Here is a 72089-nt window from a genome sequence, read left to right as displayed (position 1 = left end):
ATCTATTTTCTGCCTCACCACTCGCTCATTCACGTCGTCTGACTCGCTAAGCCCCCTCTTCATTTGAGGACGACATTCATCTTCGTCCATACTATCTTCACTCGCCATCAATGGTCTTCCAACCCTGCCACAGTGTGATCATACACAATTTTCTTAAAGCAAATTTGAATCCACTGAGCGTTTGAAAAAAGAATTTCTAGCCTCGAAACGTGCTCGAGTCGTTCCGTCCACCTACAACCAACTTGCGCCTACTGATGGAGCTTGTTGCTTGTCAACGTTTTGGATTTATAACATAGATGGATCCGACAGTCTGTCAACTATGGTCAAACGTGATAAGGTCAAACATCGACGACACATCCGGTAGGTGGTGCAAATGCAATGCCCACCTTGAACACTAGAGGGGAAGCAGGGGACTGTCTAAAATGCAACATAGCATTTAAGAGTATTTGTTATCTGAAGAGTGAATTTTGATGAGAAATGTTGGGTCAAATGTCATGTAATGTTTTCAAAACAACTTAAAGTGGCATCTCCTGCAATTTGTCTTTAACTCAAGGGTAAAACAACAACAACAACAACATTATTGTGGTTAATCTGACTTTGTCTTGCTGTATTTGGAGACATATCCCCTTTGGCAAGCCATATTTTGGGGCAGATGGATAATCTCTAATGCATACTAAAATGATCCCTGAAAACATCTCCAGTCTGCAGCAAAATCTCCACACATTATCCACACTTATACCCAAAGGGGTTTACTGTCTGTGTCTGGGCTCAGTGTTTGTCTGCTGGTAGTCCTGAAATAGGCTTACTCTCGATCATAATCTATATAAAGGATAATAGGCCAAGCCAAGAAATCAGTAATGTGGGTGTCAAGAACCAGCAAAACAAAACTAATACGTATTTTCTTTGCTGTAAAATGAATCACTCTGTGTATTCCACGTTTGTCTGGTTCATTTAATGCTTCATTGGATGTTAGTTGGACCCACTAGTTCTTTTTGTTTTTGTTCAAAATTAAGTGTAAATGTTTATGTGTAGGACTTCACCCTGAAATAAATGCTTTGCTTCTATTTTCCCTCTATGTACTGTATGCTGTTTTCCCATCTCTATATGGACTTTCCAGCTGTCAGGTTCAGATAATTAAAGTCTATTTATATTAAGTATGGAGGGTACATGCACTATGGACATGCACCAATGCACAGACTACTACCCACAAATGTTTTGAGTAATCTACGTATGGTGTCAGTGTTCAGTAGATTTAGTAATTTGCCACTATTTTCAGTTTTACTATGCACCCAGACAGGATCATTTACTTTACTACTTCCTTGAATCCAAGCCAAGGTCTCTTTATTTGACACTTAAAACGTATTCTGATAGTCAAATTCAACTCTGGGAGTTAGCCTATATGTGCAGTGGGGGCTCAAGTTGTGTGCACAGAGGCCGTATGGTTGATAATGTTCCTGTATTCATTTTTAAAAGACCACCAACAAATGACACTTTAGCAGCTGATTGTTAAATTTGCATGTTTTGTCCTTTTACATACCCTCAAAGCAGCTGCCAACATTATATGATGAAGAAATCAAGAACTCTCACTTTGATCCATTCCTTTTGACACAGATGTTCTGCTGGCCCATCTAATCGGGAACAGCTGGTTGCCAGGTGAACATAATTAAGTTTCTGGTTGGACAAAAATAGGCTCCTCTGGATTTGACGATTGGACGAGGATTGAATGTTACTCTGCAACAACATTGGAATTAATCCAAAATGCAGCATTTGGATTGATTAAATGAAGATCATCCAAATGTTTTGAACATTGTGAAAGTGTGAAAAATTCAACTTGTTTATACAGTCATAATAATTACCTTCTTCCTCTCAGTAAGTATGAATAAATCAATAGCCTGCAGGTGAAGTAATCAATGGAGTGCAAAATGAATTGAACTTTACTTACCAACAAGAGTTCTGCATTTACAGGAGACGCATTATACATTGTACCAAGTGATTAACAGCCTAGTTAACATCTTAAACACATATATGAATAGATTTAACAAATGTATTTTCACTAGTAGGCTACCATTCACCAAGGAAAGAAGAGCCTTACATAAAGCGATTTGCATGCAAAGCTTTGAGCCCTCTCTAGTTACATTGATACTCAACATTAGGCCATTTAAGTCAAAAGGCTACTTTTGAACGACAAACCAGAGGTGCGTTTAATGTGTTCAGTAACATCCTACAGGTTTTTTAAATTGTGTTAATCTCATACAGCAGTCGGAGGTTGTCCGCCATTACGACCGTTCAGAGTCAGCCTTCTTGAAGAGCGTGTCCTGAACGAGCCCTCGGGGTGGAAGGAATCTGGCCTGTCCTCACAACGGAATACCATGAGGAAGCCATTCCTGTAGTTTTTATTCATCCACCCATACAGGAGAGGGTTGGTAAAAGTCGAACACATAGCTATGATATGGAACACTGTGTATATTAGTTTGTACTCCTTAAACCTGAGCACCAGGTCCAGATCACTGGCCAGCTGAAACACATGGAACGGCAGCCAGCAGATAGCAAACACCACCACCACCAGCGCCAACATCTTGGTGGTCTTTTTGCGGCGGTTGATGCTGTCGAAACGGGTGGACGGGCTGATATGATTCTTCAGTTTGACCCAGATGCAGATGTAAGTGTAAATGATGATGGCTAAAGGAAGAATGTACTGTAGGAGCAACATTGAGAGGCTGTAGATGACTCCGTCCCTACTGGTCCCATGGGGCCACTTCTCAGAGCAGACAGCGATACGCAGGTTGATGGAAGGGATCTCTTCATGGCGGTACTCTCTGAAGATGGCCAAGGGTGCTGCCAGGACAGCAGACATAGTCCAGGTGAATGCCATGATGAGGAAGCTGGAGTGCCATGTGAGGCGCCGGCCGAGGTGAAAGATGATGCAGCGGTAACGCTCCAAAGCGATGACTGTCAGGGTCAAGATGGATACATGCACACTCAGGGCCTGGGCAAATGGCACCAAGTGGCACAACACAGACCCAAACTTCCACTCATCTAGCAGAGTGTAAACCAGAGTGAAGGGCAAGCAGAGAGTGTCCACCAGGAGGTCTGCCACAGCCAGGTTAGCTATGAAGAAGTTGGTCACTGTTCGCATGTTTCTGTACCGAATAATCATATAAATGACAAGAGCGTTCCCCACCAGCCCCAGCAGAATGATGAGGGAATAAGCTGTGATCAGGGTGATCTGGACTCCAAGGTGCTTGGTGACGTCAGTGTGGAAACCAGGTGGATATAAACCCATGCTGTTGTTGAATAGCAACCAGGGATTGGCTTCCCCAGCATCCCCTTCGCTTGTGGTGTTGGATGTGTCTGGTGGGCTCATTTTATCGATAGATGCCAGATTGAGGCAGTGCCGACACCTGAGGAGAGAAAGCACATCAAATGAAATGATTTTCTGACGCTGGACAGGCAGAACAGTGTTCCCAACAAGCTATGAAAAGAAAACGACAAAGGTAGTCATTGCGGAAAAAATACTTGAGCTTGAGGTGTTTATTTATTTCCCCACTTTTCTCTCCAATTAAGAATTCCCAACACGCCTGATCTGCATTGCTTGTCACTTGTCACTACCTACACCACTGTCGGATAGACATGGCGTCACCAGTCACTTGTCTTCACCAGGAGGGTGTGACACATGCACGCTTCCTTATGTATCCCCCTCTGTGCAGGTGTCCCAAACAACCAGTATGACTTTCTGAAGCAGTAACAGGATACCCCACCGACCTCTCATCGCCATAGACTTCTTTTGGATTGAATGCCTGAAAAAAACAGCGGTACCCCTGCTGGGAACCCCAGGTCTCTTTGATGCAATTATTCTGAACACCCGTATAGCTCCTGGTCCATTCTCTCACTCTCTTTATGCTATACAATACCTTTTCTCATTAATTTCATTCATGTCATTTATTCTCATGGTCTCCTTCTCAGCATAGAATGAACAGCAAGAGCCAACCTCTAATGAAATCTCACTAAACAGAACTGATACACAACTATTTAATAATTCTCTTCTTCTTAATTATTCTATCACCTGGAAAATGGTTTGCATTATAAATGTCACACTGTTATTAAGTCCATTTTGTATTTAACTTGAGAGTTATGAAAGCAATGCAATTGAAAAGATAAGTGAATTCTCTAATGGATGCCGCCTAAGTATCAGAACAAATGGATGTTCTGAAAAACAAAGAAAAACGAATGCGCGTCTCAGTAACAGAGGATGAGCAAGAGAAAATCATCTCTCTCACTTGAACCCTCCCCCCCAAAAACAGACCATATTGCTACCTAGAGCTATTTATATTGAAAATGTTTTTCTCCATTTCCTGGGTAAAGTATTTGTTTGATTACAGCAAGGGACACAAACACCTGTGCCATTAGGAAGACTAAAGGGAAATGATGAAGAAAGCAACGTGATCAGGAGGAGTGAGGCAGTTCAAAGCAACATCATTAGAGCCACTGACTGCTCTTATACACAGTCGGCATCTCATAAAGGGAATATTGTCTGGTATGCCTAATTTCCGCCAGAAAAATCAACGCTGGCCCATATTACACAACTGTATGTTAGTCAGAAAAATATTCTCTCTTTTCAGTACTTTCTATAGTTCATTATTTTGTCATCTCTTCCAATTTTCCTGCAAGAGGCTGAGAGCTTCTGCTGAATACAGACAGGACATTTTGTGACTGCATGTATAAAAACTACTCTCAATGTTTGACTCCTAAATGATGCTAATAATGCCACATCTACATCCTCATTAAGCAGATTATTTCTAATTACATTAGATCAGTGACATTAGACTCAGCCAGAGGCTTTCAACAAATCCACAATACTCATTTTTGGATGTTAAAAACTAGACACTTTTGTTTGTTTGTTTTTAAAGTTTTCTTTATGGAATTAATGAGAAAAACAGGACTCCATTTAGTGAGAGGTCATCTTTTTGGTGATAGACACTCTTTGGTTGTTCTAGGGATCCTGTAGCCGATTTGTGTCACAGACTATAAGACACACAATAATTTAGTGAAATCTTTGCTTTTTAAATTATTTCCATTTTGGAAAATATAAAATAAATGTTATTTTGCTGCATTGTTGTGTTGCTTTATTGTCATATCTATCTACACATTAATCACATTGTCCTCTCTGCAATTAACTCCAAGCAGCAAAAGGTCTATAAGTGCATATATATATATATATATATATATATATATATGTGTGTGTGTGTGTGTGTGTGTGTGTGTGTGTGTCTGTGTTTGTGTTTGAGCTGTGTCTCTAAGCTAGTGTGCATGTCTTCAATAATAATAATAATAATAATAATAATAATAATAATAATAATAATAATAATAATAATAATAATTGCACTGGGCTCCGCAAGATTTAAGTACACATTAAATGTCAGGTGTTAGGCCTAAAGGAGAGGAAAGTATCATTGATATAGAATCTACAGACACATTGTGTGTCATGAAATGACTCGCAGGATATCTCTGAAACTATAGGGACCAAATTGTGGCAAAGACAACTGTCAGTGTTGCAGTGCCAATAAAGCAAAACGCACGCACGCACAGCCTGCCTGTACCCTCTGTCACCAGAGCAGACAGCCATGCAGGAGCACGCAGGGATTTATCAGGCACACTGCATGCGACATGTGCGCTTTACAAAGCATCAGTAATTTGCCAAAGCACCCTTTCTGATCAGTGATGGTAATTCTTGACTTTAGGCAAGCTCGTGCCACTGAGGAATCTGTTACCATACACCTGCTGGAGCAAAAAAAAAAAAAAAGTGAAGTGAAGAGTGAACTCTACGCACTGCCATCAAATTATGATGAGATACCCAATCTATTAGGCATTGATTGTGCACGGTTGTGCGTAATTTTGTCGCCATTTGTTTAACTTACTGAATAGTGCGCATTCAAATATCTTCAAATGAGCTCTCAACGCTTATTCAGCCGGCTAGTGCAACGCGTTTGCCTCCAACACAAATAGTCACATGTGGTACGCAATTTGGACTTGCTTTTTAAATGCCTCTCTCATATCCAAATTACGCACATATAACAATTTCAGCAACTACAGGTTACGTTGCACAAAATAACTGAGAATTTAAGATTTTTCTCCACAGGGATATATTTTTGCCACTAAAGTAGCCTCGCAATATTCATTTACAGTCTAAAAGAACGATATCCACATATTAATGGACTCACCTTTCCCCCTATATCTCCTTTTGCAAACGAGTCTTCACTGGAGAGTGGCGTAAAATAAGGGGGGGAAATCCCGAAGCTCCTCCCAAGCAGTAGCGCCCAGTGCGCATCTTGTGGCTCGACTGTGCGTTCCTGAGGCAGGTCTACAGGATTCAGTGTGAGCGTCCACATCAGTGCCAGGGACTGTCACTGGAGATCTGCGCTTTGCAGATCATATTTTTCAAGTGAGGAGTCTATGTAATTCCATTTCCACTGCATAACACAGTAAAGACAATGTAATGAATAGCACAGAATGTCCTTTAAATTGCCAACGCAGAGTTACGTCACTGAGTTTATTGCATTTTGCAGTTTTATCTCCATTTGTTATTCATTTTATTTCCAGGCAGGCTTTCCACTTCCTATCTGATATTGTATACATGTGTACAACTTTGAATGGACTTTGGAACAATTCAGGATTGTAAAGCAAATCCTCATATATTGCTTTATTTGACGCTTCACTGTCACAGCTGATCTAATTACAGCAATCACATGAGCAGCATTAAAACCAAACTGTTGTGCTGTTGTGCAACAAGCCAGTTAATTGCATGATACCACACATCTCTTCTGTGAGTTCCCATTACAATGGAAATAGATGATTGAATTGTAGTACATTTGAAAAGGGTTTGGTTGTGAATTCCAATCAAAGTCTTAATATTTTGGGTGTCATTCATCACCCGAATGACTTAAAATCCTATGGGGTTTGAATGAATGAGGTTATTGTGTGCCCTGGAGCCGTTTTCCCTCATATACTGTAGCAAAGCTTGGAGAGGTTTGTGAAAAGATAGGACATTTCTCAAGGCTGATTTTGATAGTGTGTGCAGTATAGGAAGTTTCCAAGGTAAGAACAATAAAACTCTAAACTTACCACAAAGCAGTTACCTTGAAATAAACGGGTTGAAGAGTTTCCAAAAATATCGAAACAAGAAAACATAAACAAATTGGAGAAAAAAAATGTACATGTATTTGCAGACTCTATTTGAATTGAGTTTTTTTTTTTTTAAATCCTTATCAGACCTGTACATTGTTAACTATAGCACAGAGATGTAGTGGACCTGAAACATGCTGTCACTTTGAATTAGACATAACCAAAGGAGTTTTAGCAGCATCGAAATTTGAACATCATGTCTCCCTTATGCCTTGTCTCTGCATAATGGAGCAACATTATATGTAATCCTTGGATTCTCTTGGTGGGATTTTATTTGATGATGCAATAATTGGTGCACTGATTGACTCAGCAACACATATTACCCCTGTTGATTGGGGCAGGCTGTCGCTCCACCTCAATTTATTCTTTCAATTATGAGAGCCGTCTCCCAGCCTCCATGTGCACTGGGTCACTCTGCAGTCAAGGTTGACTTTCCTTAGCCTGACTTGAATGTGTTACTGACAGGCTAAAGGATTTCAGTCCTTGTCACAAACCTGCTGATCTCCAACAGGTTGTGGAAGTGGCGAGGAGGTTTCACAGTGTGACTCTGTAGAAAATGATTGTCAGTTTAAGTTAAAGCCAGGGGCGGGGCTGAAAGGGGGGCACCCCCCCACCCCTGAAATATGATTGTGACTGTCTGTAAAAAAGTGCTATATCAAATACATTATTATTATTATTATTATTATATTATTATTATCCTATCCAGTGGCGACTGGTCATTAGGGACAGGTGGGGCACCACCTCTTGTCAACAAAAAGAAATGCAAACAAATGTTATGTTATTTTTTACTAATTCAAGATTATTATCATCTATAATATATTATCTTCTATGAATATAACATCTTCCTAAATTGCATATAATTTGTGGTAGGATTTTTATTTCACATTCTGGCAGCCCCACGACAGCGTCATTTCATATCTCAGATATGATTGGCTGTCTGGCGCTGCAAGAAGAGCGAAGAGGGGAGATTGTGTTATTGTCGCTAGCTAAATTGAAAAAAAATTTTTTTATACTCAAGCACAGGTTTGAACCCTTTGGAGGAGAAACTGGAATTAAAATTCCTTGGTGCCCACCAGCCTCGGGATATTGTCATCAACTGCTGGTAAAAGTAACCGCGGTAAAACGTGGAGTTGTTAGCTTACAAAAGAAGTCGAGTTTGCCCAGAGGAAGAACCGCCGCGTCGCCTTTCTCTTTAGTGAGTCCTCAGCCTTGGGTGAATGGTGAAAACACATTTTATCATCCTGCCTTTGTGGTGTAGCCTGGCTCCGCCCTCCTACGTACTTCCGCTCAATTTTCATTTTCCTTCAGTACTACGTTTGATTTTCCAACTCGCTCCTTTAGTGGTGAATGAGTTGGCTAAGGCGAACACTAGCGATGCTAAGCCGACGTCACGACCAAACGTTAGCGATTGGTTATGGCAGGTTTTAAACTTCAACAGAGTACCCGCCTTCAAGGAAGTTAACACTTGTCAATGGAGAGTGGCCAGACTTTCTGGACAAATGAAATGTACGAGAGTCTGGTAGGACCAGGCTATTTGTGGTGCTGGTCCGTATATTAATCATGTTGTGTTGGATCGATTGATATTAGCTACGTTAGATGGTTATGAGCGTGTACATGCTAGGTTGTTGTCATAGAATGGATCTGTATGCATTGCCACATTACGTTAACTTTTTCTGGCTAAACTCTAACGTTACTACCATGGCCCCTAAAAGCACCATCATCTGGCGGTGCCTGTAGCCGTGCTTGCAGTCACCTATTGACGGCTAAACAACTGGCACTGGTAGTCGCATCGCACTATGAGTTCACGTTACAACACTGTCTGTTTGGTGGAGCCATGCGGTTTGTTGACATGTTAACAGAGTGAGATGCAGAGTATTCTGGTTTTACTGGTACTGTATGTAGCCCATCTTTTGAAATTGTGCCCTACTAATTTTTTTGATTGGTTTAGAATTTTTTAGAACGCCACTGATCCTATCCAATATTTCCTATATTTCTAAGCAGATTTTCTATGCTGTATTCTGATAAAAATGCCCCCCGCGACTGATTTTTGACCACACCACTTAAAAAATCCTGGAATCGCTCCTGGTTAAAGCAATAGTTCTACTGTAGGTCTTTGCAGCTTCATTCATTTACCTGTGCTCGTATAAATCTACATGTACCTAATTAGTTTGTAAAGGACTCCCCTCCATATGGCCTGAGATTCTGTATTTATAGTCCACTGCTCTCCATCGCTGTTTCTGATCAGGTTCTCTGAGTGCTGATCTGATGACGTGATCAGAGAGCATGGCGTCCTCATGTTGCACATCCACAAAACTCAGAGTGCACACACTGCTGTTGTCCTTTTTTCAGTCTGTAGGCTGTGGGAAATAATGAATGTGGGTGTGGAGGACAAACTGAGAAATTCCATTTGAGCCTCTTTCTTTTTCCTTTTTCTCTTGCTGTGTCTCACACATGTAAAAACTTGACAGGTGGAGACTGTAGCCTAATGCAGATAACAGCCTTTAGTTATTTTGTGAATCAAAATATTGATTTAAAAGTATAGACTGTCTGTGAAGTCTGCAAATTGGATTCCTGGGTTAAATGTCTGTATGGGTTGCTCACGTTATACCTCCTGGTGTAGGCCTAGTATTATTCTAAGACAATGCCTATGTGGCTTGGAAAGCAAAACTGATCTGGGCCTGATCCTGGATCTCTGATACAGGTAGTATAGATGTTCTGCAAAAGTTATTGAATCATAGGTGGACTTTACTAATTTTATACATGGGGAATTATTCAGCCTGTGAAAACAGATGTATGATGTCTACTGTATGTTCTAAAGTCTGAAAAAACTACCCTGATAAAGTCAGACACTCTTGAGTTGCATTATGGGAAATATTGGACACTGTTATTGAGACTAAAAGTCAGGATATCTCAGCCGGTGATGCTTTGATTTTGTCCACTCCTTAAAAAATCTGTCTCTTGTAAGTCAGCCAACTTCATTAAAGTGCAATACAGTAAATTGCTGCAGTGGTCACATTATAATGAAAGGATTTAGCATTTCTCAACCAGAATTATAGCCTTAAAACACATCACTGTGGAGATGCCGGCTTTGAATTAGTAGCATAACGTAGAGGGCTACAACTCACAAAATAGAATTTATCTGTTCAATTAGTTGGCAAAATTAGAAAATGATCTGAAAATATCATGGAAATTGTGTGGTGGCTTGTCCGAAATTTCATTGTGGGGTTGTTTTTGGAATTTGTAAAATCCTGGCTAGAGCTCGCGAGCTGAGTGCTTCTGCAAATTTGCAGTAGTGCAGAAATGTAGTATTTGTTCACAGGAGTGTTCAGTGCAAAGCGAAACAGAAAATGACTTAGGCGGAGAAGAGAAAAAATACCTGACTGACTGCAAAAAACAAACCTGACAGACAGTTGACTGACTGACTCTGCAATCGTTCACATCCTGCCGTGCCGTTTGCTGTGAAACAAATGAACCAATCAAAGGTGCGCTTGCAGCTGACACATGCGCAGTACGCGTGTACGTCGTGTTCCCAAAACAGCAGCCTAGGGAGGGGATCCGAGAGCAGAAGGGGCTTTGAAGTATTTGGCCGCACATTTCTCCGAACAACGTACAACGTAAGTTCATGAAAGTGTTAACTACGAGCTTATTACAGTCACAATGGCAACGTTGCACATTATTTTTGTTTGGTGTCGCTTAAACAGGCTGTTTACTCGCTGCTTCACCTAGCTAAACGCTAGCAGGCTTTCAGGCAGTGTAAAACCAAACGTTGCTCTAATAATACAAATCACAAGCTAGCTTATGTAGTCCCGTGATATATCACACGATATCTGCACCTGGTCACTCTGATCGATATTAACACTGGAACTGTCTGTCTTTTACGCTTTTTTTTTTTTAAAGTTATTTGCACCGATTTGTTATAAATGTTTGACTTCAGAGGGGAGGTGCACAGCCCACTCTGCTGGATCCAGATTTAGACAATGATTACCTTAATCTCATGTGAGGAAAAACAGGAAGTTGTTGCTGTAGAATGTGAAATTTCAAATGTATATGTTTTTTCTTTTGTTTCAGCTGAATGAAAATTCAAACTTGTCTCCCTGTAAACCCTCCACAGAAGGGGAGTATTTGTTTATCACATGCGGTCTCTCTCTACATTTGCTTTTGCTTTTACTTCTTCAGTGTGGACAGACTTTGGTGAGCAAACCAACCATTCACCATGGCTGCTGCTGCTGCTGTTGTTGCTACATCCCCCAAAGGCAGCCTGAGAGAGGACCTGACATGTGCCATATGTTGTGACCTGTTCCGGGAGCCTGTCATGTTGGCCTGCATGCACCACTTCTGCAAACCCTGCATCTCCAGGTACTGGAGAGGGACACAGGGGCCTGTGACCTGCCCGCAATGTCGCAAGGAGTTCAGCTCCAAGCAGTTCCAAACTAACTACCTTGTGACAGCCATGGTGGAGAAGGTCCGGGCCACCACCTCGGACACGTATATGAAAAACCTAGAGGTGAGTACACACCTACCGTGATCCTGTTGGCTGCCCTCCACTCCTTTACTCTTGGTCATCTGGAAAGTGTTATTGTGTTTGGCAATCTTATACAAATAACCTAATGCTCCAAAGTAAACGGATAGATTGAAAACGAGGGTTTTGTAGCCTTTGAGTTATGTAAGTTGAATACAATTGTATTCTATGTTTCACTTCACATCTGTGTTTATTTCACTGTAGTTCCACCCTGAACACATCTCGTTTGAATTGCTCAGGGCACAGTTCACTCTCCACTCCCTTTTTATATTACTTTGTACGACAGGAGAATATATTACTTAACCCAAGGCAGAGAACCAGAATAATAAAACTCCGGTAATAAATCATACCTTTTGTCGCTCTTGATGAATGTAATTGTTTTTCAATACTGTGCCAGAAAGGTGTTTTATTCAATGTTATGGTTGTTTCTAAAGAAATAGTTTGAAATTTGGGAAAATGCATTTATTCACGATCTTGTGAAGAGTTGGATGAGAAGCGTGATACTACTCTCACAAGTATATAATTGGGTAAAGCCAGAAGCTGGTTAGCTTAGCTTAGCTTAGCATAAAGACTGGAAACAGGGGGAAACAACTAACTAACCTGCCTCTGTCCAAAAGTTAATAAAATCCACCTACCAACACTTCCTAAAACTCACTTATTAACACGTTATATCTTGTTTGTTTTATATATATATGTGTGTATGTAGTAGTAGTAGTAGTAATAATAATAATTGTGTGTGTGTATGTTTTAACATTTGTATATTAATACTAACCCTGTTAGTATTAATATACCCTTTTTTTTTTTTTTTTTTCACTCAGTATTCAGCATGTTTACAGTTGTTTATGAGTTCCTTTATGCTCTGCTCAGTCTCTCTCTATGTGCTGTTGTTTCTGTCTCCACACTGATTTGATGTTCATATTGCTGTACAGAAACAACTGAAAGAGACTTTGGAAAGCTATCGCCTGAAGAAGGAGGACTTCATCAACAGTATTCGCAGAGACAAAGACAAGATGGATACCATAAAGGTACACTCCTCTGGGGAACTCAAAGGGTGGCAGCACTTAGCAGATAACAATGCACACGTCCCTCACTAATGGCTGTTTGCAATATGTCACTGTGCATATTTAGTGGTGTTTGCAGATGATGCTAAGTGACAGTTTGTCCTTTTTGGTATGTAAAACGTAAGGGTCTTACGCTTGGGTGCATAAATGCCTTTCTAACCTCTGACTTAATTGTGGGTCAACGATGCAAAGGAAATCTATACAATGTCTTATTCTTACATTACAATTATTCTGTCATATTTGCTTCAGCAGAAAGACCCGGTGCATCAAACCATGTACTTCTAATTAAAGGGATACTCCACCGATTTAGCATTAAGCTTTGTATCAGCAGAAACATGATAGTATTTTTGAATGACCGTGCTTCCTTCCCTCATGTCCCCCTGAAACGAGAGATCTCTGTATCGTGGGTCTGGAAAAAAATCTTCCGATGACAGAAAACGCTGATTTTTGCGTCATCGGAAGATTTTTTGCCCAGAGTCTGTGGACTACAGCCAGTAGTAGGAGCTACTTCCGCATGTTTTCAACCCGTCGTCTTTACCCGAAGCTTGCCGAAGCAAAACGAGCCGAAGCCATCTTGAAGCTTCGCTAAACAAGCTCCATCTTTTTAGCAGAATACTTTTACAAAAATTATGTGCATTCAAACTACCACACACGTGTACCACCGGGATACATTGGTAAAACTCGTGGAGGTGGGCTGTGTTAACACGGACTGGTGCAGGAATGGGGTGATTTGTATCCAACTAACTGCTGGTGGAGTTTGTGACTGTGTTTATACTCTGTGTTTACAGCCAACCAAGCGCTAATACTAGTATGTGTTAGCTGAACTTTACGGAGCCTCTAATGTGTGTGCATTAAATGTAGCCTGTTTTGTATGTCGTTTTTATATAATGTCGTTTTTATATATTTTAAATGTGTAACACCACTGGAGCCACGGTGAAATGTTGTTTTGTGTATATGGTTGAAATGACAATAAAACGCAATAGATTTTACTCAGTTGACTGCCTCTCTGTAAGCGGTAGGCGTGGCTTGGGGTAGCCTCGTAGTGAAGCGAAGCAAGTGCATTCTGGGATTTGGTGTCTTTCATCCACATGAGTCAAAAACACATTTTCTGGCTTTTCTTGTCCTATAAGGCACCAATTTCTACTAATACTACTAATTTCTACTACATAAGTGATCCAATTGAAAGATATATTCACATTTCCAGCGGTGAAATATCCCTTTAAACTTTAAATCGCTTAAACAATAGACAAGATTTTATTACACGTGACAAACTGCACAGGCAGAGGCGACAGAAACTAAATCACATCTAATGTGTATGAGACAGATGGAAGATAAGAGCTTGAGTTTAGTTGTGCATGCTGTGCTGATATGAACAGGAAATCCTTCCCCACTTAAACAGTCTGTATTTGTTTGACACATAGATCTTTGATGCGAAGTGTAGCTTCATTACCCCTTGCTTGTCTCTCTCTAGAGATGTGCACGTTTGCGGAAGCTATGCAGGGCTTTAATGGAACAAGCCACTTGGCAAAAACATAGCTGTGGTAATATAAATATAGCAAGATGCTACATTATGTCCTCGACCTGGAACATCGGTCATTTTCCCCCTGTCGCAGAGATTCGGAGCAGATTTGCAGACTCGTGTCAAAGGGGAATTCCGAGCTCTTTATCAGATCCTGCACGATGAGGAGACCTGCGCGCTGGAGCAGCTAAGGAGAGAGCAGGAGGAGGAGCTGGAGAAAGTCCAGCGCCACCTGGAGGCCACGGAGATGGCCGTGAGGGAGCTGGAGGACAATATGAGAGCGCTACAGCAGGCTAGCGCCGCCACTGAGAGCATCATACTGACTGAGGTAAGGTCTCGGCTGCGACAAAACTGTTCAAATGAGAATCCAAGTTTGTCTGACATGTTTTGATGCATCAAAAGTAACCGTAAAGCTGTGACTATGTAGATCACGTGTGAACGTTTTATAAAACCCATGTTTTAAGTAATGTATGAGTGTCACGTCAGTTTGACTTGTTGCATCAATTTGAAACGACAAGTTGTTAATGTGATTTATTTTTTTTTGTCTTCCATTACCTTCTCTCCAGCTCCCACAGCTAAGGTAAGTGTCCATTTCAGTGTTGTGACTGATTTGATTTGGTTTGATATGCTTATTTGATTTCTACCTCCATTTAGTGTCATTTGTGGTGAAAATAAATGATCCTCACTAAATGCGTGTTTGCTTTCTTCTGACAGGTCACGTGTGCAGGTGGCTGTTGCCCCGGAGTTTGACACAAACGCTTTCAGCAACAAATACTTGGCCCCATTACAGTACATCACATGGAGAAAGATGTTCAAGTCTTTGAATCCAGGTAATTTCCTCTGATGTCCTTCATCAGACACAATAAAAAAGACTTGAGCTGAAAACTGGTTCTGCCTGAACAATGGGAGTAATTACGGAAGAATTACTAGTATTATATAAAGATGTTGATGTGGTAACAGAATATATTTTCAGTTTAAAAGTTGACACTCTTGAATTTTATTATCGTTTAATGAATTATTCTATCCTAAAGGTCCTGCTCCATTAACGTTTGATGTCGACACAGCGCACCCGAACATTCAGGTCTCCAGGGACAAAACGGCGGCAGTCGAATGCGACGTCATGATCCCACATACGAACCACAGCAAGCGTTTCCTCCAGTGCGTCAACATTCTGGCTGCCCAGGGCTTCCAGTCAGGCCGACACTACTGGGAGGTAGAAGTGGGCTCCAAACCCAAGTGGGACCTGGGCGTGGCCTCCGAGGCCGTAGACCGGCACGCTCGGATCAAGCTGAGCCCCGAAACCGGCTACTGGACGCTGAGGCTGCGTAACGGGAGCGAGTACTCGGCCGGCACACAGCCCTGGACGAGGCTGCAGATCGGCTCTTCCCCTCAGAGGCTCGGGATTTTCTTAGACTGCGACGAGAGGAGGGTGTCCTTCTACAACGCCGACGATATGAGCCTGCTCTACTCGTTCACCAACGGGCCGAGGGGCAAGGCGTTCCCCTTCTTCAGCCCGTGCATTAGTGACCGCAGTCAAAAACCTCCACCAATCAAACTCCTCCAGTACCATCATGTCGCTCTGTCTGGCTAACATGGGTGTAAAAGCTTTTCATTCACTTAGTGGCCAATGACAGTTATCACGCAGCTTTAAAGGTCCCATAACATGGTGCTCTTTAGATGCTTTTACATAGACCTTAGTGGTCCCCTAATACTGTATCTGAAGTCTCTTTCCCGAAATTCAGCCTTGGTGCAGAATTAAAGCCACTAGAGCCAGTCCCACAATGAGCTTTCCTTAGGATGTGCCATTTCTGTGTCTGTAGCTATTGAGGAGGAGAGAGGGGGGGGGCAAGGTGGGGGGGTGGCTTTGACTAACTGCCACTTTGCTCGTTTGAAAGCCATGATGTCTCTCTCTCATGGGTGGGCCAAATTCTCTGGGTGGGCAAAGCAGAGAAAGGGGAGGTAACCTTGCTCCTTATGACCTCATAAGGAGGAGATTCCAGATCGGCCCATCTGAGCTTTCATTTTCTCAAAGGCAGAGCAGGATACCCAGGGCTCGGTTTACACCGATCACCATTTCTAGCAACTGGGGGACCATAGGCAGGCTGGGGAACTCATATTAATGTTAAAAAACCTCATAAAGTGAAATTTTCATGCCAAAAAAGACCATACTGCCATTGTAAGCATTATGGTACTATATCACAAGATTTAAAAATGTTAGATTGTTCTCTTTTTTTTCCATGGTTTAATGATTGGGCATCACCAGATGCATCTAGTTTCTGTAATAAACCTTAAAAGCCTTGAAATGTTAAGGAAATTGCCATATTCACAGTATAACAATTCCATTGTGCTGTAATTATTCTGAAGAGGCTCATTCGATTTGCAGGAGCAGTCAGCAGAAACATAAAAAAACACTAAATTCAACCATTTTTGGGTCGAATATAGTGAAGCTCTGACGCATCAAATTACTTTTCAAGATAGATGTACATGATGTATTTTCCGATTAAGAATTTATTTTATTAAGTTTACCCAGATGTAGCTTCACAGCATCCTTGGGAGTTATTTAGATTCTTTTAGCAGCTCCTGTTGATTTTTTTTAATTTGTACATTCATTTATATACGTTATATGTGCCTAAGTGTAATATAATACACACTTAATTTTGTATCGCTCAAGGAAATAAACTTAAATGTAGTTCTTCGCATTTTTCAGTCTATGCAGTATATTTACGTTGTTGTGATTGCATTGCCAGTTACATGTTTCGATCATTTCCTGGTAAAGACCCAAACAATTGCTGTAAAACCTGCTGATGCAAATAATAAAACCAAATCACTTTTTCTTTCTTAAATAAACGTAGTCTTTGATTCTCTTCTGCACCTGCGACACTGCACTCTTCCATGACCTCACTTGAAATAAACAAGGACGTTATTAAGCATCATCAAAGCAGAACGCACGACTATGAATACAAGAGCCGCCTCTGACACTCAACCAGCAGGAACAGGCCGGCTCTCGCTTATCTTCACAAACACACAAGAGCACTGACGTCCTGTTTCCTCCTGCCAGGTGAAAGGTCACATAAACAGTGACAGTGGGGATACCTCGGGGCTGCTCGACGGGCCTCAGGGGCCGTACTGAAGCAGGATGCTGCTGCCTCCTACAGTTTGGAAAAGTGGCACAATAACCTGCACCAGAGCGGGACCCATGTTCTTCCTGCACAGCGGCTAAATGGAGTCGGTGCGTTTACGACACAACACACGAGTCACTCACTTTGACCTTTGAATTCAACTTAATCTCCTGAATTGAAGAGAGCTTTATATTAAATCTGAGGCGATTATGATCCTTTATGATTACGTGGCTCTTTTTGGACCCTATGGCCTCTCTGTAAAGCTATTTGTGCCTCTTGGTTGAAAGGGGATATGCAACTATATATTATATGTTATGCCTCAAGGCGACAACCTCGGAACCTGAATGATTTGGAGGCTGTCTGCAGGGAGGAGTGGGCAACATCCCTGCCGAAATGTGCACAAACCTTGTCACCAACTATAAAAACCGTTTGACATCTGTGCTGGCCAATAATGAAAATATTAACATTATATATTCTGATGGTTATCAATTTTAATAAATTCATATGATGTGATCTTTCCATCCCATTCTCGATTAAAATTGATATCTCAGGTGGGCAAACCTGCATTGAGGAAATTCTTGAAATTTGGCACAAAGGTCCACTTGGATTCAAGAATGAACTGATTAGAATTTGTTGATCAAAGTTCAGAGGTCAAGGTCACTGTGAACTCACAAAACACGTTTGGGCCATAACTCAAGAATTCCTGTGTCAATTATGACAATTCACACAAATGTCTAATAGGATAAAATGATGAAGTGATGACATTTTATATCCAAAAGGTCAAAAGTCAATTTCACTGTCATCTAACCGCGGCAGGCGGTAATTCTAGCCTCATTAGGCACCAAAAATTAAAGCTGCACTTAGCAATATTTTCTGTTAACAGTGGGAAAAATGACAAAGTATAGTCTATATCCACGACGTTCCACTTCCAGGATTGCTCCGGTGCCACTGGAAATTTCCTTTGTCTTGTAATTGTTGTGTTTTAACCTCCAGTCAATTTATGAGGACTATGGTTAACTGCTCCTGAGATCTCTGCAGGGTAAATCCAGACAGACTATCTGTCCAACCTGAGTTTTCTGTTGCACGACTAAAACAACCTTTAAATGTACACGTTCCACCAAAACAAGTTCCTTTCAGAGGCTATTTTGCAGCAGCACCGTGCCAGCCAAAGACAATTGTGATTGGTTTAAAGAAATGCCAATAAACCAGAGCACATTTTTCTCCCAGCCCGGAATGCTGTGTGGACTAGCCAGACCCTCCTCCGCAGCACTGTGGAGGAAGGTCTGGCAATGTGAGACTAGACAAAGTATAATTTGAAAGGGGTCCCTTAGAGCTTTATCAACCAACTCTGCAGTTCCCCTCAGCTCTACAGAGCACATTAGCGTCTTTTAGCTAGTTATTTGGATTTTCTGTCCAACAACTTTAATGCTTTGGTTCACTCTCACCGCTCTCATCAACTTTGTTTTCAACAACAGGCAATTGTTTCCAGTTAAAAAAAGTTCTATTGAACCCATTGTATGTTACCTACCCAGCCCCCAAAAAGCAGACAATGCTAGCAGCTAGGTAGCTGGTGAACATTGTGGAACATTTAGCAGCTAAAGAGCCAGATATTTTCATAAGGAGTTGGTGACCAAAACAAGAGTGAATAATGGACTTACGTTCGTCTGGTGGACAGAAACAACAGCCTCCAAATGAATGCTATTGTCTCTCCGTATCTCCTGGATGTTTAAATGGTCAGCAGTTTGCTAACACATTAGCTATATTATCTTCATAACCTGATAATATATCAATGATGTGTTGTTTTGCTGCCCTCAAGTGGCCAAAAAAACTATTGAAACAGTTTAAAATGAATTTAGGATTGTGAAAAGTTCCAGTTAACTAAATAACTAAAACTCCAGTACAATAGTTATAGCAACGTAGAGGAATTTCTGTCGACCAGTTGCTTTCCACTCAACGTATTATCTTCATGGCTAACTGGTTGGTAAATAATTTACATGCTTCCAGCCAGGAAGCTTGCCATAATCGCTGACCGATTGAACATGACCTACAACTTCTGAGAATTTTTGGCTGCCTCAATCAAAACAAAACAAAACCCCTCTTGAACAGTGACAGCTACTTTAAAGTAGCTTGGCAGAGTGCAGTGTCGTGGGCATGGACTTCACTGAGAGAGCGTGCGGGTCGCATGCACGCCCCACATCCTTCCTATGATAGTAGCTGTGTATCGGTCATGTGTTTCCTGACCTGAGGATGGACCGGATGGTGTGCTGGCACTTCAAGGACGAGTCCTTGAGTCCACGATTGTCCCTCATGAGCCAGCAGGATTATTAACCGAAACCTTTTCATCTGACACAGCAGGGGCGATCATGCTATCATGCATGAGGCCTATTGTTTGTTATCACTGTTGTCTGAATGGCTCGCTTGGATGCTTATGTGTGCGGTTTATTGCTTTATTGGCCATTCGAGTGTTTTCATGCGTTTCTGACATTAGGCTATCTGTTTTATATTCACAATGAGATTTGGTAACTCCCTGGACATAGCTTTGTTAGGCTATCAACACGATTTAGTGTGTTTATGTTCCTCTGAAGCCAAGGGCGCTGCGGGCCTGAAACCAAGAGAACATTTTAATTACAACCATTCAATCACAACATTGTGTTTTAAGGTCAGAGAGGTGGATTGCCGTAAGGGATCTGGGGGGGAAACGTATGCCCACAATAACACGCAATGATCCTTTGACTCCCTGTTATTCCACACACTCCTCATGTCTGGTTCTCCACGGTTCCGATAACAACATTATCATATTGAGAAACAAACATTTTCTCTTATTGACAGCTGCTGTTAGATGGGTGGGTGTTTAGCAGTTTGGAAGGCACAGTTAGGAAGGAATCAGCAAGTGTTATTATTGCTGTTATAGATTTCCAAGATAGATACAGCGTACTATTGATTTTACAGCACACGGTGCTGGAAAGCAGAAGTGATTGATTACACTGGCTTGAACATGCATGCTAGTTATTCTGTGGCTCCATAAGATTATTTGTTGGGCATTTTTAGGCCTTTATTTGATAGGACGGCTTAGGCATGAAAGGAGAGAGAGAGGGGAATGACATTCAGCAAAGGGCCTCAGGTCGGAGCCGAATCCCGGCCCGCTGCGTCGAGGACTGAGCCTCCGTATATGGGTGCGCGCTCTACCAGGTGAGCTACACAGGCGTCTGGACCTTGAAGCTCCTTCTACATCAGGGCTAATTGAAGTCTAAAAAAAGGTATAACATTTAAAAATCAAAATGTTAGGCCTTGAAAAGTATTTTTAGAATGTTTTTTTAATTCTATGGTGTTGTAGTTCTTTCTTTCGCTAGTCCAACTGTAATCCGCTGTATTATGATTACAGATGAGACCAACATGAAACTTATATTGCCAGCCAATCAGCTTTCGTATTATTGGCGCGAGTCTCTTTCGGATTGTAGCCTACCACAGATATAGAAGTGCAAGTTTAGCGATACTTGGCTTGAAAAAAAAAAAGAATTTAGGGCTTGGTTAAAGGCAGTTGCTAACAACATAGCCTATTTGAAGTCTAATTAAACTGGGAACATTGGGTGTACAGCTGCTGTAGTCTTATGCAAAAAGGGAGAAACATCTAACTGCTGTGAAGGTTCTCCAGCAAACGACAGCCACCAGCCAGTTCTGCCGAGTGTATGGTGGCTCCAGCCCCAGCACTACCTCCACACTGCCTAGGCAAGACCCACACAGCAGCTCTGCAAACTCCCGTAACCGACCTCCATGTTGCTTTTGGATCAGAGCCAGCACTAAGAGTGGAGGTGCTCTGGGTCCTCCACAGGGTGACTAGACACCAGTCCTATAATACGAATGAGGAAATCTGGGAATTGTTTCAGACAATGTTTCCGGACTCTGACATCTGATTACTTTTTCTTTTTTAATGTGTGATTTTGGCCTAGGTCTTGAGAGCCAGGAAGACCACAACCTGGTCATATTTCATTCATAATGGTCTTAAAAAGTCTTACATTTGACTTGGTGAAACCTGCAGAAACCCTGTGTAGCCTACCCTCTTGACTTTTTATTTTGGAGTGTACATGTTTTCAAAATCCCTATGTGTAAAAAAAAAACAGGGATAGCAGCTTACTATGGGCATGTGGGGCTCTTAGTACATGCTTAAAAGGACTTAGACAAGGCTGGAAGAACTCTGCACAGTTTTGTTTAATTGGAGGCATCATTCCATCTGACTCTTTGGATGAGTAATTACAAACTCTAAATAGTGTGCTACTCCGAAGGCATCTCTGCTCAGCTGTAGATTGTCTGGATGAAAGAAAAGATAACTTTTTTACCTCAAATTTATGACAGACATTTGGCCTTAACAGATAAAATTGGCATTGACATTATGGTGTCAGAAGAGTTCGAGGCTGGTCACATTATTCTGAGGATAAAAGACAGCCGACCAAAGGAGAAAATATCATGTAATAGTCTTCTAATATTCCTCCAGGGGCTGTGGTATTTTGTTCCCTTCCTTGGCGACACTGTTGTACTCCTGTGGTGGCTTTATACGAATGTCTGATGGTATTAGGAATACCTGCTGAGTGTTTGGATGGATGTCAGGAGGAATTTAAATGTTGAACAGTGTTGCACCAAAGCAACACATGGAAATCCACAGCTGTTATACGGCATCATACATTCTCTGATCATGGAGATTATAGTATTCTTATTGTACGTTGTATTGTCCTTTGTTATCCTAGACACAGTGAAGTACTCAGATCCTTTCCTTAAGTAATACTATGCACAAGTAAAAGTCTTGCATTCAAAACCTTATCTAAGTAAAAGCATGTAAGTATTATAAGCAAGTACTCATTATGCAAAATTTTTTTCCCTGTAATGTAATATTAATCTAGAAACATCATATTTAATAGTAAAACACGTAATACACTGATGTGTATGTTGCATTTTAGCGCTGTAGATGTTTAAAGGTCCCATGACATGGTGCTCTTTGGATGCTTTTATATAGACCTTAGTGGTCCCCTAATACTGTATCTGAAGTCTCTTTACGGAAATTCAGCCTTGGTGCAGAATTAAAGCCACTAGAGCCAGTCCCACAATGAGCTTTCCTTAGTATTTGCCATTTCTGTGTCTGTAGCTATTGAGGAGGAGACGGGGGGGGGGTGCCTTGACCAACTGCCACTTTGCTTGTGTGAAAGCCATGTTGTCTCTCTCTCATGGGTGGGCCAAATTCTCTGGGCTGGCAAAGCAGAGAAAGGGGAGGTAACCTTGCTCCTTATGACCTCATAAGGAGCAAGATTCCTGATCGGCCCATCTGAGCTTTCATTTTCTCAAAGGCAGAGCAGCATACCCAGGGCTCGGTTTACACCTATCGCCATTTCTAGCCACTGGGGGACCATAGGCAGGCTGGGGGAACTCATATTAATGTTAAAAAACCTCATAAAGTGAAATTTTCATGCCATGGGACCTTTAAGGTTGTGCTCATTTTCAACTCCTTTATATACTGTTGGGTAGTTTAATGTACAGCAGTGCATAAGATCATCATATGTTTGTTGCGTTGCTGTCCTGTGAGAACCACGTAACTGTAAAAAGTCAACATTTCATGGTGTCAGCAAAACAGCCCTTAGTGACGATGCACTTTCCAGCTAATCCAAGTTGGGGTCTAAAATTGTTTATTTAGCTTAGGAGTTCAATACAGAAAACAAGGAACACATCATCCTTCAGTTTGTTAGATCATGGTACACTTCAAATAACCAACCATGTGTTTCACTGGACAGAAGGGAGATGCAAAAATGTAATCTGCAAAGTAACTAAAGTGAGGAGAAAGTACAATATTTGCCTCTGAGATGTAGTTGAGTAGAAGTATAAAGTTGCACAAAATGGAAGTACTCAAGTAAAGTACAAATACCTCATACTTAAAATGTGTCATGGATGTTAGGGGAACCCCCCCCCAAGCACGCGCGCGCACACACACACACACACACACACACACACACACACACACACACACGTTTTATGAACTGGATGGTTGGGTGTGCATGCGCTCCAGTCACGAGCAAAGGAAAGGGAAATCATTGTAAATCCCATTCAGTGCCTTGTGCATCCTTTTGACAAAACGGGGGTAAAAGACGTTTTTTTTTTCCTTTAGTTTCCTTTTCCTCAGCATTTCGGCGCTGTCCTCTCTGTGCAGAGCAGCAGCAGACAGGCATCGATTGGCCGACGTTCACCTGAGTTTTTACCCCATTCACGGACATTCATTCAAACCACCTCTCTACGGTCTCTACCAGCATTCAGACTTTTTTTTTAATAACAAAAAGCGCTCAAGCTTCTGCGCTTCTGGACCGGAGATCTGGAGATGAAGACAGATTTTACGCTTTTCTGTCGGACTTTGATTGGAATAGCATATGCCTCAGGTGAGTCTGAAACTTTTGAGCGCATAACTTTTTATGAGTGAAAAAAAAATGAGCTGAATGTTGACACTGCCTTTCGGTAAATAATTGATCCTAGGTTGGTTAAAGTTGTATTTCTAGAGGCGTACAAGTTGTATTCATGTCAAACTGCGTTCCTAATCTGAAGCCAGGGACATCCCGAATTTACGCTTTTCTTAATGACACGTACTTTCTGTTTAATTAGCCTAATTGTAAAAGGGGTGGGGTATTTTTTTTTATTGATATTTAACGCAACATATTTAAATCTTGGCACATAGCCTGCTTTCTGTTGGCAGTTCACAGTGCACACTAATTTCTTCATAATTCATAATTCATTCCCAGTGTGGGACTGAATTAAGAAGAACCCAGTGGAAGTCTTCGAGGCTACATGTAGATAGGCACTAGGGGGAGGCATGCTGTTTTTTTGCGTTTGATAAAGATGCTAATTGATGATGCTTAACTCAGAAGGAGAAGAAAAAGAACAGATTCTATCTATTATGTTGAATTTGAGTGACTTTGGATCAGGGTGTATGTATGTAGGTCACATTTTAGAGGCAGGGTGGGAGGAGAGGACTGACATATGGAGTGGAGGAGGGAGGGGGGGTCAGATCCCTTCAAATCTCTGGGTGAGAGAGTGTTCTTTTTTGGTAATCTTATTTTTGTAAAGCGAGTGAGAGGTGAGAGAATGTCACTTGCTTTGAATGCAAATCAACTTGTTTCAAGAATTGCAGGATGAGTGTGATCTGTCTCCATATGTGCTGTGTGGTCACTGGTGTGTCTAGAAAATTCACAAAACAAGTACAACTGAGACTAGATCATCTAAAGCACGTTGTTTTCAGTGCACTATTTCATATCAGATCCTTGAAACAGGGCCCTCTGATCGACTTTGTTGACTGGGAGCATGGCTGAGATTGTTTGCAGTTTTGCCAAGTGACTCAATGTGTATGTTTGAGTTGTTCAATACTGATTGCTGTTGAACAGCTGTTCATATAGAACAGGGAATAGTTTTGTGAGGGGCGGTCGCCATATGGCTATCTGAATCATGACTCCGGGGTGGAGGGATGGCTCTCGCTCCTTTCATAAATATCACTGAGCTGTGCTGTGTGGGTCACGTACATTTGTAGGAACAGATAAACAGGGGCTCTGTTTTTTTTTTTGCAGACTATGGCATCACAAAATCCATTTCAGAGGAATCACTGGCCTCAGTAACAATAATGATAGATTTTCTAATGAGGGACAAATTGAGTCTCTCGTCTTTTTTCACATGGCCACATGTCCCTTTGAGGGTGTATCCAAACTTTTGCGGAATTCAAAACGAAGAGAGACCTCAAACAATACACATAGGAGTTTTCCATGAATCCACAATGTGCACCTTGAAATTGCAAAGCTCCGTCTGACACTTCTGTCATCACACAAAACTGATGTGCTTTTTAGCGAATGTGTGTGGTGTTATCTGTTGAAAGACTTGCTGGCAGCCCCGTTCGTTCAACCATGCAGGGCCCCCATCTTTCTCAGTCGACACTGAATGCATAATGGACAAGAACCAATATCTCAGAACTATCCTGCAGGCTGAAAGAACCATCAGCTTCATATCAGTGAGGCACATCTTTCAATTACAGCCTCACAGTATGTACCTAAGATCGAGTGCCACATTGAGGTGGAGAGGTGAGATGTTTTTTCTAACGATGCAGCCTTATGTAAGGGTTGAACATATTCTTGACATAACGGATATGTAGAATTTATGTAAAAGGTTTCTTCTCAGTCTTTTTTCCCCCCTTGTGAATATAGAGTATGACACAACTCCAAGAAAGACAAGGTGAACCTTTTACCTTTTGTCTGTTCTGCCTTTAAGAATCTCTCGTTAAACAACTTGTGCATTTTAAAAAGAAAAAGTCTCAATTGATTAAATAGCTCATATTTTAAATACTAAATAATCATATTTGTCTTTAGTCGGATAGGTTTTGTTAACCCTCTTAACCCCCAAATATCTTTTCAACAAAATACAAATGTGTGACATTAAAAAGACAATACTGAGTCAGAGTCTTATGCAAGCATAATCAGAGCCCTGCCACCTTATTATGATCGAAGCGGGAGATTGAAGGAGAGTGGATTGCAGACCTGCCAGCCCAGAAGTCATTGTCATTTAAGGGGAGGGCAGGGGGGTGGGAGTGTAATTTACGCAGCAGCTGCATTTATGGATTTCACCCCAAGCCATTTTCTACCATCTTCCTGTCACGCTCAGTCTCTGGTTTGAATTATTTTGGTTCCAAAACATTTCTTACACAGCTACAAAAAAAAATCGGTCTCATTAAAAAAAAAAAAAAAAAAAAAAAGCGTCTTGGTGCAACTTCGCTACTGAAATGAATTTTGAATAACTTACTGATTAATTCATCTTCTCTTAATTTCGTTGTTTTTGTTGCAGCATAATTAGCTATTGAAAACCTTCCCAGTCACATATGAAAGACACACAAATGAGTCAATCTTTTTTTTTTTTTTTTTTTTCTAAAGCTGAGCTCTAGAGCTGAATGATCTTTGGCTTACTCTGCGTCTTGGGTGCATAGTGTTGATATTGCTTTTAGCAGAGTGTTTTCTGTACGCATACCTCCGCTTGATCAGATCATCCCAGAAATCTGACTCTAAAACTATGGGTATTATTCTAGTCGTCCACTTGTAGGGGTCGAGTTGTTTTAGCCAACAATAGCCCCTTATCCTCAGTGCTGATCTCAGGATTCAACCTCAGGACTCCGAGGAGCGGACCCTCGGCGTCTGTCCTCGCATATCTGGTTCTATCAGCTGGAGAGCAGCTCGGATGAGAGAGGAATGCTGCTGCTGCTGCTGCTGCTCCATGTGGGAATCTCTCTGCAGTAAAGTCCAAATAAATAAGGAGTCCGGTGCCTCACTCATCACAGGCATGAAGTAGCGAGGCCCCTTGGGCATTAGGATGTCTGGTCACTCACTTTCTCATCATGCTAAAGCACCAACACCCCAAATATGACTAGAGCTGAGAGATAAGCTCTTTCAACACCAGGAATCTGCAGCATAGGCCAAATATGTGTCTAAATTGGTGTTAGATAGTTGATGAAAACCATCTGTGGTATTTGTATTTTTCATATTTCTGACCCCTCCATATATTCTGTGCCCAGTTTTTAGCCATGCTAGATGCATGGCTCTACGTGTGGCTCTACATGTGGCATCAGGTGGCAATGTGTATCTGTTGGTCGCTCTACCACTAAAATATCTCAACAACTATTGGGCATATTGCCATGACTTTTTATTTTTTACAGACTTTCATGGTCCTACAGGGATTGAATCCACTGCTTTTGTTGATCCCTGGACTTTTCCTCCAGTGCCACCATTAGTTTTACAGTTTTATGCTTTTAGTTAAACTAGTGCAACTGTTTGTTGAAAATGTGTCTGTTCAGCACGGAACAACTTCAAACTTATAGACACTGCGCTGTCCCTTGGTTCCTGAGCAATTACACCTGCCATGACATTGCTCTACTTTGCAGATTTAGATTATTAATACAAAATATAATCCACTAATAAATGATGATATTATTATTTTAGATTAATAGTAATAGGCTATACACAATACATTTACCAGCTACACCATTAGTGTGTGTAACAAATTTGATAATTTAATGACATTCCCATCAGCCACAGCTGGACTTTGTGTTTACTGCTAATAAGCAAATGTTAGCATGCTAACACGCACAATTAAGGTGCCTGACATGGTAAAGGTTACACCGGCGTGACACCAGCATGTCAGCGTTGTCAGTGTGAGCATCTTAGCATGCTAATGTAGCTTAAGCCGCTGCTGTGCCTATGCACGGCCTTGCAAAGCTGCTAGCCCGGTTGTAGACTCTCGGGCCGGGTTATGCTAGAAAAGAACTGGTTAGTTTGACGCGTTGTGCGACCACATCGGTAATCAAAAGTGTTTATGCAGGCCGAAAATCTGGTTATCATAGAGAGGGGGGAAACGTGATTCAATTTAAATACGAGATAAAGGCACACATTCTGCTCCAACAATGTATACGTTTCTTAGCATTCTTAACACTTCCCCACACTTGGAATAATTACCACGCAGAAAAGGTTTACCTATTTATTTTTTTTTCTCTCTCTCTCTCTCTCTCTCTCTCTCTCTCTCTCTCTCTCTGTTCTTTCTATCATGTTCACACAGGCCTGAGTTTCATACTGCAGCCAGCAGAGCACATAGACAGTCAGTAATCAATTTTTGTGAGCACTTGAGCTATAACTCAATGAGTGAATTAACACACCCATGGTAAGACTGAGCGTGCACAATTAAATGTATAAGTGCTTTTACGTTGAAGATGAAATAAATGATATGTCACTGCAGCTAACATTAATGGTTGACAAAAAATGGTCACAAGGACTGCTGCACATTTTTCTGCTCATCTTAAATCTTGGCGAGCATTTCATTCGGCAGGGAGGGGGTTATCAACAAATTAGGCAGTCCAGAGTAATTCGGGACTTTGAATTTACAGCTACACATACTTACCTAGTTGTTCTCTTGACGTTGTAATGCAAGGCCAAATAATGAGATTCAGCATCTGTAACGGCCAGCGTTGACAGACACTGAATTGCTTTGTGGCGTCTATTGCCTTTATTGGTTGATTACACGTTCTGAAGGTAGAAACTGGATCTTGGGACACGTTGGCTGTTACACGGATATTAACACACTCCAAAGTGCTTGCGTTGCTTAGAAACAAGAAGCATTTAGAGCACTTCCACCATCGCTATTACATTTAAATTGCTACTCAAAGGCAGATGTGTGTGTAAAGGGTTGTGACTTGGAAGTCCGTGTAGCATTTCCTTGGTCACTCATACCTCTTGCCTTGTCATTGGAGGTCGCTTGAGGTTCATGGGAAAGAGTCCATTGGCAAAGCCTGAGGAAATTACCAGCTTCCCTCGCTTTAGGCATTCAGCACCATAATTGTTGACCCGGCACTCCCTACTTTGCCCTTGTTGTCTACGGCAACTTAAGCTGCCGCGGTGATTTACTTCACTGGGACATCTGACAAGGCAGCACATACTTGTTTATGGCCTGAATCTCCAGGACCTAGGTAACAAGAGCAGTAATGGGCAAGTTTGGCCTCTGAACAGTCGCAGCATGAGTTTTAGGAGCATGCAAAACATCACAGCAGGCGCGGAATGTGCTAATCGTTGGCATTTGCTTGTACTAAAAGAGAAATTATAGAAGTTTCACCACAGAAATGTCATCGCCAGGAGCCAGGACAAGGCATTTACCAGGAGAAAACATTTCTCAAAGATGAAAATGATGACATGCAAAAAAAAAAAAAAAAAAAAAAAAAGGGATCCCCACAGAGGAAAAGCTTGAGTTGTCCGGTGTGCCTGTGAGGCAGGTACAGGAAGATTTAGTCAGGGACAGAGGTTTTAAACATAGGAAGCTGGACCAGATGGTGTGTCGCCGCATCCTTAATTTCGCAACCCTCCTCTGGCAGGATGTTGGAAAGGCCTAACTCCCCTATTAGTGGAGAGGACAGGGACGTGGTGGATGTCATCCTACTCTGTAGTAACAATGAAATCAAAGCTGGGCTGCCAGTCAGTCCGTCGCCTGGCTTTGGCCCGGCCTTGTGTCCAGATGACTCTTTCAGAGTGAGAGAGAGAGAGGGAGTATGTTATAGCATGAGGCTGACTCCACATCCAGAGTGCAGGTCTGCTTCATGGCCTGCATGGCCTCCCGTCCTTCGCCGGACATACAGGGCTATTTCAGAGTTTCCCAGCCTTGGCCCTTTGCCAGATACTGTGTCACTGAAATAACTAGCTGCACTGTCACTTACATGTTTTTTTTTGTTTTTTTTTAAAGTGCAATAAAGTTCTAGTTAGTACTTTTGCTGTCTCATTCAATTGGGTTTAACCCTGTGTGATTTGTGTCCATTGAAATGGAGTCAGAGCTGAATATGCAGCATAGGCATTGTACCCATTTATACAGCAAATAACCACAAAGCAACAGCACAGGTACCTAATTACAATTACTATATCTGTGAAAACCCGTGTCTGTATTTTTGAAGGACGCCCACGTCGCATCCTTTCTGTCAAACTATTTGTTTACACAAGGTTCCTCTTTTCCTGTTCCTGTCATGTGACTGATCAGGGACAAAACTACAGAGGAGCGAGGAAACACTAACGGCAACATCTCCTTCACCGTCCATGAAAAAGGGAAGTGGGAGACTCGTGAACGTGATAAAGAAAACAGGAAATTTGCTCCCAATGAATAACATTGCACCGCTTTTTCACACAAGCTTTAAAGTGCCCTGTGTTGTAGCCCTCGTCTTCATGTGTACCTTTGATGCTCTCAACTCCTGCCTGCCTTGTCTCTGTCTGCTTGTCAGAGAAGCTTTACATTTTTAACGGGCTTAGAGTACCTAATGGCAGCTTGGCGTCTTCCTCTGCATGTGTGTATGATTTATCTTTATTCAGCAGGTGGCCTCCATAGGCTGGGAAGTCCAGTTTCAGTACTCTCTGACCGTGACAAAAACACCAGCATTAGCCCTGAACAGAGTTCAGCAAAGGATAAGATGAATGCAAATACGCAGAGGCATTTAAATGGGTTAAAGATCTACTATATAATTTATATGTCACTGTTCTCCCACTTACTAGAGCAATTCTACAGTTCATTGTGCTATAAATCCTTACAAAACAAGAACATTCGAATAGAAAATAGAATTGCCTCTGTAACTCTACAAAGCTTTTAGTTGGACATTTTTGAGGCCACACTGGAGTGCTACATACATACACTGTCTGTTTACCCACACACACTTGTAGCCATCATCAAGCAAGGGAACAAGGGATTTGAGAAGAAACTCTGTTTGACTTGTTTGACTCTACTGCACTTTAGAAAAAACGTAGGCTGCAGTATTTCACCATTTTCTATATCTTAAAGCAGGGCTCTTCAACAGGGTGCCCAGGACCCCTAGGGGGTCCTCATAGTCAATGCAGGGGGGCCTCCAAATTATTGTTAATTTCTGAACGTTTTTTCAACGAATCCATCATATTATTAGCAAATATAAAGCCCCACTGAGGATAGGCTTACTTACTGGCCTAATAGGTAAGGTGATCACTAAAGTAGCCATCCACAGATACAGTTAATCCTGAGGATTTACTGTGCCACATATAAAATCATGCCAACAATTATAAGGCTTATTTTTTTATGATACATTTTTGTGGGCATTTTAGGCCTTTATTTCCACAGGAGAGATGAAGACTTGAAATGGGAGAGAGAGGGGGAGTGACATGCAGCAAAGGGCCACAGGTCAGAGTCAAACCCGCAGCGTCGAGGAGTAAACCTCTATATATGTGCGCCTGCTCTACCAACTGAGTTAACCCGGCCACCTAAAGCTATTTTAAAAGCTTAGTATTCTATTGCAAAAAAAAGGTATGCATAAAGGCTTTAAGCCGCCCTCCACGTAATTGTAGGCCGAGTTTAATACGCAACTTAATTTTATACAATATATGTAGTAGGGGGTCCCCGCTCCTTCTCTCTTTCAGTTAAGGGATCCTTGGCTTAAAAAGCGTTGAAGACCCCTGTCTGGAAATACACATATCACATTAGAGTTAGATGAGAAGATTGATACCACTCTGCTGTCTGTATATTAAATATATACCTACAGCCAGCTATCTTGGCTCTGTCAGAAGGTAACACAATCTACATACCAGCACCTCGGAAGCTCAGCTGATGTTGTTTTAATCATAGAATCCACATCTAAGTCTCGGGAAGACATAAAATAAGCATAGTTGCCTAATTGTATCTAATTATTCCTTTTAATTTGGAGGAATTTTTACTTTGTACCCTGGCTGGGACAAAAAGGAGATATTGTGGTTATGCAGGTTTTTCTGTTAAATTATTTTCATGTTGTACAGCACTTGAACTGTTGCAAAGCTCTCACATGCAGCAGTCCTCTGCCCCTCTTGGTATTTTGGCCCTTCAAACATAAATAAAGAGCTACTGCTGATGTTCCTCTGGCATGCTGTTTGAACACTTCAATTGCCAGTCGCACATCTTTCCTCCCCTGTCAACCAGGTATGTGGAGCTGACACATCAAAGTGCAGCCTGATGCACAGCCTGAGTGAACAGGCACAATTGTCCTTGAAATATTCGGACTCCTGGCACTTTTCTCACGTATACATCTGGCACTTCCATCATGACTGAAGCACACATTACACAAAATGCAGAAAGACCAGCTGTGTGACCCCATGTGTCTAATGTGGCCATCTCTATATGGCTGGCATGCTGGGAGCTTTGTTCACCGACTCGTCCTTATCTGAATTACATTTTGCCTACCAAAGCACTTATCAGCCCCTCTCTTTTATTGCTGTTTTGAACAAATATCAGCTTGAAAGTTTTGCTTAGGCCCCTCAAACCTTAATGTTTGCCTGACAGATCTAGCTGGAGCTGGTGCAGTGTACACACACATGGCTCCCACAGTGAGAATGACTTTTCACAACAACAGAGAAAGCACATTTCACAAGAGCGATGTCAAGTTTTTACAAGGGCATGTTCAGTGAGCTGTTTCTCAAAGACAGGACTATGTCAAATGAATGCCAATGAAAAGTTCTTTTTTTAACTTCAGTAATTGCTGAATAATTTTTGACAATCCCCAGTGATCAGTATGTCAGACATTGTAAACGCAATGAGCTCAATTACAAGGTTTATAAAGTCTTCAAGTGCTTAAAACATCTAACATTGGCTTAACAAGATTAACAATTTACTGCCAGAGACTGTTAATGCAGTGTTTTTTTACATCTAAATGTGTGTTTATTCCCTGTGTAATCACACGATAACAGAACGAGTGAGTCAAGTGTGGAAATATCTTTGTTGGTTAAAATGATGCTTTTTGTTGGTTGAAGCTAATCAGCCGAAGCTGCTGCTTATCTCTGCACCACCAGCTGGAATGCATGGGAAAAAAGGGGAAACCAAGTTCAAATATTGTTTTGGCTCTCTGCCCCCTGTTCACATTCGTAAGGTGGTTGCCAACAAGCCAACCACCATCCATTTACGTTGTCAGGCCAAGCAGTCATTCTGAATAGATAGCTGTTGAACTGTCAAATGTAAGCTATAGAATAAGGATTTGAATAATGGGCCATACGAGTGATTTTGCATGTTTTATCTCACAACAAGTATACTTTACATCACTGCTAACCATTTTCATACCATGCTGTTATGTTTTCATTTTTTAAATGTGTTTTTCTGACCTTCCAGGCAGCCAATGGCTTCCATTAATGTCTGTACTGTGTAAAAGAAAATCTCTTTATTATCTGCCAGTGATATGTAATCTGTGTCAGTATACATCAACTTTGCATTTATTTTTGTCAAAATGACACTGTCATTATGAGTTTTTTTTCAAATCAATCTTCACTTTGCAATGATAACAACACCCTGACAAAAATAAATGCAGGCAAGATGTTTGCTGTGATGGATTACACAATTTAAGCAGTTCACTGATTGACTTTCATATCTCACAGAATGTAAAGTTAATATAAACTGTAGCTAGGGAGCTTATATAATAAATGAAAAAAAGTCTTAGTTTTAACTCAAGAGTGAACTTAAAACATGTTGTCGCAGTGTACACTGACACTGTTGAGCCAGTCCTTTTCTTTTTGAAGCTGCAGCCTTGTGTCCAGTATGTACAACAGTCTCCCTTAACCAGAGTTCACAGCTGCAGCTCTGCTTACTCACTGTCCACCTACACAGCTGTTTGTGCATCGGCTAAAACGGCTGTTTAGGAGCAAGGCTTATATGATGTACATATGGAGACTCTTCCCCCCTTCACTGTTTAATGCATTTTAAAATAAATGAGCTGACTGAGTGATAACAGTAATAACAATCTGTCAAGAGACGTAGCATGAAAGGTCATAGCAGGAAAACGTGTTTATTATCATGACAAGATATGCTATCAGCCATGAAATTCTATGAATTGATGTGTTTGGTTTTCTTTGGCATTTGCTTTACATTGCTGACCATTGGAGCTGCGTGTGCTTTTAATTATATTTGACAGAGGGCAAACAATTGCTAATGGGATTATTATGTTTTCTCAAACCATTAATGTAGCTGACAGGATGACAGGCCTCCATATCTGGTGTCTCACAGTTTGGAAACATGATGGATACATTATACAGCACATCCATATGGAAGATATTGACATCTGGCACAAAATATTTTCATCATTGTAAAACATGGGGAAAGAGCTAGCAGCTCCTGGAGAATCATGGGTGAGACTCACCAAGGTGTAGAAATGCCCCTTCGTGCCTCTCATCAATCTCGAGTGTCCAAACAGCAGAGAAGTCTGTGGCTGTTTTGGCCAGCAGCCATGTGTATCCCAGTGCACATTAAGTTATGACTTTGCGGCACCTCCTTTGGCAGTTATGAGAGAGCCACTTAGGATGCCAAGTGATGTATTAGAGATTCAAGTAATGTGGTGCACATTAGCCTCAAACTCGCCCTGGAAATATAGACCGTGTCAGGACTACTGAGCTCACAGGGCACCAGCATATTTGTCATGAATTGTATCAGTTTGAATGATCTGTGAAGTGTTTTGCTTGACTTCAAAGAGCTTTTTGCTTTGTGTCTCCATGTGGGTGTAATGTCCATCTCTGCCCTCTGGTGTGAGACACTCTTGCTGTACTGTGATAGACATGATCAGTCTATCTTGCTATACTTGAGCAATTCAAATAGCAGAAGCGGAAATCTTGCCTTTACAGTAAATACATATTTTTCCCTCCCAAAATACACCCCCAACATCTTGATGTCTCGTCTCTCTTAGAGCATGCCAGTCAGTCATTACATTTCAAAGAGATTTACAATTTGCATCCTGTCTGTCAGTGTCTCAACTGATTGTGAGGGAAGCATCAATCATTGAGACTCAGCTACAGTAGCGATTCATCTCAGAGCATATCCCTCTAAAAGAAAAATCATGTCACTACACATCAGCCTGTACTCTTTATTCTCTTTATATGTTCCCATATATCTCAGAGATCTTTTCAATTCATGTTGTGTTTACTGTTGAATATATACTATATATAAATGTCTGTCGTACTGTGCACTGGGAAGTTTATCCTTGGACTTTGTGTTAAAGTCACAATGGGTATATAATGTAGAAGGAATCTGTGTGTTTAACAACATCCCCCTACTTCCGCCTTTGCCTTTATATACTTTGTCATTATTCACACAGCCTCAACAGGCCGACATCAGAAAAACAGATAGTTGTTTTAAAGGAATAATCTCAAAGATTTTTATTTAAATAGATGTCTGTTAAGTCCCTATCTATCGCCGAATGAGGTAACATGATGGTGATTGAGCCTATGGCCCACTGATGAAAGCCCTTGCGTTTGCAGTATTACAAACTGGGTGTCTGTGGCGACATTCCCTGGAAAGGGCAGAGGTAGTCTCACATTGTCAGACCTTCCTCCACAGCGCTGCGGAGAAGGGTCTGGCTAGTCCACACAGCATTCTGGGATGGGAGAAAAACGTGCTCTGGTTTATTGGCATTTCTTTAATCCAATCACAATCATCTTGGGCAGCGCTAAGCGCCGGACGGAGCAACGGTGCCTCTGCAAAATAGCCTCGGGAAGGAACTTGTTTCGGTGGAACGTGTACGTTCAAAAGTTGTTTTAGTCGTGCAACAGAAAACTCAGATTCGACAGATAGTCTAGCTAGCTGTCTGGATTTACCCTGCAGAGATCTGAGCTCTGTTTTGGTTGCCTAAAACTCCTGAGGGAGATTTGTTTCTCTAGCTGCAAAATGCTGCACTATGTTCACCAGCTAGTCACTAACTTTGTCTGTCTGCTGTTATGTGCAGGGCAGGTAGCCTACCAAGGTAAGTTTACCAGAGCTTTTATCACTGAAAACAGCAGAGGAGAGCCGTGAGAGTGAACAGAACACACAAGTCGCAGGCCAGAAAACCAAAACATTGTGCTGAAAGGAGCTAAAAAGCTCCATAGAGCTGATAGAGGAACTGCAGAGTCAAGTGATAATTCATATAACATATCACAGTACAACTACTACTTTTAATCCATTTTTAATATAAAAATACCAGATTAGTGCAGCTTTTAAGTTGTTGTCAATTCTGATTCTACCTCTCACACTAAATTTGTCTACTATTTGAATGTCATAGGAAGATACAAGCTCCCAGGCTTTTACATAGCTCTCCATCTAAAGCCAGAATAGACAAGCTGTCCTGACAGGAATTTCCTTTCACACTTTCCCCTTGTCTGTAGCTCTTGGGGGGCCCTGTGTATATGTTTCTCCACTGTTTTGGCCTCACAGCATTTCAGGTGTGAGGAAGAGTGGACAAAGCTGTGTTCTGTTGCAGACGGGTGGGGATGGGACTGAAGTCGGTGGTGGGTTCACATCTGAGCTGAGACAATATGTTGGTAAAACTTTGCTTCTCCTCTGGGACAGAGTTAAAGATCTCTGAAAGAGTAAGGAAGGAATACCCTGCTGGGAGCCAAGCTGGGAACGATTCATGCACTGCCACCACTTCTCACTTCAGTGGCGTAACATGTTTGTTTTCCGTCACCATCCCGATATTAGCTTTCCTAGTTCACATGCATACAAGTGTTATTTTGTGGTTTTAAATTAGCATGATGTCACTTTTAATATCCGAGCAAAGACCCAAAACAGATCTTGCTTAATGGTTTTGTTGTCTCAACTGTGATCCCCAGCAGAGATGAACTATGACATTTGAAATTTCAATCAATATATTATTAGCATGACAGAAAGTAAGAAGTTCAACACCAGTAAAGCACATGGGAAGAGTTCAACTTTTAGGGAAATACACTTATTATTCACAGAGCCATTTTTTCATTCTTCTTCCTTGTCAAAACCTGTCCCCTGCATTACCCACAATGCAACTTGACTGCAGACAGTTTGGTCAGATATTTGGGCGTGTTGTTACATTACATTGCATGCAATTTAGCTGACACTTTTATCCAAAGCAACTTCCAGTTAAGTGCTTTTAACCCTGAAGGTGCAAACTCCAGACAACAAGTAGTAAGTGCAAGTACGTTACCTTTTTTTTTATGTTTATCCGAGGTGTAGTCGGAAGAGATGTGTTTTTAGCCTTCGGCAGAAGATGCGTAGGCCCTCTGGCCATCCTAATGTCAATAGGAATAGTGTTGTGCTCATGGATGTATAGGTTGTGCTGGTATAGCGGCTTCTGCAGTCTGAGCTGCTAGCCTCAAGCAGAGATGAGGAGCAGGTTTTTATCAGACTTTGCACAGCTCCCTCTGGAGACATGGAAGGCTTTTCACACATGCAGTAGTATCAGTGGAATTTGCATAACAGCCCCCCATTATTAACATGTATTAACATATATTATTAACATATATCTTGTTTGTTTAATCTCTATAAAAAATGGTTAGGCTGGGTTTTGTTTTTACTGTGAGGTTCCCGCCTACTGTAAAACCGTATATACATAATATGGATTTATATTAAATTGGTATATATATATATATATATATATGACAGTACAAACAGATATGATAGTGGTATTAATCGCTTCGAACTCTCGGCAAGAAAGCAAATAAGAATATTTTTTCCAAAATGTCAAACTATATATATATATATATATATATATATATATATATATATATATATATATTTACTCTTTAAAGAAGTTTGATATAATATATATAAATAATATAATAATATAATATCATAATATAAATTATATAATATTGACATGCTAATGAAATGAACAGTATAAACTGTATCTGTAATCCTTATATTTCTTGGAAACCCTTTCTTTATTTTAATGAATTTGTTCTCGTTCAGAGTAGATGTTGAAAAAACAAGAATCTATATAGCAGAATGCCATGCAGCAGGAGAGTGGCCGTGATTATTGTCATGTCTTAGAGAGTGTTCCAGTGAAGTCCTTCTAACTGAAGTAGAAATATACCAGTCGTGTCAAAGGAAGGCCATTCAAAAATAGAAGGTTTTTTCGTCGACATTGCTGTGTAAAAGTTTACTTTACTGTATTCATGACTGAGCACTCAAAGTTGAGGCTGTCTTTGTTTGCAGTATTGGAAGGAACCCGGGCTGATCAGTCTCCTTCCAATGGCATCAGCCTTTACTGTAAACACGATTAACAAAATATTTACATGAGAATAACCTTGCTCTATTGTGCTCCCTGGTCAGCAGGATGTGTTGGAGGAATGAGGCTTGTGTACAAGAATGGCAGCTGTCCGGAGATCGGGGTATTAATTGGCAGCAGGTCACGACTGACTCTTGTGAAATCATTTTTGCTGCTTCTCCGCTGCCGGTGCTGAAGCCTGTATTATTACGTATTATAGCCTGAAGTCTGTATTACACATGCTTGAAGATGTGTGAGTCTGTCAGTCACGTTGAAATGTCTATAGAAAAGAGAATAATGATTCAAATAATCAATGTAGGCTTTCAGTTGTTCAAATTGCTGCTGTATTTGTCCTTGGATAGTTTGTCCCGCTTTGTTCTCTCTGCTGGGACAGTGCCACCGTATAGTGCGTTAAATACAGCACACATATCATTTTCAAACACTGTGATGTGAAAAATGATCAGAATTTGCTTTAATAAATGCAAAGAAAGCCTCTTCATCTTCATACACCCTCTCAGTCTGTGTGTGTGTGTGTGTGTGTGTGTGTGTATTTTCATCTCAAATGATATCCAGGTGGGGCATAAGTCATGGTGACACTTTTATATATGATAGACTGTAGGTGTGGAGTCTGACTAAGCGCTAATAGCACCCTGAGGGGACTCTGGGACGGTAATGACATTCTAGACCGGCCACATTAACCAAGCACAAGTCAGCGATGTGAATGCATTGGTAATGAATCAAGGGCAAATGGTCTTTGTGGCTTTTTCAGAGGGGAAGCAGAGAGCTTCGAGCAGCATCGCCTCCTGAGTGGGCCATGGTTTCTCTGCCTGGGTATGTCTCTGCGTCAGGGACCGAGTGCTTTGCCTGCAGATTGCCTTACAGCTTGTAAATGTAATGAACAACATGCTATCTGAGCTGCTGTCGTGTCAGATTTCAGATTGGGAGATGTGTTTAGGAGATTCAACAGCCTAACAGCAGCTCTGTAAAAAACCCTAGGTCCTGACTGACCTGTGTAACATGAATCTAATGCAGTTGCTGTGTTCGCTCCCTCAGGTCTGGTAATTGGCTTTTCTATGACTCCGCCCATCCTTGACAGCTCCAAAGACGACCTAGTGATTCCAGTCCACGAAACACTCACCATTACATGCAGGTAGGTGTGTGTGTGTGTGTGTGTGTGTGTGTGTGTGTGTGTGTGTGTGTGTGTGTGTGTGTGTGTGTGTGTGTGTGTGTGTGTGTGTGTGTGTGTGTGTGTGTGTGTGTGTGTGTGTGTGCTGCTCTGGTTTGGAAGTGTGTACGTGCAATTGTGCATGACTTGTTTGTTATTTCAGGCTTCTTATTTTTTCATCATAATGACCCAAAAATGCCAGAAGACGTTAATATATTGCTGTGGTGGTATGTGATCAATCAATCAATCAATCAGTCAACCAACCAACCAATCAATCAATCAATCAATCAAAGTGATATTTCTTGTCCCTTTATACTTCTAATTCAGAGAGAAATATACTTTTCACCCCATTTTATGTGACAGTTGTTACTAGGTATTATGCAAAGATTTTATATGATAAAAAATATGATAGATGATCTTATAAAATATGGTACATTGTTCTGGATTAAACTACCCAATGGTATACACTACCATTCCAAAGTTTGGAACCAGCCAAACCATTGATGTTTTTTTCTTTCCTTCAATAAAGGCTCTTTTAACAAAGATGCAAACCTATAATTCAGACACCAAATGTATTATTTTTGCAGATTGTGATACTAAACATTGTATTAGCAGTCCAAGTCACATTGATGTATTGACCATGTCTTATTATTCATAACCCCTGGACTCAGGGTGACTCATGCATGACACTGAATATGTGCAACGTACAAAGCATCTCTGTTCTCTGTGCTAGTCAGACTTCAGGGGCACAGTCTATGGGGACAACGTGTCTCTGAAAATGCCTGACCCTGAAGCTGGATAAATAACAGGCTCTCAAAGATATCCGCACTCATTCGAGCATACATGCACTTGATGTCCAGTTTCTTTTACCAATGACTGATTTCTTCAATTCATATTTAACTGTTGCCCAGAAGAATTGTTGTCTCTTTTTGCTTTTTTAGTTGTCAGTCTGCTTGAACCATTCTACAGCATTTTGTTCTCCATATTTGTACACATTAATTTTTTTTTGCAAACCCTTCATACAAAATAATATCTATTTGTAAATAGGACTTTCTGCAACCTAAAAGCATGAAAGGCCATACACATATATATAGAGTAGTCCTCTCAGTCCTCTCTGACTGTGACCAATCAGCAGATGAATCGATAATGAAAATAATCCCTAGTTGCAGCCCTATATGAAATAGTTAAAATGAATGCACCTCAAACAACTACATTAGGTTATGCTTCATGTATCAGTAATACAATCAAATTATAAAAGCTTAAAACTCACAAGGGTCTTGTTTCTGCATTGAGGACCTTTGATAATTCAAGTACATTTAGCTTGTAATGCGTTGTTACTTTTACTTAAATTACTTTATATTATATTTTAAATATTTTAAATGCAGGACTACTAATTTTACAGGGTTCTGTTGCTATTTTACTCTAAATAGATCTTCCACCATTGATACATTGTTACCAAACAATGTCAGTCCAGTTTTCACTGGATTTTGTATGCATTGTGCAAAAATGTGTAGGGGCTTGATTGATTAGCATTTATCCTTAGACCCTGTGGAAAAAGCCAGTAAAAAATACACCCAAACAATGGGACTCTACATTTTGAAATACATATGTTCTATAAAGACACAGATATGTTTTTGTTTTAAAACACAGCCAACACTGATTTAAACTGAGTCCAAGTGAGATATGAATTCACTCATAATAACTGTCCTTTATCCTTATGAGATCTCTGATGCGCTGCCTGCTGCCAAGCTGTCACTCCATTCAACTTTTTGTTTCTGTGGTATAAAAAAAGATGTCTTGGAAAAGCTGATAATAAGTTTGGAGATTTACCATATGGTTGTTTGTATTTAAACCTCACATGGACAGCACTACTGAGAATCTCCTGGGAGAGGAAGTCAGTTTTGAGTAAATCTAGTCTTTACAATGTACAATTTTCTTGAGTCTAGATAGGTAGATGCAATTTTTTCGAGGGTTGGAAAATCACCCGCAGCAGAATACTTTCATTGCCTTATGGATTTTTTTGCAGTCATTTCCAGTCATCACATTTTGGCACTGTCTACAAATGTGGACATTTGTAGTGGGTGGAGGCAGGTGGTGAAAGCATAGCTATTATGTTTCAGGCAGCCATTATGAATCCATTCAATCTTGCTCCTAAAGCCTCCAGGTTAACATGTCCAACCATAACTGAATTTATGTGAGAAAGCACCAGTGTTGGAAGAAGTATTCAGATGCTTTACTTAAAGGAACACGCCGACTTATTGGGAATTTAGCTTATTCACCGTAACCCCCAGAGTAAGACAAGTCGATACATACCCTTCTCATCTCCGTGCGTGCTGTAACGCTGTCTGACGGTTCCAGCATTAGCTTAGCCTAGCACAGATCCTGCAGGTAACTGGTTCCAACTAGCCTACTGCTCCGACCAGACAGACAAAAGTGACAAAATAACGCCAACATGTTCCTATTTACATGTTGTGATTTGTATAGTCATAGTCTGGCGTGTACAAAAAACAACGTAAGATGAGACACAGTCCGTTTTCTAACAGTAAACAAACCGGGAACTATATTCTCAGACAGGCTTGCTGCGAGCATATCACTCCGCCCAAGTACTATATTCTTCCGCCTGAGAATATAGTTCCCGATTTGTTTACTGTTAGAAGACGGCTGTGTCTCATGTTACGTTGTTTTTTGTACACGCTGTGACTCTACAAATCACAACATGTAAATAGAAATGTTGCCGTTATTTTGTCACTTATTCGGAGCAGTAGGATTACTGGAACCATTTACCTGCATGTTCTCTGCTGGCCTGATGCCGCTGGAGCCGTCAGACAGCGTTACAGCACGCACGGAGATGAGAAGGGTATGTATCGACTTGTTTAACTCTGGGGGTTACGGTGAATAAGCTAAATTCCCAATAAGTCGGCGTGTTCCTTTAAGTAAAAGTATTAATACCACACTGTAAAAATACTCTGTTACAAGTTAAAGTCCTGCATTGAAAATGTTAAATAAAAGTATGTAAGTATCATCAGGAAAATTTACTTAAAGTTTTAAAAGTAAAAGTAGTCAATACAGAAAAATCACATTTTAGAAACTGTGTTTAATGGTCTAATCAGTTCAGCTGGACTGGTAGGCTGTTATATTGTTGGGTAGTTTAAAGTTTAAAGTAAACTACATGTGTTTTGTGTGCAAAAATCTTAATGTGTAAAGTAACTAGTAACTAAAGCTGTCAGATTAATATAGTGGAGTAAAAAGTACAATATTTCCAGGTCAGGTCATGTTTGTAAATGAGAAGTTGTTCTCAAACAGTTTACCTGGATAAATAAAGGTTTTAAAAAAAAAATGTAGTGGAGTAGAAGTAGAAAGTGGCATGAAAAAAAAGACTCAAGTAAAGTACAAGTGCTTCAAATTTGTACTTAAGTACAGTACCTGAGAAAATGTACTTAGTTACATTCCACCACTGCAAAGCACAAAGCAAACAGGGATGTGTGGCTGCATGGAGACATTTACAGCAACACACACACACACACACACACACACACACGCACACACACACACACACACACACACACACACACACACAAATAAACATGCACACACTGGTATCCACTCACATGCACACTCTCAACTTTACAGTTATTACCTATTACGTGACTCGTAGTTTCATATGTAAATATTACAGATACCAAAATACTTTTGATATTTAAAATCATTTCAAGGATTCTGTTCACATTTTTTCAAGTCTGCCACAACAGTTTTTGAACCTATCCTTTTATTTCAAATTGTACCTGTGGATGATGATTTATCACCCTGAAGCTAGGGCTGCACGATATTAGGAAAATATCTAATTGCAATTATTTTTGACTGATATTGCGATATGATTCACGATATTGGAGGGAATGATCATTTTGCCCCGTGTCCTGGCCTCCTCAGGGGACAGCACACTCTGGCCTGGGCCTGGCCTGATCAGACCCTGGCGGGCCAGGAGCTCAGCGACCGTCAGGCCCAGCTGCCGACCACCAGGGCCCCCGGGCAGAGGATCGCCTTGGTCAGCGAGTGTCTGGGGCAGCCCGGGAGGCCGTACTGCAAGAGACTGGTCCTGAACGGGGCGCAGGCCAGAGACACGGGCTACTATCGCTGCTATTACAAGGATGTCAAGGCCATCATTGTCGGCACCACTGCTGTCAGCGTTTATGTCTTCATCAGGGGTGAGTCACACTCCCACCAACCCCCACCAACCCCCACCAACACTGTACACTATGCTGACACGAGGAAATGAAAATTGAAAATGTAGCCAGGAGTTTTGCTTTTCTATTTAGAAATCCATTTCATATAGTAGTGAGTCTGAAGTTTGTGGGGCCCATTTTGCTGCCTGAGCTTGTTCGGTGTTTAAAAAGAGCATGTTTCATCTCCTGCCTGCCTGACCTGGTCTGCAGCTCTTTGGCTTGCCTGTGTGGACTCTTTAGTCTTCAGTTTCTCCTTTCCATGGGAGGTTCACAAAAAAACAACAACACAGCTTTCCTACTGAAACAAATCTCCTGTTTGATTATGACTTCAATATCAAAGCAGCCACTGCACAACAGGAAGTGGTTGACTTTACCTCAGTAACGCCCTGAATGCTGGATTAATGTTTCAGAAATTAGAGATGCAAAGGGTTTGATAGAAATTAGCAGCGCATTGCCTTTTCTAATTCAAGAAAGGGCATGTTGTCATATTTATATTGAAATATAGCAGCAGCTCTCCTTTACTTTACATGAGAAGAGACTTTTCAGACTTCGCAGTGTCAAATCTGATAAGAAGAGAACAATAAAATATGTTTTGCTACCTAAGTTTTCTCTCCTGTTTTAACCGTGTCTCGTATGGCATTAGGATTCAGAGCCTTCACTCCGACTTTCTTGATTTGAGCCAACTTTAAGACTCTGAGCTTGGCCTTAAGGGTTTGCCTCTTTACTTTTTTCTCGCCTCGCTCCATGTGCTGTGGGAGAAAAGTAGAAGTAGGAGTGGATAAGGAGAATGGGAGAGAGACAGATGATTGTCATGTAAGGGAATGCAGCTGACCAGTCCACTCAAGTGAAACGACTGTTTATCCTCTCTGACAAGGTGCCAAAACAGTTTCCACAGATTCTACCAGGAGGCTGATCAGAAGCAGATGAAATCGCAGCCATAAATTAGACCCAGCATGTGGCGGGATGAGAAGAGACGCATGTGGATTGAGTTAGACAGGCAGACATCGCACTTTTACCCTATCTCTGCTACACACGATCATCCAAACAGTCAAACACACGTGACTGTAATGTGCATGAATGTACTGTATGAGTATAAGCTCTATCTCTCTCCCACACACACACACACACACACACACACACACACACACACACACACACACACACACACACACACACACACACACAGGTTTGTGGCACTATATTTGTGGGGACCCGTCATTGACATAATGCATTTCCTAGCCCCTTACCCTAACCTTAACCATCACAACTAAATGCCTAACCTTAACCCTTACCCTAACCATAACCATAACCATAACCTAATTCTAACCCTAATCCTAAAACCAAGTCTTAACCCTCAAACAGACCTTTAAAGTTGCTGGATCCAACATTTTGGCCCCACAAAGCTGTCGGGACCCCACAAGTATACTGGACTCCTGTTTTTTTTGGACCCCACGAATGTAGTTAAACAACAACACACACACACACATAAGCTTGTGTAAATACTATCTCTTCTGACACACACCTTTTCACCCAGGCTCATATCCCTGATGGTTTGCAAACTCTTCTTGCCCCGGGCGTGACATCTCCTCTTACAAAACCAATTGCACTCTATTACCTGCAGTGATTTATTGTGAAGAACTTTAACTGCGAGGATTTGTGTATTATTTCTGTTACCTGTGTGTATTTTGACCATCAAGGGGCAGAAATATAAGCCTTTCGATAGGACCTATTGTTTGGCCTTGCTTGCAGATGGTTGAATTCATAGCTTTGAGTGAGGGAGAAAAAAAGTATTACAAAAAATAAGATAGCGTGCTCTCATTCTGTGGGAAAATAAGACTTTGTAGTGATAACAGCTGCAATGTAAATTTGTCACACAATTGCTGTGGTGTCCCCCAAAGCCCTCCTGTGACAGTAGCTTTGAGTCACAGACAATAGGAAGGAAAATATCAAGGTGTTTAGGGAGAAACACAGGACAGATATTTTTCCACTATCAGACAGCTTGGGGTGAAACTGCAACGCTGTTTAGAGGAGGACTAAACCCCCGGCAGTCTGTCTCTCAGCTGACATGTAATCACAGTTCTTAATGCTATTTACTGTGTGGGGGACTGGCTGAACTGTTGCATTACATGGTAATTATTGATAAACTCCACATATGGCGTGTCGTCGGGGGTCATTATCAGGCTTTGAGATATGTGGCCGTCCACTCGTGAAGTTACCTCAGTAATAGCTGCCATTACACAGGCTGGTAGGCTCATCATCAGGGTTACACTTTAACAGCTCCCTGTTTCTATTACCGCCCAGACCCCGAGCAGCCCTTCCTCAGGAGAGGCAGCTACAGCACCCAAAGTGAACTACAGACCATTTTAATGACTCGCTACTCCACCCACGTCATAGTGCCATGCCTGGTCACCGTGCCTGATCTGAATGTCACCCTCCACACGGTTTGTACTTACCACATATTTCTCACACTCTGTGTTTTTTGAAGCTGTCAAGTGATGCTTTGATTTATGATTTGAGCTATGATTTTTCTTTTTATGTGTGTCATCTCAGTATCCCCCGCTTCTGGAGACAAGAGGGATGACATGGGACAACAAGCGAGGCTGGTCCATTCCCAGGCACATCGTGGACAGCGTGCCAATCATCGGAATTGTGTGTGTTGCCATGCTGGGAGACAAAGAGTATCAATCTCCCAACTACCTGATCCACGCAACAGGTAAAAAAAAAAAAAACATCATATCTGTGCTACCTCCCAAGGTTTAAAGAGTTCAGTCTCCTCTGGCGTTCCAGCAAAAACATTGAGGATCACACAAACCTTAACTTTAGCAGTTACAAAAACATAACCGGCCCAGTACAAATATTTAAATTAGATTTGAAGCTCTAAATTAGCAAGGAAATCAAAGGTGGTGCTCGACTGACTGCACTGCCACCATCATTCTGCATGGCAGCCAGTGAGCCAATTACGCCTTAATGCTGACAATTTAAAGAATTTTATTTCATTATGTAATTTCCTTGAAAACATACAACTCCCTTTTTAATAGGGTGACGTGTGCCATTATGCCAGCAGAATTAAAAGAAAAGAAAGAAAAGGAAGAGAAGAGAGGCGAAGGCGAAGGCATAATTGAATTGTACGAAAACTAAGACGAAGAGGTTTCATGTTGAAGGTCCCTGTCGTTGCGAGTGAGCTGAGGGACCCACAGGCTCTTTGCTATGTCGTATGAAGATCATTCACCTCTCACTTCAGAGGGCGAAAGGAAACTCATTCCCACCGCTGCCGGGCCAAAAGTAACAGCAGCCTCAGTCAGAGGAGAAACTGAGAGCGAGTCTTCACTCCAAACGCTAATGGAGCGTTTAAACAATCACGCAATCACAGTCTGCCGCACAGACATCACCAGCGCAGGTTGTTTTACACCCCATGCCATTTCCAGAGACTGCAGAGACTTGGAAATCAGAGACACTGGCCAGTGTCCAAAGCTTTCTTGCTTTTTCTCTTATCTTGAATTAAGGCTTCTCGCTATTCCACTTTAATTTCCTTCACTGATACAGACCTTGACAAATGAGTGGAAATAGTGCGAGCTTGGGACAGACAGCTTCTTTATAGTGGGATGGCTCCTTTGGTCCAGAGGAAAGTCATTTCCTCTGGTCCTGCGAGGAAGGAAAAAACCGCTGACGATGTCACCGTGACCTCTCTCACTGTCTCCCCACCCTCTGTCCCTCTGTTTCTACCTCCCCCCTTTTTTCTCTTTCCCGGACAGGAAGTCAGGTTTACGATGTCAAGCTGTTTCCTGAGGAGCCAGTCGAGCTGATAGTGGGGGAGGCCCTCACCCTGAACTGCACAGCGTTGGTGGAGTTCGACGCTGGAGTGGACATTCAGTGGTCTTACCCTCGCAAACAGGTACGTAGCAGCAACAGTTGGTCACATGTTGAACGGCATCAGTAAATATACAATGCTGAATTTCATTTCATCTCACCAGCCAAACACTTTGGAGAACACTAAGCCCCATCGTGAAGCTCTGTCTCACGCCACAGAGGCTGTGAGCGTCCTGACCATCAACAGCGTCAGTGTCACAGACACCGGCCCGTACAGCTGTAACGTCACCAGCATGGACGCAAGACACACCCAAAAAACTCATGTCATAGTTTATGGTAAGCACTAGCTCAGAACAATGCAGTCTACTACACAGCCTTCCTCTTGTTCAATAGGTCAATCGGTAATCCTAAATATCACTTTGATCATTAGTATCTGTACATAATAACAAGACTAAATCTATGTTAGCAGCTCTGTGGGGCTGTACTTGAGCTAAATGCTAACATTATTAAGCAGGTGTAATGTTTGACATGTTCATGGTTCTTGGTCGATGATCATATCAGGACAAGAAAGGCTAAAAAAATCCCTAAGAGTGGGGGCGCCCTGGTAGTTCACCTGGTGTAGAGTGCGCCCCATATACTGAGACTCAGTCCTTACTGCAGCAGCCCGTGTTTGAGGGTGTAACTCTTTCTCTCCCCACTTTCCTGTCTTCAGTTGTTCTATCTAATAAAGCCCCCAAATAATTATCTTACAACCTGAGAGTATTGAAATGTGCAGGGGTGTTTTATTGCTTATAAAATAAATTAAATTCAAGAAGAATTAATAATTTATTTCCTGAAAAATTATATAGCCTTGCTTTAAAAGGAATGCTCCACGAAAATAATCAATCAAATAGTTAGTGCTGTAATCCTGAAGGGGTCGCTCTGATTCCAATGGTGACCCTGTGTCACAGCAAGGAGATGTGTTCAAATATCCACAGAAATGTCTCAAACCACTGCTTGCGTATTTAGCAATGAATTGGCAAAGCAACAAAGTCAAGATACTGTGTGGGTAAACAGCAGAGGAGTGATTTGAGAAGTTTCCGTGGACATTTCGAGTTTTAAGCCTACAGGGGGTGAGTGTTTGTTACTGAGGAGATTTTTGGTGGAGATTACTTTGAGCTTTAAGACTCAGACTGCAAATAAGTGAATGTCTTCTTCTTCCAGAAAAGCCATTTATCAGCCTCAACTACAGAAATGGACCAGTGGTGGAGGTAACTGCTGGCCAGAAGTCATTCAAATTACAAGTAAATGTGTCTGCCTTCCCCACACCCGAAACACAATGGTAAGATGAGACTCTGGTGTATTCATTAAATGTAATGGGCAATATCCAAAAGCAAAATTAGGCCTCATACTGCTTAGGTTGACAGATTAATTTTGAGGCAGAGTAGCTCAGCTGGAGTGTATCCTGTACTGTAGCAGCTGTGCTTTGTGTCCAGGTATAAAGATGGAAAGCTGATAAACCAGCGGCCAGAGTTCAAGATGAAAAGGATGAGGATGCACCTTAACCACGTTTTGGAGATCAAGGATGTTTGTCAGGAGGATTCTGGGCTCTACACTGTGGTGCTGAGGAACAGTGCCGCTGCGCTGGAGAGGAGGCTCAACATCACGCTTGTCGTCAACGGTAACTAGTCTGTGTACCCTCAGTGGAGATCACGCCAGATGTTTTCTTCATAAAACAGTGGATGTGCAACAGTTAAAACGAATGCTACAAAACTCTAGAGGCTTACTAGTTTTACAAGTAAGAAACAAAAAGTGTATGCACAACCATGTATTATATTATTAAAGGGGTGATAAAATGATTATATAGGGTATTTTACACGGTTCCTTAAGTTCTCCTAATATGGTATGTAACATTGGTTGGGCTGAAAATTGCCCGAATGCTATTTTATTAGGCCCTTAACTACCCTGTGAACATGGCTCTATTTGGAACAAGAGCTTTTCTTCCAAATATGGTATGCTCATGAATATTTAGAATGAGCTGCGCGCTGATTGGTTTGAGCAAACCACATAGAAACACATTGGAGACTCGACAGCAGGTCTCATATTTCAGACACTGCAAGGTATACATTGTTTATTTCGTTATTAAATTCACTTCTGCCTGCCTTCCTTCACAGAGCCCGGCCTGCTGTGAGCTTGATTGAGCTCCGTCATGCCTGGCAGCCCACAGCACTCCATACCCGCACAAAGTCACCGTTTTTTGGGCTAATGGACTACCAAACGCTGCTGCCCTGACAGAGCTCCAGGGCCTGCAGCTCCCCTCTTCCTGCTAGCTAAATGGCCCGTGTGTGAGAGTGAGAGCGCGCGCGGTCAGCGAACTTGTTACACCAGCAATCTCTTACCACAGTTCCATTTAATCTTGGCTCACTGCCAGCTGCCGGCATAACTAGAGTAGCTATATTTACAGTTTGAATTTCGTCACGCCACTTATACAACATTTACCTAAAGGTCTTATAAAGCTCACAACGGTGTCCAATTTCAAGTTAATGAATATTTGTGAAGATTAGGGGTTTCGTTAGCTGCGACTGTCCCTTCAGTCCTAGCTATGTGTAGCTACAAATCACAAATAGTTAGCTTCATTTTTGGTCGTAATTTGAGTATATTTACAGTTTGAATTTTGTCACCCCACTTATACAACATCTACCTAAAGGTCTTATAAAGCTAACAACGCTGTCCGATTTCAAGTTAATGCATATTTGTGGAGATTAGGGTTTTGTTAGCTGCGACTGTCCCTTCAATCCTAGCTATGTGTGGCTACAAATCACGGATAATTAGCTTCATTAATTCGAGTATATTTACAGTTTGAATTTTGTCATGCCACTTATACAACATCTAAGGTCTAAAGGTCTTATAAAGCTAACAACGGTGTCCAATTTCAAGTTAATACATATTTGTGAATTTCAGAGGAATTCTAAGAGGAGGCTAGCTAGCTCTCATTGATAGAGCTCCATTCAGCCGCAGGCACTATCAATGAGACTTGCGGACAAGAGGTGTTTATTTCCCCATTCGTTTGTTTAAATAACTCAACACATTATAATTACACACATTAAAAGATAACTGGAACCTGTGGTAAGAGATTGCTGGTGTAACAAGCGCGCTGACCGCGCTCTCATCCATGGCTCTCACTCACACACACTGGGCATTAAGCAGGAAGAGGGGAGTTGCAGGCCCTGGAGCTCTGTCAGAGCAGCGGCGTTTGGTAGTCCACTAACCCATAAAACGGTGACTTTGCGCAGGTATGGAGTGCTGTGGGCTGCCAGCTGTGACGGAGCTCCATTTACCTGACAGCAGGCCGGGGTCTGTGAAGGAAGGCAGTTTCAAATTGTGAGATTTGCAGAGGAAAGAGGTGTCAATGGGATTTTGAGTTACTATGTATGTCCTAGTTACCCACTAAACTGTCATTATTCAACTATGACAAGGTAAAATCGGTTTTGCATTCTATCACCCCTTTAACCATAAGTATTATGATGAGTATTTTATATTAGAAATGAGTTAATGTGTGGTTTGGATTTGGGGGAAGAAATTTAACAAAAACTGAAATGTTGCATCAATAAACAAAAGATGCGCACAAGAGTGCTGATGATAGATTGAATGGCAGAGCTGTGTGGCCTGGACATGTGAAAGAAATTAGTTAATGAAACCATCGTGAATGATAAATTACATTGGAGCTACAATGAAAAGCCATGATGTATGTAAAATTATGGATTAGTCACTTTTACTTTCTTGTACTCTCTTAAGAATAGTTGCCAGAAGTAGTCAATGCAAACACATTTGTGTGTTAAGTTTGTATGTTCCTTACATTTTATCAGGGTTTCCTCTCTGTTTTCTAGTGGTCTAGTTGTCTTCTGGTCATGTTTTAGTTTCCTCTCATAGCTGTGTATGAGGCGTATGAGGGTGATTTTCTCTCTATTTGTTTTAGCTCTGTTACTGGCAACTAGTCCAGGGTGTTTCCTTGTTCTGCCCAATTAACATAAACTGGGATAGGTCTGTGACCCTAAATATTATGGCTGGCTGGCTGGCTGGATTGATTAATTGGCTCTCCTCTTCCGCAGTTCCCCCAAAGATCCATGAGAAAGAAGTGGCAGTTCCGTCCAGTCCTTACCCCAGCGGTAGCAGCCAGACTCTAACATGCACTGCATATGGTCTCCCAGCTACCAATGTCAGCTGGCAGTGGAGGGCCTGGGGCCCGTGTGTCCTCAACAACACCCAGAGCAGACTGTAAGAAAAACTACACACACTCACACACAGGACTGATATTTTTTTTTTTGCAAACTCTGTGTAACCAGTGTGGGAGCAGATAAGGTTTGATCGAACGGGACAAGAGGGGAGTGGGATGCGGTGCGTGAAGTGTTTGGTAAAGACAAAATGAGAGGAAAAGGCTAGTGTGAAATTATCCACTGGCTCTGAGTGAAGAAGAGGGAGAGGAGATGATGAAGAAAGAGGCGGTGGGGATAGAGATGTGGAAGTGGATAAAAAGAGCAGCAATAAAGAGGAAGGTGGAGGAGAAGTAAATAGAGGAACGAGAGGACGAAAGGAAAGTGTGTCTGTTCTATGTCCAACATGCTTCCTCCCTCACGCAGCGATATTGTGCCTGTTACTCTGTGGCTGATCCGCCATGGTTCAGCTGTCACACAGCAGTCTTACTTTCTGACATGCATAGGCAAAACACACACACACACACACACACACACACACACACACACACACACACACACACACACACACACACACAAACACACATAAACACACTTATTATCAGGCATCGCCCTCTGCTATTTCTCCCCTTCTCCATCTCCACCTAATTCCACAACACAATATAATGGATTCTCTTGACAGCCATATACAGTAGACCTGCCTCCGTCTTCCTCCAAGGCTTAATTTTTTTCAAGTTATTGCTATTCTTTTGACCTTTCCATGTGGGCAATGCAACATGAGTGCAGACACGAGGCGCCCACAGTATGCACTCAGAAACACACAGTGGCAGGTCATGAGTAACTTTTGCTCCTTATGTCCAGTTCATGTTCTGTCTCATGTACATCTCGTGACATATACAGTCGATGCTTGTGACATTTCATGGGCGCCGACTGACGCATGTCTGCGTTAACCTTTTCTGTTTTGATGAGTAAGAATTGAATTCCCCTTTCTTTGTGTAGTCCGCCTGATGATGTGTCCTTGAACAAAACTCGGAATTCGCATTAGATGTTTTGAACAAAATTCTCTGCAAAAGTGGAGAACTTACTGTATATAAAATGAGGACGGTGTCTGTATTGATCACATTCCACGGACAAATATACGCTCACACGATCAAATTGTAGGGACTCCCTTGTGGGTGCAATAAACAGGTCCTCACAAGCCGTGCCAGAACTTGGTTTTACTAAAAAGAATAGTAAGAGGTGAGTAGATCAATATCACTCTCTTATTACATGGCTTTGTTGAATACTCGATTCTGATTGGTCAGTTATGGCATTCTAGTCTGTTATTTGTTGTTATTTCTGTATAATAGCAGACTGCTGTTATCAATAACAGACTGTTGCTAAAGGTAACAGTTCTGATCATGGACTCTTGAGAAATATTATGAAATCAATACAGTTATTTTAAATCAATATTTTCTGTCAAATTATTGAGAATTATTAATTATTTAGTAAGTAGCCGTGTAATAAAGGGGTACTGTAGAGCGAGCGGGTCATTATCCCTTACATGAAATATAAACATAAATATGAAGCTACTGCCAGGACACTGTCAGGTTAGCTTATCTTAGCATAAAGACTGGAAACAGGAGGAAACTAGCTAGCATGGCCCTACAGCCCCCTTAACACATCATACCTTGTTTGTTCAATCTATTCAAAAACTACAAATTGTGTGTGTGTGTGTGTGTGTGTGTGTGTGTGTGTGTGTGTGTGTGTGTGTGTGTGTGTGTGTGTGTGTGTGTGTGTGTGTTTTCCAAACTCTTCATACAGTCTGCATTACCAACATGCATCTTGGCTGAGCAGTTAATCTCACCTCCAAAACTCATTCAAACCACCAAAACCCTTCATTCACGTCTCAAAATAAGCTTGTTGGACCAAAACACTGGCAACAATTTTCACTCAGAAAGCAAAAATCGTCACTTATAACACACTGACCTATAGAAGAACAGGAAGCATAAGGGACTTTTATCTTTGAAGTTTGAATGATTTTTCACATAATAGAATAGGAAAAGGTAATACCTTTCACTTTGACTGTACTAAAGTTAATGTAACAAGAATGAATCCAAAATTTGCTTAGCAAAATAACATAGCCAACATGTAGGCTATAGTATAATCACTCATACTGTACAGTACTGTGAGGGTCCTAGTCAGCCATCTCTCCTGCATTTGGCCACAAGTTCTCATTACAGTAACTAGTAACTATTTACAGTAAATCACATATTATGTCTTCTCTTTCAGCTAAAATCAGCTGTTTGGAATGATTATTACTTCATTTTATTGTAAATATTCTACTAAGATTTTCTATAGATATATATCGATATAGTTTTGACAGTGTGACTTCAGTTTGGACCGATGCATGTTAGCAATAAAAACTAACTGTAAAAAACCTGACATGTGTAATATGTATGCATATTAAGAATTTAAACTCCTTTTATGTCGTGTGTGTGTGTGTGTGTGTGTGTGTAAGCTAATATTTGCAATAGCAATTTATACTGACTGTCATGAGCAGCTGTTTGGCAGAAATATTCTGAGGGAATCAAATCAGGCTGAATCATCCACACAAGTTTAATTCACAAATAATTGATTTATGTATAATTATTTATGAAGTATGTAAACTGTTTGCACATTATGAAGAGAGTAAAACAAAACTGACCCTGATAGCCTTCTGATAATATTTCAGCGGTGCCTTAAGGAGAAAATGCAAGAACAAAATTGCATTTCATGTTTCATTAGTTCTGCTATGATGTTCACACTATGGATCTCCATAACAGAACTGATATCATAGTTTTTCCATTAGTTGCCAGGACACTCAGCGTAATTGACTTAGCTTTGGGATTTAGGATTTGAAATGCAACCCAGTGTGTGAAAAAAAAACAAATCTCATAAAAGGATGTCTCGTTTGATGTGCTTCTGAATTCTCACCCACTGCCCACTCTCTGCTGTGCAAGTCAATGAGGGGAGATGTCACAAATGTGTGTGTGTGTGTGTGTGTGTGTGTGTGTGTGTGTGTTTCTCTCCAGGGTCCGACGAGACAGGAAGGGCCGGAGTGACAGGATCGCAGACTGTCAGAACTGGCAGGACATTAACTCGGAAAACGCCGTGAATGAAATCAAGGCTATTGAAACGTCGGTCGAAGTGGTGGATGGCCGACAAAAGGTTCATCACAGCTGTGATTGTGATTCTATGTAGAAGCCTACCTATTCATGAATTAAAAAAAAAAAAAAATCACAATATCATAATATGATTACATCATTGATGATAGGATTGAAATATCCATTAAGGAAACAGAATATGATTAGGACGTAGCCCAGAAAAGAAGACATTAATGTAAGTGGACTTATCCGTGAACTGTGATGTATTTATGTAAGCGTCCCAAATTCTGAGCTCCATAACAAAATTTGTTAATCACGAACCATTTCCACAGTTGAAATATTTAGAGCAGTCTTCCTCTGCAGACTTCCTGTAAGGACTGATAATAAAAACATCCAGAGAGACACACATGCAAGGGGCGCATGTGCGCATACACATGCCTGAATATTTATAAACCTAAAAAAAAAAAAAAAAAATGAAATTAACACACAGAAAAACGCACACATGCAAAGTCCTGATGGTTTTTCAGTCACACCTAGTTGAATTTGCTTCCTGTTGCCCTGTCGGCACAAAATCTAGTTTGTGTCAGCTCACATGACAGCAGACTGCCCTTTCATTTAAGAACATGCGTGTGTCCTCCATATGAATATGAATTCATATGAATTCAAGTCTCATCCACCTTTTCTCACCCCACAGACAGTAAGCAGGCTTCAGATTGGCAACGCCAGTGTTTCCGTCATGTACAAGTGTTCTGCTGAAAACAAAGTTGGCAAAGATGAGTGGCTGATCTACTTCTATGTAACCAGTAAGTATGTTATCCGCAAATTAGTTGACTTTACTAGAAATTTGGGGGGAAAACCATTGCCTTAAACCAGCTAAGTTTTTACACAGGGTGAAACTAAGTTGTATTAACACAGAGCGGTAAGTTGATGCAGTAGACAAATCAAGTTTACATTAGTAGTCATTACTAAAAATCATTAGTAAACATAAATCATGTTGTCTAAAATGAGCATTTATATAATTTATAATTAATTTAATAAAGCTTTATTGCGTAACTTTTTTATATTAATGAACATCTGTTACATTCAAGCCATTGCCAAATGAGTTGATACAAAGCTAATTAAGACTATCAGCTCCAAAATACTCTCTCTGTATTTCTCAGTATGGCTGTGTTGAGAAACTGGTGTCGTCCGGTGACTTTTGCGTGCAATTTACTTCGGGGAATGACGTCATACCCGAGTTGAATGCCTTCCTTTTACAAATCGGATTTTCATTGTTTTCATTAGCTCTATCCAGGTTAGCCATGGGTAGCAATGCCAGTTTATAACAACGCATTATGCTGTTTTTTTGTGCACACTAACAGCGTAGCAACATGTCATCAGATAGAAGTTGGACAGGACTGCGTGTACGACTGATTTAGTGAGACACAAATAACACAGAAGAGCTTATAACTGTATGTTTCTACAGCTTTCACAACTGTTGATACACAGAACAGCCGTGTTGGATTTTTTGCTCAGGGTACGGGGTACTTTGTTCAGGGGGTGTTTCCGACTTTGACCTCGGAAAATCCGACTTCCAAGTATGAATGGAATGCACTAAAATGACCTCTTCTAAAGAGTACATTGAGAAGGGGTGGGGGATCACGGAAGGCTTGTATCATGTGGACGCACCGACAGTTTAGTTGTCATTACTTAGAATTCCTCATGGGGGAGACGGTAGCTATGCACTTCAGCTTTAAACATGCAAAGAAACATAAACATAAAACGTTAGGCTACTCATCACTACTAGCAATAATTTAATCACACAGATACTATTTATTTCCTTTAATGTCAGTATGCTTTTTAGGACAATGTACTCAACACGTGTTCCAGTATTATAGATAGGATAGTGATGCACATACTACATCGTAATTTTCAGTTGATTTGTGTTACGTGGAAAGTTTCACTGAGATAATAGAGTTACTAGCTGCCAAGAGCTCATCAGTCTCGGTCATGGTACAACAATAAATGTAGATAAATATGAACACTAAATCAACCATAGAAAACTAAATCCCAGATAACATAAATGAACACCCAAAACATTAACAGAACAGTATTAAACCACATTAATTAGGACAGTATCCTCAGCAACATTTTTTCTCCATCACTTCAGCGCAGAACAGTTCAAATGACCCCGCCCCTCCAATACAGAAACTTAACATCCTTAGTTAGCTCTGCTTTATATGATCTGTGCACTGCATTATTACAAACAACTGTGATTTAGTAATGAATATGGTTTTTAACAAAACATGAAAGAATAAGTAGGCCTAGTGACCACTAAAAAGTAAATCTGGGTTCACAGTGATCCGGTTCAAATTCACCCTGCATTTGACAACAAAGAACACAAAACACAGGGCAGACCCTTTAATTCTTCTGTGTTTCTGCCAAAATTCCTGCTAGTGGTGTGTATGTAGTGTAGATGGTGGTTTTATTTGTTTTATGATATCTGTCCCTGAGGTTCACCCCATTACAATGGAAGTGAATCCAATTTGTGGTTCTCCCAGCATTGGAAAATTACGTTTAGAGAAATCAGCAGCAACATTACTTTGTACATGAATGGATTATTGAACGTTCAGGGAGCACCGTGGGTTTGAAATGAGAAAAGTGTTTTTGTAATTTGGGTAAACCAACCCTTTAAGGAATAATTCTCATTACAGTAAGCTCTGTCTTGCGAGGTTACCTAACCGCCCCACCTACCTTTCTCTGTATCTTCATAGCCATCCCTGAGGGGTTCAGTGTGGATGTTCAGCCCTCGGAGAATCCCCTGGAGCAGGAGAAAGTGTCCCTGTGCTGCAGCGCTGACAATTACACCTACGAGCAGCTGCAGTGGTACCGCCTCGACCCCCAGGCCCTGCAGGACGAACAGGGCAAGCCCCGGGAGTTGGACTGCTGGAGCGTGCACCTCTACGCGTCCACCCTTGACGGCGAGCTCTCCTTCCAGGATCACTCCAACAGCTGGGTCCTAGACTTCACCATCCCCTCCATACAGCTGCAGGATGAGGGGCATTATGTATGTGAGGCTCAGAGCAGGCAGAAAGGGGTGAAACAGTGCCTGTTCAGATACATCTCTGTGAAAGGTGAGAGATAAAAGCTCCAGACACAGACATACACACATCGCCCAGAGTAGTCACTCTCAACCACAGCTAATTAGAGAGCAATGCTCAACCCTTGGTAGCTGAAACACAAAGCAGTGGAGCTGATGCTGAGATGCTGGAGGCTTAAAGATGCAGTAGGTAAGACTTAGGGGGACTGAGAAGTTGTTCTTTGGCTAAAGCCCGGATCTTCACAATCCTACCTACAGCACCTTTAAAAATACACACCCCACGCAGCCCGATACCTACCTTCACACACGTGATGGAGTGAGTACCTGGTGTTTGCACAGCATCTAGTGACAGGAAACAGAGCTGAGACGCTGCAGGGTTGAAATGCAACAAATTCCTGCTTCATTCATATTGTGTGCTGTAACCTTGCCTCAGTGCCTGGAGCACGGATGTACATTTTAATGGCATTTTATTTTATTTATTTTTTACTTTTGCCCTTTTTTATCAATCTTACGAGACCCTTCGGTGAATAACTATCATGTACATTGATGGTTCTTGGGTTGCACTGTTTGTGCAGACAAGTCACAGTGTTGATTTCCCTTCTCCCTCTCTTTTGGCCCCCCTCTCTCTCTCCATAGCCCCAGAGGTGCCTCGATACAAGCTCGGCCTCACCAACCAGACAGTGAATGTGACTGAGTCTCTGCGCATGGAGTGCGACGTAGAGGGCAGACCTCTACCCCTCCTCTCCTGGTTCAAAGACAACCTGCCTCTCCACCAAATGTCAGGTGTGTGAATACACCTACACAGGTGATGCACACGTTTACACAACAGTGCAGCCGCCCACCCGTCCACCCACACCAATAGTTACTCATAAAGTTTGCCCCTCTGAATATTAATTTAGCAGGGCTTGTGGCGCATGAGAGTTCATGCTCTGCTCGGGGGAATTCCCTTGAAAGTCTGCCACGTTCTGGCTTCACATTAGATAAAAGAGCAGAAACAATAAGCGTTGTTAATATTTACTTGAAGATCGGCAGCTTTTGGCAGATGTAGCTGTTTTTTTGTTGCAGTTTCCGTCATGACAAATGGCAAACCAGCTATTAAAAGCCAACAGATACACAACCACCCACCAACCCACCCGCACACTCAACAAATGTGTCAAACAGAACCAGTGACAAGAATGCTTGTATGAATGTGTTTGTTGCACATATGCCATTACACACCCACTCACACACAAACTAACAACACACACACACACACACACACACACACATAAAACCCTGCAGGACAATAGTCGTGGCTCATTAGCTTTCTCAGTGTGTATCTGAGTAGGTGGGAGGAGGGGGGGGTGTCAATATGAGTCTGAGTGACAGCTGATGCTCTGGGTTCACTCAGCGTGGCTGCCGGGGCATGTGGCTCGCCTCACAGGACGACAGGGTTTATATGTTCACATTATAAATTGAATACCAGAGGTGTGACCGAAATTCAAGAAACACTGTTGAGAAAGTTGCTGGATTTATGATGTGAGAGCCGAAGTGGTGCATTGAAGTGTGGCGCTGTGTGTGGTGCTATTCAGGGATCCAGCTGCAGGACTCAAACCGCACGCTGAGTATCCAGAGGGTTACAGAGGAGGACGCCGGCCTTTACACCTGCACTGCCTGCAACCAGCGCGGATGTGTCCACTCATCAGCCGCCGTCCGGGTCATCGGTGAGACAGCCGCGCGCTCACACATGCAGAAACAGATCGCCGGATACAATCTCAAAGACACCTGAATCAACTCACACACACTCAGCGCTGACAGGCTTTTTTTTCTCGAGTGCACTCAGGCCTGAAATCCCAGTTGCCCTCGAGCTCAAATCTTTAAACACAAAATGTACATGTCTGGATTTTAGTCGTTCACCTCTCACACTTTTCACTGCAGCTGTAGTTTTTGTGCTTTTGTTGTAATACAGCTCTCCACAGTAAAAATCAAAGTCATTGATTGCTGGGACATTTTATATTCATGATGAATATATGAACGGGCTTGCTGGAAGGGGTCTTATGATGAATGACTGAGTTGATTAAATGACTGTTGAGCACAATAACCTCACCTAAATATTTCAATGTAAGGAGTTTGCGAGAAGGTTCAATAGTTTGTAATATAGCTACCCCTACAGTTGGTAAAGAGTAATGTCATCAAGGAGAGGTGTGAGAGGTTAGAGTGGTTTCAGATACAACAGTAGCATTCTAAACATGACTTTCTTTCTTTCTTTCTATCAAGGTTCAAGTGACAAGGCCAATGTGGAGATTGTTATTCTCATCGGTACTGGAGTCATCGCTGTTTTCTTCTGGGCCTTGCTCATCCTGATCTTCTGCAACGTGAAGCGGGTCAGAGGGCGCCACTATTCACCGTGTGTCTGTGTTTGTGTCCGTGGGTTTGTGAGAGAAACTGACCGACTGTGACGGAGCCGCGTTAACCTCCGGCTCACAACATGTCTGTCGGCGTTAGAGCTGAACCTGTTTGATCTCTGAGACAGTCTGCAGATCACCCACTGAGAGAGTTACTGATATTCGCTGGGAGCGAGTCCAATTAGTCGTAGCACGTCTATAATGAGAACCAAATTGCTTATTATTTTTCCTCACTTGGTCACTCGTTAGATTGTCTCACACAGTCGCTCCGCAGTGACTTCACAGTGGGGTGCTGTCACTAACAAACAAATTAAGAGCTGACTCTTTTTCTCTCCGCTCTCCCACAGTAGCTTTATCTTACTTGCCCCCTTGATCACTTGTGCCCTAGGTGAGGAAAAAAGAAAGAAAAAAAACAACATTCATTAAAAAAAAAAAAAAACTTTAAAAGCAGCAGGCAGTTTATTGAGCTAAGAGGAGAGGCCCAGATGGCTTTCTGAAGAAATCATTGTCTCTGAGAGGAAAACAAAAACACAAACTACAGTACCTCATACAGGAAATAGCCTACTAAATATGAGCATTATGTTAATATTTATAATAGTAATATAAAAATATAAATGGCGTTTAAATTGTAAGAGAGACTGGAACTTCAGTTATTGTAACACCAACAATGCCACTACTGTAAATACTCAACAAGCCACCTAAATAAACTGTAATTATCTTGCTAAGATGACAGGTTGAGGTTATGAAGAATAAATGGTGTTTGGAAATTTGCTTTAAATAAAAGTAGTCACTGCTTTATGAATAATCTTACTGTATAAACTTGATTTTAACTTAATTGTGTAGAAAAGGCACAGAGCGTCTGTTACCATTAAATCTCGTTGTGTATGAAGATTTAAACAGTAATTGAACCCGCTGTGCAATCTGTGTGTAAAATGACACACTATACATCAAAAACTGGAGACTACAGATGTTATGCACATATTCCTGCTGCTGATGGCTTCAGGTGTTTACTGTAACTACAGAGTGTCTCCATTATGCCTACGTGCCAGCGGCTGGCCTTGAAAGCCATCCAATAGTAAAACGGCTACTGTTGCAATATGCTTTTCAATTGTCAATGGATGAAATGTTTGTACAAACTTTTCAAGAGCTATGAAAATCTACTTTGCTTCCACCTTGATCATAATTCATTTTTGACTCATCTAATGTGATAAAAGCAGGTTTTTTTTATCCTTCTAAATATGATAGAAATGTAGCTCTCACAGCTGGCAGAATGACATGTTTACTACAGACTACAGTAGTCACTTGTTGCAATATATCATTGTGGTTGACACTCTTTCTCTGTCTGAACTTCAGGTTAACCCGGCAGACATAAAGACGGGCTATCTGTCAATCATTATGGACCCGGGCGAGGTGCCTCTGGATGAGCAGTGTGAATACCTGCCCTACGACTCCTCGCAGTGGGAGATCTCCAGAGACAGACTCCGACTGGGTGAGCAGTCGGGAAGGATGGGAGAAAAGGATGCATGGATGTTGGGATAAACGAGTGAATGGGATCGAGGGGGTTTGCGAGGGAAATATGCAGGCGGGGATGAGAGCGAATAGATGGATGTAACAGATTAGTTTTCCATTTCCAGAATCCTTAATGGCGTGACTTTGGATTGCAGCCAGTCGGGCAAAGTGCTGCCAAGTAAAGTGCTGATGTTACATATGGGTTCATTCCCAGCACGGATTTTTAAAAACGCCCCGAGGAAAAGCATCTGTTCCCACGACAGTTCCCAACTCATGGGAACATGTTGTTTCCGAATAGTGCAGTTGAGATTCCAATTCCTCCCCCTCCCTTGTCTATATGGATGCCAGATGCATTTACATTTTGCAAGGGCTCCCGACCAAAACTGTTTATGTATTCCAATGAGACTAAAACACAAAGCCTGCATAGATCAATGAGCATGAATATTCTGTGGTTGTTCCTGTTCTTTCTCCTGCCATAGGAAAGGTTTTAGGCCACGGGGCCTTTGGAAAAGTAATTGAGGCATCAATCTACGGCGTCAGCAAGAGCAACAGTTTGGACACAGTGGCTGTCAAGATGCTGAAAGGTGAGATTTGTCATTGTGTATGAGTATTGTAGCAACAACCAGATGTATTTTATGCATTATGTTCCAATGTGTGTGTGTGTGTGTGTGTGTGTCTCTCAGATGGATCCACAGCCAGTGAGCACAAGGCCTTGATGTCAGAGTTAAAGATACTGATTCACATTGGTAACCATCTGAATGTAGTGAACCTGTTAGGAGCCTGCACCAAACCAAATGGTGAGATTTACATCTATTACTCATCTCATATATTGTGTGTTTAGACGTCCTATATATCAACCTATGTTGTTTATTAGTTAGTTTTAACGTCTGATCATTGCTCTTCTTTATATTCATTTTAAATTTAGGTAGAATATTACTGTGTTTTTTTTATACATACGCCTAAAGTTTGGGTACAGACAAACTCTTTCCAGCTCTGCTGCTGTTTGTTGAAATCTCTTCTATGTGTGTTTACATTATTTTGTCTACCCCCTACAGCTTTTTTTTTAGAGCAAACCAACTGAGAAAGTCAAACAGCTGCCTCTCTTTTTCTTTTACACCCCTACGTTTATGTCCATACTTCCATTTGATCTATAGAGCACCTTTCTGAGGGATGCACATCTTGAAATGTTTAACCATGTTTACCTTAAACAAAAGCAGAAATTTAGCCTTGCAGCTAAACCCAACCAGGAAATGCTTACAGAATGCCAGATCTCACTTTTGTGAATACGGTGTTAAAAAAAAAGGAATAAAAAAAATAAAATAAAAATAACAGTCCCTTAACAAGAGGCAGAGATTATTTTAATGTGTTTTACCATGTAAAAAAAGTGTGTTAAAATATGTGTAGCCTTTTTTCACACAGTACTGTGATGATAAAAGCTGTCTGTATCACCAGGTCCACTGATGGTGATAGTGGAATACTGCAAGTATGGGAATCTGTCCAACTTCCTACGAGCCAAGAGAGAGTTCTTCCTCCCATACAGGGTATCCCAAGCACCGCAGACACCGAAACACTGTCTACCATTTTCTTTTCTTTTTATAGAGAATCTTCTTTGCTTTAGTAGAGCCAATATTTCTGTCCATCCTTTTTCAAACAGTATTTACTTCTCACAAACCTATGACACATGTATTCTCAAAGTTTTTTTTTGTTGATATATTGATTTTGGAGATGATGCATAAAATTGTTTCCCCGCTCAGGATCGCTCTCCTAAAACTCAGAGCCAGGTGAGACGGATGATTGAGGCGGGTCAAATGGACCAAAGAGCTCGCCACCCGCCTTCTCCCCCGTCCTGCCCACTCACCAGTCCTCAGAGTCCACCGTCCAACATGCCCACTGAGAATCCTGCTGGGGAGAAAAGTAAGGCTGCTTTAATTCACAAGAGTATTTAAAGCGTAACTCTCACCAAAATGCAACCATGGGACTTTTTGTGAATATACCCGAGTCAAACTTTTGTTTAAAAGCATAATTAGGACGGAAACGCCACTTTTAAGACTAATCATTCTTGTTTTCGGTCAAATGGCCTTTTCAGTGGGAGTGCTAGGGGCACTACTGTGATCGCATCACTAAATCAATATTTTTAAAACACTAAGAAGGCTTGATACCACATGAAACTTTGCTCTAAGTATCACCAGGGGCTCTACACATGAACTCCAGCGTTGAGAACATTGTTTGTGTACCCAGAGTTTACTAAAAAGAAAGGTTTTGAACGACTCACTTTAGCAGTTGTTGTCTACGCTATTCGCCATCTTGTCAGTCAAAAAGAGTCAATCTCCGAATGCAAATGGAGAGTGGAAGATGGAAAGCTCCTAAAGCTTAGTTCCATATAAATGCACGGATAATTTGTTGTTTTGTCGTTAGTGAACAACAATATTGACCTTGTAGTTGAAAAAGGAGCCTCATATAAGAATGACATTTCCTCCTAAGGAGTCCGTTTATTCGCATTTGGAGATCGATGCTTTTTGACTGACAAGATGGCGGATAGCGTAAACGACAACTGCTAAAGTGAGTCGTTCAAAACCTTTCTTTTTAGTAAACTGTGTGTACACAAACAATGTTCTCAACGCTGGAGTTCATGTGTAGAGCCCCTGGTGATACTTGGAGCAAAGTCTCATGTTGTGTCAAGCCTTCTTAGTGTTTTAAAAATAGTGATTTAGTGATGCGATCACAGTAGTGCCCCTAGCACTCCCATTCAAAAGGCCATTTGACCAAAAAAAGAGAATACGGTAAATCTTGAAAGTGGAGTTTCTGTCCTAATTATGCTTTTAAGTTTGACTCGGGTACATTCACAAAAAGACCCTAGGTTGAATTTTGGCGAGAGTTACGCTTTAACTCATTGTCTTGTTACAATTGTAGTTTAATTTCTCCTTCTTTTTCTTACCGTGACTGACCCTTCCCTTCATCTTCTCTCTCCAGTGGAGGACTTGTGGAAAACTCCTCTGACGATAGAAGATCTAATTTGCTACAGTTTCCAAGTGGCTCGTGGGATGGAGTTCCTGGCCTCCAGAAAGGTTAATTGTCAGCTTTACAAAGACAAATTAGGGAATAGGCTGGAGATTGGTCTCAGAGGCAGCAGGTTGTAGCCTGGATCATTAGGTTTTCAGTCCATCGTGCTTTTTAAAGTGCTCATATTATGCTCATTTTCAGGTTCATAATTGTATTTTAACGTTGTACCAGAATAGGTTTACATGGTTTCATTTTCAAAAAACACCATATTTTTGTTGTACTGCACAGCTCTCTCTCACTGCTGCATATCCTCTTTTCACCTTGTGTTCAGGTCTCTGTTTTAGCTACAGAGTGAGACATCTTTTCTTCTGTACTATCTTTGATTGCACTCGCACATGCGCAGTAGCTCAGATCGTAGATCATGTCAGCTAGCTCCGTAGACAGTAAAAGAAAGGTTGTTTCTCACCAGGAGACTGAAGGCAGGACATATTCATAAACCCGTATCTCACTCAAAACGGCATGGATGGATTTTTTTTCAAAGTTTGTATGCGTGTGGAAGCACCAGAGACACAAAATAATACCCCAAATCCCAGAAAAAGTGATTTCTTTCATAATATGGGAACTTAAATTAACCATGTGACCATAAACGAGAGCTGTGTCACGGCCCAGTACTGCATACTAATGCTTAGCAGGTTTTGAGTATGCAGTGTGTTTACACAATTAAATTAAAAATATTCCTTTATTACTGTAAATCCAATTGATTTTTTTTGCATGTGCTGTTGATGGACACTATTAACCCAATGCACCCATGACATTGAGAAGCCACTCACAGCTGCAAAACATTAAAACAAATTGTGGATGCTTAAATTGTTGATGTCTGTCAAACAAATGTGGATCTGAAGAGGGCATATTTGATTCAATATTTTGTTCTCACAGACAGCTGAGATTTTCTTTTTAAATGTATCAGCACTGTGAAACACTGTATCCAAGTAGTGACAAGTTCTGCCAACTGTCATCTCTGCTGTTATTGGATTGTTTCGATTCGTTGATTAGCTGATTTAATTACTTATTAACAGCCACGGCCGGCTATCTCACACGAATCCAGTGGAAATCGGGTGAAAAATGAAATTAAACTGGTGACGACAAAAGCGGACTATAACTTATAATGACTATCAACGATATGACTGTACTCTAAGCAGACTGTCTTTGAATGACTCACAGTCGTGACCCTGTTGGCGCGTTTACTCGACAGCTTTGTGAATGATGTTGGATCTCCTGCGGAGATTCCACAGAGCTCAGCCAGGATGAGATGAGACACAGTCCAGTCCCAGTTACAAACTGGCACAGACACACACACAGACACGCACAGACACACACACACACACACACACACACACACATTTTAAGGCAACAGATTATCAAAAAACAATTAAGCCAGATACGTCCTCCAAATCATATCTGTATTTCGTTCATCGGAGAAAACAAAGTGGAATCAATGCATGCAAACATACAACGGGCACACACATGCCCACACACCTGTCCGCGGGGTTATGATGTATGTGTGGTTGTGTGTGTGTATATCCACAGTGTATCCACAGAGACCTGGCAGCCCGGAACATTCTCCTGTCAGAGAACAACATTGTGAAGATCTGTGATTTCGGCCTGGCCAGAGACATATACAAAGACCCCGACTACGTCAGGAAAGGCAATGTACGGCACCTCCCACTCCATTAGCCATCTCCATTTACTGTAGGAAAACACTAAACTTTTTGTTGTCATCACCCCCATAAGGGTTGAATTTAAAGGAAGGGTGTCATTAGTGTAAATTTGACTATACTGTATTTCTGGTGTTAATAAGTAATGTTCTCTCAGGCTCGTCTGCCATTAAAGTGGATGGCTCCAGAGAGTATCTTTGACAAAGTGTACACCAGCCAGAGTGACGTGTGGTCTTTCGGAGTTCTGCTCTGGGAAATCTTCTCACTGGGTAAAGACACTCTTTTCATCAAAGAGTTTCAATACAGTCTCCTCCCGAAGTGTGTTGATTTTAAAAGTGCCTATCAATCTCTGTTTCTGCCAGAAGCAATTAGGAAATTATTCTTTGTGAACTTTTCGAGGCAAAGTAAATCTTCATCACTGTTATCCAAACACGATGACTTTGTTTTTCCTTTCTCTGACATGTTAATTAATGTTTCATCCTAAGGTGCGTCCCCGTACCCGGGCGTACAGATTGACGAAGACTTTTGCAAACGATTAAAAGATGGTGTGAGGATGAGGGCTCCTGAGACTGCCTCCCCTGAAATGTAAGCTTTGATTTTTTCTTTTTCTCATCTTTGGCTGTCAAATAGGATTCATAGTCCTTTTACTGCTTGAGGCCATCCCAAAGGCAAACAAGAATATGCTCATAAATATCATACGTTTGACTAACTTGTACATTTAGGAGAGGATATAGGGTCTATTTGTTTTTTGCAGCTATATTAGTGAGACAGGGAAGTTGGAGCGCTCAGTGTTGTCTTTGTTGTGACGGTGCTGCCCTCTGCTGGTAGATACGGCATCATGCTGGCCTGCTGGCACGGTGAACCCAAAGAAAGACCAAACTTCCCTGCCCTGGTGCAGATCCTCGGAGACCTGCTGCAGGACAACAGCATACCTGTGAGCTCACTTCTGGGGAAACGTTCATTCTAGCGAGTTTTGTAAAGAGTTTTCAGTTCTTGATCTTCTCTCTTTTCCCTTCAGGATGGGAAGGACTACATCCCTCTGAGCCACTCCCAGAGCTCAGAGGATGATGGGTTCTCGCAGGCCTCGTCACGCCCTCCATCTGAGGAAGAACTGAGACTAGCCTTCAACACTCTACCCGCCAGGTACTCATTTGTACATCCTGTAGCCCTTAAACTGTTAAATAAAAGGTTTTAAATATGAGCAACATGCTTCTACTTGAACACACAGTTTTCTGCCAAAGTTCCAACAGTTACGGTTACTTCACGTGAGAGATTTTGTGTTTTTGTCTGAGCTCCTCTCACTGGTTGGACAGGGGTTTAAAAGTTGCAAAGAAAAACTCCCGCACACTGTCTAACTTGCAAAAATGTAATAATAGGCAACGTTTCAGTACTAGACCATCTTCAGGCAAATGGTGTTACACCCTGAGAAGCCATCTTTTGTGAGAGGTAACTGTTTTTTGTGCACCAATCAACAACTTCCACACAAAAGGCAGGTCAAACCTGTGGCCGCTGCGTCGAGGAGGTAAACCTCTATATATGGGCGCGCGCTTTACCAGGTGAGATAACCAGGCGCCCGTAGGTTAAATTTCTTTATTTTATACTTTACTTTCAATTTCTTTAATTTATACTTTAGGTTTCAAGGAAATTACGATTTGAAAAGTAAATATATGGTTTCAACAGCTAAAAACTCTTAGATAAAGTTACATTTAAAGATTTTTTTTCCACATCCAGTTAATGACGTGCTACACACTGTCAGCCTGTCAGGACATTGAGCCTACGGAAAAGAGACCGCTATCTAACCATTTAAATCAACACATTTTTTATTAAACTAGCGGTCCCAAACCTTCGGACAAGATATAATTTTGTTGGTTATAAGATGTTTTATGGCATAGGAAAAACATTTTAAATTACCCATATGTACTATCGTGTCTGTATTTTTTTATCTTGAATAGGTATTCATACAGTATTTCTTTTACTGAATGAAACATATTTTAACCATTTCTTATTTGTAAATGGACTGTTTTTATATAGCGCTTTTACATAGTACAGGAACCATTCACCATTCACACACATTCATACGCTGTGGCCAAGGCTGCCGTACAAGGTTACCACCTGATCATCAGATAAACACACTCACACATTTACACTCCGATGCACAGCTCGGGGTTCAGTGTCTTGCCCAAAGTCACTTCGACATGGGACTCCAGGGCCAGGGATCGAACCACCAACCTTCCGACTGGCACTCTACCACTGAGCCACAGCCACCCTTTTTTGTCTCGTGGCATTTGTATGTCAGCAGGAGGCCCCATCATGTATTCATGTGATAATCCTTTCTACACCTCTTGACCAGGTATTATAACTGCATGCCCTTTGCCGGCTGTGTGTTTGTGGGACCTTCCAAAATATGCCAGCCCACAGTGAAGACATTTGAAGAGTTGCCCCTGGAGATGCACCGACAGAAAGCTCCTCAAGTAAGCTCTTTATCTTCTTATCAACTGTTGAAAATGTAACTGGTGACATTTGGTAAACGGCATTGAGGAATGTTTCCAGAAATAGTTGCAGACACAGGACTGGGGTCAAACAAAGTCATTTAATTCACACGATGTCCAACTGTGTCTCTTCCCAGGACAACCAGACAGACAGCGGGATGGTTTTGGCCTCCGAAGAATTTGAGAGAATTGAACACAGGCACAGAGGCGCCGTCTCAAAAAGGTTAATCATACAAAAGTGTTGAGCCATATTGATGTCTGGAACTGAGAGTGACGCACAAAAGATATGCAGCCAGTGATTTAGTCACAGTGCAGAGTCAATATGAGAGAACAGTCATTTTCTCCTGGATGGAAGCATGTAGAATTAAGTCACTCACAGCTTTATATGTAGTGGAACTACAGTAGATTTGCATACATTTATGCATGGGTACGTAGGAGTAAGCAACAGTCTGAGTCATTTAAACCCATGGCACGTATTCATCAAAGTTTTGAGAGTTAGACTCAGCAATGTTCGAAGAGCAGTAAAAGGTTCTAGTGAATACTAAGACACATTTATATAGCAACTCACTCCTACTTACAGAAAAGATGTAGGAGGGACCTTTAAGAGCAGCTCTGAAGCGAGTACATGATTCATCACATTTTACATTCAGAGCAGGAAAAGCAAATCGGACACAAGGATGTTACCCTCTGCCCCATTGTTCAACATATAACAACTGTAGCAAGAGAAATCTAGTACCACATTGACAAGGAAGGCAAAAAATAAAAAGTGATGCTATATTGTATCAAAAGTATTTCTGGACATTGCCAGAAAGACACAGCTAAAACTGGCAAGGTATAAAACTATCCTATCCTGAATTATACACATTGATTTAGATAATGTATTGTTCATTATTACCAACTCAGGTTACTCTCAGGAGCTCTCTCAGATTTAGGAATATTTTGGTCAAAAGAAGTACGATTAATAGCTTTTATTCTTAAATTTGAGATTACGAACACATAAAGGATAAGGCTGGCAATATCCATTAAGTTTGTTATTGCCAACAAATCCCATGAAAAGACCAAAACCAACGATGTGTTAGTCTGTCTATCAATACTTTGACTTTCCTCTCTGTCTGTGGCATTCAGCCCGATGGGGGATTTGTTGGGGACTATTTTTAGCGAGTGAGTATTTACGTATCTGACTGGTGTATGTGGGATTGACCCAGTGCAACAGTGTAGCTCATTGATGCATTTTTAATAGGTTTTGGACAACAGAGCTCTATGTTACAGAGCAATACGCTACATTAGGCAACACAGAGAATACTGGTTAGTAGGATCAGTTGGTTCATAGTCTGTTCTTTTCACGAGATTGCAGAACCCCAGGAAGAATAGCTTCTAGCATTATCACTTAGGAATATTCACTTTTAACAGTACCAGGTTCAGAGCTTAAAGTCGGACATGAGTGACTTTGGTTTTCAACTAACTTCCCAGTTGAGAAACAATCGATCATGAACTCAATATGTCCAACATACCTACAGGTATCCGTAGACTGTCTCCTGATTGCTGACTGTGCTAATCTATCCGCCTCCGTTGTCAGTAATAGACCATAATGAGGTTTTTGTTTGTCGTTGTTCTGACCGCAGTCGGATGGGCAGCAGCAGCAGCACAGAGCCTCTGACAGCCTCCCATGGTTCCCTGGGTCGATGCAGCGGCGCCGGCAGCTCCATGCACCGTCCCAACTTCTTCAGCCAGCTTTCAGGACAGACCTTCTACAACAACGAGTACGGACACCTGTCCGAGGAGGGCTTCTGCGACTTCTTCTCCTCACCTGACGCCCTTTGCCCGGCCTCATCCAATGTGTAATCAAATCAAAGATGCAGCTCGAGAGAATGGAGGTTAAAAAAAAAAAGTGGGACAGCTCAGGGCGAGGGGGCTTCAGTAACATCCTAGTAATAATATGTAACTAGTCATGTATTAATACAGGTTATAGATCCTAGAGCTTACCCATACTCATCTCTTTCTCTCTTCCTCTTGGGCTGCTGCCTCAACAACAGACTGAACTATTATGTGCCTGAAGTTCCTATAGCCAGCCACTGGGTGGCAGCATTATGACAAAAACAAACTCCCAAGTATTTTCTATTAACATTTTTATCTTTTATATACAGTATTCTTCCTTCATTTGTACAAATTATGACTCATATGGGAAGAAATAAAGAAATGTATCTTCTTCTCGCCCTTCTCTCTCTGATGAATATGAAGTCAAAGCTGTCATTAAGTACATGTTCTAAGAGCAACTTTGCCTTTGTCATGCTGTGATGTATTACAGGTCCACAGCGAGCTAGAGCCACAAGCTCTGTGATGAGCCACATAATGGACCAATCAAGGAAAACGTGCAGATATTTGTGCATCTGTGTCATTCAGCGGAGGTGGAGACGCTTGGTTAAGTGACACCACGAACAAGGAAGAAGTGACGGAGGTAAACAGAGGGACGTAGGGCGAATAAAAGGGTGTGAGTCACACTAAGCACCTCTTATCAGAACTGGATGTAAGCATGATGACAGCTGGGACAGCTGAACCACCTCTTACATGCCCACATCAAAAACGACAACCTGCTGCTTGTTGACACTAGATGCCAGCTGAGGGAAATGAGCATCTGGGTGCAAAGTCCACTTCATAAAACACACAATTACAGCCACTAGAGCTCAGTTAATGTTTAGAAATCAGAGGTGCAAAGGTTCCATTTTCAGGTTCTACGAATTATTATCGATAAGGGTACCTGGACCTTACACAACCTGGCATCCGTGACTCGACTATTTCAGGTTTTATTATGAAATCAAGTGAATTCTTGTACCTTTTCAGGTCAGATGTATAAAATCCATCCTTGTTAAATCTCAATTTAGTAGGCGAGAACTCTCTCTGAGTAGAGTCAGAATGGATAAAAAAGAAAAGAGGAAATAAAATGAAAAGAACTAGTACATGTAGAACGAATGGCAGCTGTCTTATAGAAACCTGAACACACAACAGTGGTTTTTATGGTACCTTTACTTGAGGAACACAAAGCATTACAGACTCATTTGAGACAGAACAGGATGTAAATGACCTTATCAGTAGAAAGACAAGTTTCCGAGGGCTTGTGATCAGAGAGGTCTTTTATACAACAGAACAAGAGAAAGATAAAATGACGGAAGAGGAAAAAATACCTTGGCCTTCAGGTTCTCTCCTTACAAATCTTCTTTACAACTTCATAGAAACTCAATAAAAAAAAAATAAAAAAAAGTTCCCGTACCGTGTAAAAAAAAATAAAATGTAACTAAATAAATTGATCTCTTAGAAAGAAAAAAAAAAAAAAAAAGACATTCACTATATTTTTTGCAGTAATTCAAATGTAATGGAAAAAGTAAAAGCTAGGACCTTTAACAGTGAAATATTTGGTATACTAAATTGACTGAAAGGTAAACAATGATCTCTTAAAAAGTGAATCTAAACAGTAAGTT

At 41.4% G+C, this 72089-nt stretch overlaps 4 protein-coding genes across 4 annotated transcripts in view; 2 read left to right on the top strand and 2 right to left on the bottom strand.

Moving 5' to 3' along the window:
• The window catches only part of prelid1a (PRELI domain containing 1a), a 12431-nt gene extending 10792 nt beyond the window's left edge, over window positions 1–1639 (bottom strand). Inside the window, exon 1 of the mRNA XM_028589935.1 lies at window positions 1538–1639. The gene's annotated coding sequence lies outside the window, so the exon portion shown is untranslated. The remainder of the gene's footprint in view (window positions 1–1537) is intronic.
• Window positions 1640–2140: 501 nt separating this feature from the next.
• Window positions 2141–6414, bottom strand: npy7r (neuropeptide Y receptor Y7). Its single transcript, XM_028590030.1, has 2 exons — window positions 6219–6414; window positions 2141–3401 (listed from the first exon to the last, which is right to left on the bottom strand). The coding sequence occupies exon 2, from the start codon at window positions 3362–3364 to the stop codon at window positions 2249–2251; it is 1116 nt and encodes a 371-aa protein (XP_028445831.1). The 5' UTR covers window positions 3365–3401; window positions 6219–6414; the 3' UTR covers window positions 2141–2248.
• Window positions 6415–10665: 4251 nt separating this feature from the next.
• On the top strand, window positions 10666–15997 carry trim105 (tripartite motif containing 105). Its single transcript, XM_028589585.1, has 7 exons — window positions 10666–10793; window positions 11356–11683; window positions 12628–12723; window positions 14373–14606; window positions 14845–14858; window positions 14993–15108; window positions 15310–15997. The coding sequence occupies exons 2-7, from the start codon at window positions 11393–11395 to the stop codon at window positions 15867–15869; spliced, it is 1311 nt and encodes a 436-aa protein (XP_028445386.1). The 5' UTR covers window positions 10666–10793; window positions 11356–11392; the 3' UTR covers window positions 15870–15997.
• A 7513-nt stretch (window positions 15998–23510) lies between these two features.
• Window positions 23511–70744, top strand: flt4 (fms related receptor tyrosine kinase 4). Its single transcript, XM_028589132.1, has 30 exons — window positions 23511–23807; window positions 38987–39083; window positions 43026–43300; window positions 45620–45759; window positions 45869–46031; window positions 47071–47210; window positions 47290–47461; window positions 48329–48446; window positions 48601–48785; window positions 51214–51379; window positions 54369–54504; window positions 55135–55243; window positions 57194–57553; window positions 58156–58302; window positions 59091–59222; window positions 59776–59882; window positions 61257–61392; window positions 61892–61996; window positions 62096–62209; window positions 62865–62953; window positions 63167–63326; window positions 64383–64477; window positions 66000–66122; window positions 66285–66396; window positions 66613–66712; window positions 66956–67061; window positions 67146–67270; window positions 68478–68598; window positions 68754–68839; window positions 70239–70744. Exons 1-30 carry the CDS (start codon window positions 23750–23752, stop codon window positions 70456–70458), a joined length of 4197 nt encoding a protein of 1398 aa, XP_028444933.1. The 5' UTR covers window positions 23511–23749; the 3' UTR covers window positions 70459–70744.
• Window positions 70745–72089: the final 1345 nt, after the last annotated feature.

This window comes from Perca flavescens, chromosome 10 (assembly GCF_004354835.1).
Source record: "Perca flavescens isolate YP-PL-M2 chromosome 10, PFLA_1.0, whole genome shotgun sequence".
Classification (NCBI taxonomy): domain Eukaryota; kingdom Metazoa; phylum Chordata; class Actinopteri; order Perciformes; family Percidae; genus Perca; species Perca flavescens.
Note: the sequence above shows the minus strand (reverse complement) of the source record. Positions and strands in the feature narration are given on the sequence as shown.

What these genes read in the sequence shown, in the direction of transcription:
- flt4 (XM_028589132.1), top strand. Translation starts at nt 23,750, where the DNA reads ATGAAGACAGATTTTACGCTTTTCTGTCGGACTTTGATTGGAATAGCA. An exon ending in CCCACACCCGAAACACAATG is followed by an intron (nt 48,447 to 48,600) that starts GTAAGATGAGAC and finishes CTTTGTGTCCAG; the next exon opens with GTATAAAGATGGAAAGCTGA. An exon ending in AGAGGCGCCGTCTCAAAAAG is followed by an intron (nt 68,840 to 70,238) that starts GTTAATCATACA and finishes TTCTGACCGCAG; the next exon opens with TCGGATGGGCAGCAGCAGCA.
- trim105 (XM_028589585.1), top strand. Translation starts at nt 11,393, where the DNA reads ATGGCTGCTGCTGCTGCTGTTGTTGCTACATCCCCCAAAGGCAGCCTG. An exon ending in ACAAGATGGATACCATAAAG is followed by an intron (nt 12,724 to 14,372) that starts GTACACTCCTCT and finishes CCCCTGTCGCAG; the next exon opens with AGATTCGGAGCAGATTTGCA. An exon ending in GTTCAAGTCTTTGAATCCAG is followed by an intron (nt 15,109 to 15,309) that starts GTAATTTCCTCT and finishes TCTATCCTAAAG; the next exon opens with GTCCTGCTCCATTAACGTTT.
- npy7r (XM_028590030.1), bottom strand. Translation starts at nt 3,364, where the DNA reads ATGAGCCCACCAGACACATCCAACACCACAAGCGAAGGGGATGCTGGG.